General features: G+C 39.8%; 3 protein-coding genes across 4 annotated transcripts in view; 1 reads left to right on the forward strand and 2 right to left on the reverse strand.

Moving 5' to 3' along the window:
• Positions 1-8,838, forward strand: part of si:dkey-202l22.3 (7 transmembrane receptor domain-containing protein) — an 18,848-nt gene extending 10,010 nt beyond the window's left edge. Inside the window, exons 2-4 of the mRNA XM_006795524.3 lie at positions 6,460-6,938; positions 7,202-7,599; positions 8,422-8,838. Coding sequence (XP_006795587.1) covers positions 6,476-6,938; positions 7,202-7,599; positions 8,422-8,643 — 1,083 coding nt within the window. The 5' untranslated portion in view covers positions 6,460-6,475 and the 3' untranslated portion in view covers positions 8,644-8,838. The remainder of the gene's footprint in view (positions 1-6,459; positions 6,939-7,201; positions 7,600-8,421) is intronic.
• Positions 8,839-16,737: 7,899 nt separating this feature from the next.
• gpr184 (G protein-coupled receptor 184) lies at positions 16,738-23,081 on the reverse strand. The gene is made up of 2 exons (XM_006795407.2): positions 22,729-23,081; positions 16,738-18,328 (listed from the first exon to the last, which is right to left on the reverse strand). The coding sequence occupies exon 2, from the start codon at positions 18,283-18,285 to the stop codon at positions 17,248-17,250; it is 1,038 nt and encodes a 345-aa protein (XP_006795470.1). The 5' UTR covers positions 18,286-18,328; positions 22,729-23,081; the 3' UTR covers positions 16,738-17,247.
• Positions 23,082-29,533: 6,452 nt separating this feature from the next.
• On the reverse strand, positions 29,534-60,260 carry prkd2 (protein kinase D2). Of its 2 annotated transcripts, XM_087850985.1 has the most exons (20): positions 60,101-60,260; positions 59,237-59,981; positions 40,381-40,519; positions 39,935-40,066; positions 39,607-39,806; positions 38,165-38,348; positions 37,988-38,059; positions 37,806-37,823; positions 37,500-37,659; positions 37,277-37,388; positions 36,508-36,585; positions 36,098-36,416; positions 35,917-35,969; positions 35,754-35,826; positions 34,977-35,083; positions 33,321-33,482; positions 32,978-33,076; positions 32,245-32,512; positions 31,743-31,828; positions 29,534-31,104 (listed from the first exon to the last, which is right to left on the reverse strand). In XM_087850985.1, the coding sequence occupies exons 2-20, from the start codon at positions 59,585-59,587 to the stop codon at positions 30,880-30,882; spliced, it is 2,838 nt and encodes a 945-aa protein (XP_087707111.1). In that variant the 5' UTR covers positions 59,588-59,981; positions 60,101-60,260; the 3' UTR covers positions 29,534-30,879. The 2 variants fall into 2 exon arrangements, with proteins under 2 accessions (XP_087707111.1, XP_035765669.2); XM_035909776.2 differs by lacking the exon at positions 37,806-37,823 and having other exon boundaries at positions 59,237-60,260.
• Positions 60,261-60,948: the final 688 nt, after the last annotated feature.

Consider the following 60,948-nt stretch of genomic DNA (forward strand, 5'->3'; position numbering starts at 1 on the left):
CATACTGCTGCGACGTGCTACGGTTATGAGCCGAGTTACGCCGTGTAGCAGGTGCTTTTTTGATATTTAACGGATCGGATTACATTTTTTATTTCTCGCCGATATCCGATCCAGTAATTTGGGTCAGTATCGGACCGATACCGATACGTAATATCGGATCGGTCCATCTCTAGTACATAGTACTCTGTAATTGTTCCTCAAAAGCTCATGTTGCAATGAAGGACTCAGATTCTCTCTCTACTATGTTAAGCCTTTACTGCACATTTTCTCCCATTCGCAAGATCACAATATGCATTAGATCTCCCCAGTACAAGTGCCTTTTGCCAAACCCACAATGCTCTGACATGAGGACTATGTCAAAAGGTGAAAGAACTGTACTCTAGCTCCTTTGATCATAGTATGAAAGTTTTACTCTTGCTGTAGACCTTTGGATATTTTTGGATGCAATGTCATAATCTGATTTCATTTGTTGTTGCCACTTTTGAGGATATTGCAGTTGAGAGTTACACTCTTCCGCATCATTAATTGCAAAAAATAAGATCAACTGGCAGATGGTGATTTGTATCATAAAGCAAATAAAAGGGAGAGTCCTCAGGCGCTTCACTGGTTGTGCAGTTATGGGTGTGTGCAACTTTGTTTACATAGCCACTGCAATTTCCCTTTTTTCCTTATACAAAGTCCACGGCATTGATAGCAAGATCCAATTAAATCTTTCTGTTGCGTTTCACTCTGAGTGATAAGAAGTTGTTTGTTTATTTGCAATGCTTTAATCTTTCTGCACCTGCCCGAATAGCTGGTTCTCAAATTCTTCACCATCTAGTCTTTTTTTTAGCAGGAAAGCCAAAGGTTAAAGAAAAAAGGGAGAACATATCAATTATAAATCCTTGTATGGTTTCCACCCAGACGTCTTCAGGTGGGGGACATGGGATATGGCAGGGTCCTGAAACTGCACTTGCAAGAACTCAGTCTGTGTTATTTTTATATCTGGCTCGCTTTGTGCAGTTATCTCTTTTATGTGTAGGCTAATAGCTGTAATAGCTGAGATCAAGTCCAAGTGCTTTTGAGTCTAAACTGCACTAAGTATGGAACCTAATACTTCAGGGGAGCACTGTTCTTTACATGCACAGCCCATACTCACAGATTTACAGGACCTGAAGTCTGCATCTGTACAGAATGTCAGAGTTCTGGTAAAATCACACAGCTCGGTCAACCAGTGATGCCCTGTGACTTCAGTTTAGCTGTGCTCAACACATAAGTGACAGAGTTATTATCACTGCCTCTAATCTGTCTGTAACGGCCCATTTGAGTGCTAGAAATACCAGATGGCAATAGCTGTAATGGAAAAAAGGCTGCTGGTCCTATACAAGTTCATGGGAAAATAGCCTCCTTTCTTGACCTCTGTAATTGCGCTGCTGCCAAATTCATAGTCTTATTCTTTTTTTCTTTTCACACTGAATAAAAAATATAATTGATTTTGTAAATCTTGGTCATTCAATGTTACAAATAGGAGAATTAGCCGTAGCATTGTCCACTAGTTCTTTAGCTAAGCCTTCAAAATCACGAGTCATTTTTCTGTTTCATTCAATATCTCCTCATAGACACTAATACTGGTCTTTGTACTATGTACATACTCACTATTACTGGAACTGGAATCTCATCAGGCCGTTATTTTAGCCTTTGGATCATAAAGTTTAAGGTTAGTCTTGATACACACTGATAAGGGGATTTCTCACCCACTGGCAGCTTTCATATCCAGCAACCCTTCTTTACAAACAAGGCATTTTCAGCTGTACCATTTGTGTTTCGTGTAAGGCTTGTATGATTTAGACAGTCGTTCCTTTTGTTTTGTGACTGGGGATTTTTTAATACTCCTTCTCTCACTTTGTGGGGACTTACATGAGTGCTGGGGGAGCTAAGCTTTGGTTTTGGGTCATTTTGGGACTTTTTTGCTTCTTTTTTTTTTGAGGTCATGGCATGTCCCTTATTCATAAAGTCTTTCAGCTACCCGGCAGGTTCTGTATCCTTCTCTGCATCTTTTTACCTAGTGTACATCACCACCAAATATGATCGCTTTGATCCTGCTGACAGACCTCCTTAAAGGCACCTTAGTTTTCTTTGGATTTTCTCTCACACTGGATCATTTGCAACAGTTATCTGTAAACTCCCTGACTGCAATATTACCTTCCTCTTTTTTGTAAATACCCAGTTTTATTTAGTTAGTTATCTAAACAGGTTTCATTAGAAAATTATTTTCTTTTTACTCTGTGCCATATTTTCAAACCTGCTCTATACGTAGTTCTTTGTATGTGGCTTTAATCTTTAGAGCCCTCTCACTTTCATTGTACAAAGCAACAGTAATCCAGCACTACTGCTCTCATTCTGCAGCTCCACCCTCATCTCAGCCCTGACATCATTTGACAAGCTTGCCGTGATGGAGTGGAGGTCCTGGCTTTGAACTAAGTCTTTGATATACTTTCAGAGCAGACTGGGCACGCTGACGTGCAAACAGAACTTTCTGACACAGATCAACCACATGGATGAGGAAGTTACACTACTTACTTGGTCCATGCACACATGAGTCAGTTGTTGTCATGTGCGCTGTCGGTAAAGCTGCACAGACTCTCTTTAACTCCCACACCTTGCGCCGTCTACTTCACTCGCTTCTTCTGCAGAATTGGCAGTAATGTGTCATTGACAGCTTATTCTGGCCCCTCACTGCAACTAAAATAATGTGTAAACAGAATAATAAATAAACAAATAAAGCTTTATACGAACAAGTACATTGGCAGATATTTGGGCGTAAAAGAAAACACACTTTACAAGTGCCACACATGTGGTGTAAGGTTTACCACGGTGTCTCCAGATTCTTTTATAGCTGTGTTCAGTGTGGACCTGCTCCCATCTGTGGGGCATCAGAGGTGCCAGTTCTGTTGTTCTCTGGCAAATGGCTCTGCCATTCACACTGCCTTGTGCTAGACTATCACACTAAAGGATTATGGGCCTTCACCCCACCCTAACGGAGTCTAATTTTGGTAAGAAGCATCCACAAGAGCAGCCTACTGGAGGTCATTTTGTAGGTCTCTGGCAATATTTGCTCTCTTCCTCGCTGTACAAAGAAAGAGCTATGGTTCCACTGCTGACTCAGTCCCCATGTACAATCCCTTCCAGCTCTTCTTGTGCAAAGCCTTGTCTCTTAGTTTTTTCCTGCCAGGCTTGAGAGTGACCTGGGTGACAAAGAAAATATTTGTGTTACAGCATGTATGGATGTGCCGTTCTTGGGCAACTGGGCAAAATGTGCAGTCAGAATGGGCTGCAGTACCATCTTATGCTACCTTTAGTGCAATGCATACTAACAAGAAAAAACAGACCCAGAGATGGATAAAGAGAGAGCAATGATCTGTGGCCACCACCCGCTAAAATCTATATGTTTTGGGGCATTTTCATGTTCTTACCCTCCTGTACACCGATTCTCAAATTTAATTCATCACAGCAGGTGAAATGAAGTCAGATTCCTAACTGGACTGATTGATATCCCTTTGATGATTAAGTATAATTAGTATTTTTAAACACCGATTAGTTCAAGAAAATATCTTTAAAGTCAAATGTCAGCGTTATATTGTAAATTCTCATATGTAACGCATGGATAAGTTTCCTCGATAGCCAAAGACGCAGCCAACACAAAGCCTTTATAGATGCTGACTGAAAATGCCAATTCAAATAGCACATTAGATATGATGGTGGTTTCCACAGCTCCAGTTTAATCAGGACAAAACATGCTATACTCATCTTTCTGCTGTCCTAAGGTTGTTTTTTTTTTTTTTTTTCAGATCAATTTAAATCAGTACTTTACTTCTTACTCCAATGGCAAAAACAAGACAGTTAAATGCCAAAAGTTAAAGTTCTGGATGAAGTGTTGAGTCTCATTCAGTGTAGCCTGATAGTCTTTTAGAGAAAAAATAATGTAACTGATAAGACATGCTGTAATACAAGCCTGTCCAGACACGACAGTTCACTCTGCCACTGGGGAAATTACTCTGAAAAAAATTAAACAACTTGTGAATTCACTGTATTAAGTTATATCAAGACTGGCAATATGCTAAGGAGAAGATTACAGCCTATTTAAGCTTATAGACATTCAGTATTTCAACTTTAAATGATTTTCAGCATTATTTTCCATATCTATTCTCACTTAGAAATCTGACTGTTCTCACAGTGCATTAGACCAGTTGATTGGGCCCAAAATATATTTACAGGCAAGAATAAATAATATTTTTAGGTTGACCATGTGCTCACGGGAAGCTGCAACCTCTGAAAGTAGCAAGTTGCCTATTTGAATTCTTGAAGTTCAGTAGATTGGCAATGTATAGAACTCCATGTGACTCCATTTTTTCTTATATTAATGTGTGCTTTAGCTGCATCTGGTATTATTTGAGGGAGAAAAAAAAAAGAAACGTAACAAAAAAATCCTTTGGTTGAAAGGAAATCCATTTGACCGTCAGTATAAATATAGTGAATACTGATCTGTGGATAAAGGTCGCAATTTTGATTTCAAAAGAAAGAGAAGCTGACATTAACAGAAATGATTCACAGACATCTGAAAATGTAATTATCTCCACGATTAACCTCCTAAGACCCAAACACTTCCATGGCATGCATTTTTAATTTCTCTTTGATATTTGGCCATGTTGGGACCCGATGAATGTAAAAACAAAAAATTTCCAGATTTTTTTTTTTTTACCCGTTTTTTGTTTCTGAGAAAAATTTGATCCACATATAAGGACATATGTTTAAAATTTCGATAGAACGGTGACAGCATGATGTCCTCGTAAGTGGATATCCCACCCTTGTAGAGCAGAATTTATTATTTTGGTCTAGACATCCCAAAATGTGATGTCCACATATGTGGACGCCAGGTCCTAGGATGTTAAGATTTGTCATGAATGCATACACACATACACAGATTCCCAGGGTGAAAAGACCGTTAAGCACAGTTGTAATACCCAGTATTATATATGTTATTATTACCCTAAATGATGATCATACCTTGAGTGACATATTCCTGAAACCAGTGCCAAGATGTCTGGGCATGTCCGTGCACCCTGTTGTGTAGTAAATTGTTATTAGATTAAAAACACCCTCATATTACCACTCATCTATCCATAACAATCACAGATTAATGTTTTATCTAAGACATAAAATTCATGCAAAATAAAGTCTTAGAGGTGTACATAGTCATTTCTTCTTTATGATCTTTTTGGTCTGTGGATAATCCGCTTCTAATGACTGCATTTGGGCTAGCGGTGCCTAGAACTGGGAGTTGTCAGTTATTCGAAGGGAAAGGAAGGTGTATAATATTCTAGCGCATGATACATTACATGGAAAAAAAATCCAAGGTGATGGGAAAAAAAGTCCATCACCTTAGATGGCTCACTGGATAACTCAGTAAATCTTTTAAATCATTTCTCAAAATAAGCCATTTATTCTCAAACCTCATACACAAGAAAGTAACTTAGACATTATTCATTTCTTCCTATAACAGTTTCAGAAGAATTATGCAGGTGAGTTTTTAGTATCCTGATTCATGCAATAAATAAATCAAATCTCTGCACTGGCATGAAGATCATGAACTATGAGTCTGATGACATATTTGCTAAGGTGAATCAGATCCACCATTTTTAACTGCTGTCAGAGATAAGCACCTTCGTGGCACTTAGAACTAAGAGATAATATACAGGAGTACACGTTAGATCAAGATCCATCACTAACAGGTGACTTTTGGATCAAAACAACATATTAGTCAATGTGGTGAAATGAGAAGCTGAAAAGCCACAAGACATACCTCATTCACATTAAAGATTCAGTATGCAACAAGGTCATCTAGCTTACTAACATGCAGAGTACACAGAGATCTACATTCTGTGTTCAGGGTTACGTGGGATTCTCCACGATTTGTTTTTAGAACTGAACAAACCTCTTGGATGAGAAGTGAAACATCTTCACAAATGTAAAGCAGTCCTGGTGCCTTTTTTTCAGCCTCAATAGACTTTCAAGGAAGAGAGTGATACACAGAGCTGTGGTTGTACAGTAAAGTTATAAAGGAACAAATGTTTGTTATGGCTTTAGTCAACTTTCCAAACATAATTGAGTTAATGTGCCATTATCAGAATGGGAAATTGCATTTTACATATGCAGCTAGCAACACTGAAAACCTGCATTGAAAAAACTCTCTATGAACACTATTTACATTACACATACATCGCCACTGGAGAAATTGTTCCTATAAATTTGCTGCAAACATAAAGTTATTTAGGTTAATGAATTTTTACCCGTTATAATTGAATTTTGTCACTTCAGCGTTATTATGTTGTCAGTCTACTGGATCCCTGAAGACTACAAAAATCAATGGCTGATTTTCCATGCAGTATTTATTCAATAACTGTTGATGGTGTCTTTTTTAAGGCTGGCGTGCAGAGACATGGATGTCTTCATGGATAAGGATTTCAGTATGACTGGCAACACAAGTCATGAAACACCACGAGCAAGAATAGAAGGAAACAAAGACCAAGGACTCAACCACAGCGACCCCTTGGACATGTTCATAGGCATAGAGCTCCTTCAGCGATACAAGCCTCTCTTCCTGCCTCTGTACTGCCTTGTAGTGGTAGTAGCTGTTGTTGGAAACTCCTTCCTTTTAGCTTGCATCCTGGCTGACAAGAAACTCCACAATGCCACCAACGTTTTCATCGGTAACTTAGCAGCAGGTGACCTGTTGATGTGTTTGACTTGTGTTCCGCTGACAGTGTCTTACGCCTTCGACAGCCATGGCTGGGCTTTTGGAAGACCTTTCTGCCATTTGGTTCCCTTGCTGCAGTGTGCCACAGTCTTTGCATCAGTGCTTTCACTCACTGCTATTGCTGTGGACCGCTATATTGTTGTAGGTAAGGGACTTGACACTACCATTACTGATTAGCAGTAATTTACTGTTAATCTTACTATATTCCAAAATGTGTTTTCTGTAATGCGAAATGCAAATTCACCACTCAGATTTAGTCTCCTGATGCTGAGATGACCGAGCTAAAATAATTAGATTTCTCTAATTTTTACACACTTCTATACATGGCCACTTTAATTTCTGTATGAAATAACATCCTTATTGTTTTTACCTAATATATACTATATCTGTATTTTTTCCTTGTCTCAGCTCATCCAGTACGGAGGAGGATTTCTGTGTGGGGTTGCGGTGCAGTGACTTTGGGTGTCTGGCTTTTATCTTTGGCCCTGGCCGCACCTCCATCTTACTACACAGACTACCTGGACCTGCGGCCCACGGGCATTGACCTGGTAGTGTGTGAAGAATTCTGGCCAAATAGTGGCAATCTGCGGCTTCTCTACTCTTGCTTCATTTTAATAACCTCATATATGATCCCACTGCTGTCAGTTAGCGTATCCTACTGTGCCATTACTATCAGTTTGAAGCGCTATTCAGTGCCTGGGGAGCCATCAAACAGTCAGCAGCGCTGGAGCCAAAGGAGGAAGAAGACTTTCTCTCTGCTGGTGGCCTCAGTGCTGGCCTTTGCCCTGTGTTGGCTGCCTCTCCAGGTGATTCAAGACATTGATGAATTCTAACCATTACTCCATTAATCCTTATCTATAGGCATTAGACAAAGAAAGTAACATTTTTCTATATGTATCTGTTCGAAACTCATAACCTCAATAGCAGCAAAATGCTGCAAAACTGCAGGTTTAACTACTATTAGGATGATTCAATTTTATGCATCATTAACTATGGAAACCCAACATCAGATATTTGTGTCCACAAAGCCAATATTATGTCCACAATGAGCCATGTAAAAGGCTAACAGATTAGGATTTCATTGTCACATTATTGAACTGGAAGGAAAAGTTGACACTACAATATGGCTGCAAACACTCAGAGCCTTGTTTCACTAAAAGCACTTTGCATGCACTGCTTAAATGCAGATCGTAAGTGTTGGTAGAGTCGCATTTCTAAAGTCAATCTTGCATGCAAATTGCAGATAAATTTGTGGCTTCTGCAAGGCTCCTTCATGACTTAGGAGAAGGGTATTTGTCATGGCTAGTGAAACGTGTCCAAATGAGTCAAAAGTGAAATGATCTGGTTTTATAAATTGCAGTTGGCATGTTGCAAATCCTGCTGCTAAACACCGAAACTTAACTTGTGACGTGGAATGATTTAGTATTAGCGTTCAACCAAATCTAATTATGCTGGCAAATTTTACATTTATGAAATCCATTACCACAGTTCAAGCTGCCTCCTAATTTGTGATTTTCTAGGCAGAAAGAGAGAAGCAGCTTGGTTAGACTTTTCAAAAATGTTCCTTATAGTTTAAGAAATCAGTGCTGATTCGATGCAATAATAACTATTTCCATTGTGTTTTGTAGGTGCTGAACCTGTTGCTGGACTTGGACCCGGACTTCCATATTATGGGCAAGCGCTACATAAATGTCTTACAAGTATGTTGCCACTTAGTGGCTATGAGTTCTGCATGTTACAACCCTTTCATTTATGCCTCACTGCACAGCAAGGTGCGAATGCACCTCAAAGGTTATCTCTGTCCTTGCCACAACCACCAGAGAAGGATGGTGGAGAGATCCAGGAGTTGAACCCACAATGCAACTGTAGCAGCTCTTGATATGCAGAGCCCATTCTTATCCGCAAGTTAGCACCTGCACCCCAGCATGAGTGTTAATGTCTGAGACATCCAGGAGAATACAATGCAGCGGTTCAAATTTTATTTAAACCATTTTCTTCATGCTTTACCAGCATGTTGTGACATCATGGCATTTAGTCCTTTCTTGTAGCATCTTCTAAGGCAGTGCTAAAAAAACAACAACAAAAAAAAACACTGCTTACAAAAAAGATCTAATGATGGTAAAGAAGAAAGAAGACCAGTGAAGAGTCCACTGGGATCCCTGTGTTGTGCTTAGATGGCAGTGCTGCAGAGGCTAAGCAGACGCTGCAGCTTTGAAAAGGCCAGTGGGGGTATAAACAGTATTCAGCTGTAGCAGACTTATGCTTGAGGCTGAGATCATGGGTGTTAACACTGGTTACATGGACCGGTTTGCTTAAACATTAAACACTTGACTTCAGGGAGCTGACCGTACAGTGAACTCCTCAAACCAGATGTGGATCAGGAAAATACATGTGATAGTTTTATGTTGTCCACAGAACTGAATGTCATTCAATTATTTACATGTATTATTGGATAACAAATTTTTAGGTTTATTAAACGTAATTAGGTGGTACAGTCTAAGTGTGTTGTATGTGTAATTAAATATATATTTGTGTTTTTGCATACATGCTGTATGCAGTCTCTTCATTTTCTGCAGGTCAAAACCACAGTATATGCAATAATGATAAAAATGCATCTTACTGTATATGACACCTTGCAGCAGCATTGGAAATCGTCTTCAATTACATCTTATCAATACCATTTTAATAAAGGATTTACTTGAGTGAGAGCTCATAGTTAAATGTTAAGTGCTCTGGCTCTACCTGACAAAAGAGACTGGCACAATAATTAATTATTAGATAATTAAAGCACAGACAAAAACAATAACTGTAAAGCATTACTCTGCTGATGCCGTTCTCATTGACTTGCCGTCAAGTATGATTAATGCTTTCATAGGCTGGGTATAAAGACTCACCAGAGGACATGCTAATGTGCTCTAAATTGCAAGCAAGCAGAATTAATTTGGTTCATTCGGTTAATTAGAAAGCTAAGATTTTCATTGATGCTAATTTCTGTCTATGTAGATCTGTCTAGAGCTCTCTATTTGGACAGATGAATGAATAAACAGATAGACAGATAGATAGATAGATAGATAGATAGATAGATAGATAGATAGATAGATAGATAGATAGATAGATAGATAGATAGATAGATAGATAGATAGATAGATAGATAGATAGATAGATAGATAGATAGATAGATAGATAGATAGATAGAGTGCATCAAATGCAATAAATGCATCAGAGTGCAGGGTAAAATGTCCATCAACAAATCTAATCAGCCCATTCAAAAATAGCAAACACCATTTGCTCAAACATATCCATTGAACCTTTAGTGCAAACTAATGAGCCACAGCTCCCCAGCCATTGCTCGCTGATGCCAACTGTCACCTTTTAACAATCAAATTACTTTGCTGTCTGTTGCTTGGCAGCTTGGTTGCTCTGGCTTTTCTCTCTAAGTAAACCTTGAGACTGCATTTACCCCTACTCAATTGGATTTTTGTCCTGATGCTTTTTTCTGAAAGGGTTTAAAAGAGTTATTGTTGTGTTCTTTAAAAGTGATTTTGTTTGTTTGTTTGTATTGTTTTAAATGAATTTCATCTCTTTCGCCAAATGCCCTACCGCTACACATAATAGACACTTGCAGATCCCACCCCCACTCTGTGTGTTGATGGCAGCACCCACCCCCACTCTGTGTGTTGATGGCAGCAATGTTCCTTACCTGAATGTATTTACGTCAATGTAAACTTATATAGATGATAAGACAGTACTTCTTCAGATGTGGACATGGGTTTCCCCACTAAAAATCTATTATTTTAATGAGTGTTCCACAACAAAAGAATATTAAAAAAAAATATACCCTTGCCAACCATAAAGATACCTTCATGACGTATCAGTGTGAAAGTGTGAATAGTATGAGTCATTTCAAGTATTCTCTTGTAAACTGTAAATTATGCTGGTAAGCTATGAGTGTGCAAAAGCTGCTAACATTTCCACTTTATTTATCTGTGACTAAGTCAATGAAGAAAAAAAGACACTGAACTGTGGCTTTATATGTTAATTTCAATTACTGAACAACCATGCATGTGCAAGCAATGTAATGGGTGGAAAACCAGGTCTTATGTATTTAAGCCAATTTCAAAAATGCCATGTTTTGGTTGTTGTTTTTTGCTATTTTTGAATTTAAAAAAAAAAAGACAATTTCTGTGCCATTTCTCACAACTATGTACTTCAACATGTTGTACATTATAAAATAACAGCCTGAAATGCGGTGAAGTGAACTATGGTAAGGCTCATTGGATGATGTTTGTTTGTTCATAGAATCAATGCATTAGAACTGACAGTAATATTAATTTGTGTTTAAGAAGACACACACACACACATTTGACCATATTTTTCAGACCCTAAGGCGCACCGAGTTACAAGGCGCATTAAGCGAAACAAAACAGTCAGATAAGTCAAACTTTACGCAACTCATTCTTCTTGTTTCCTTCACTTCCATACCATTAATTCATTAATCTTGAATTCTCTCGCAGCTGCTCTATTCCTATGTTGTTGCAGTATATTAATGACTAACCTCGTATTGTGGATGGGTTATCTCAGTTGTTCTCCTGACTGAAATTTGGTCCATTTACAGCAGCGGTCTCCAACCTTTTTTGCACCACGGACCAGATTATGCCCGACAATATTTTCACGGACCAGCCTTTAATGTGTCGCAGATAAATACAACAAAATAAAACTAGTACTGGTACCGAAAAAAAGAAGATTTATTCATAACACACGTGAAAAGACCAAGGAAAACCGAGTTAACGATCAAAACGATAACAAAATAACGCTGAAAACCGATAAAAACCCTGAAAACCATACATTTCGCACCTGAGCCTCAACTCTCGCGGCCCGGTACCAAACAACTCAAGGACCAGGACCGGTCCGAGGCCCGGGGGTTGGGGACCGCTGATTTACAGCATCCTGCCATGTGATTGCATTTGTCCATAACCATTAACTTATTTGTCCACTAACTTTTATCAAGTGGAAAAAAGTTAGCGTTCATCCTCCAGTTTCACTGTTTATGTTATGCTAACATAGCTGTGTTGCTATCGATCACGTAGCACATCATTATATACCAGCTAACCCAACTTCAGTAACCCTACAAACGTCACTGCTGTTTAGTTTTCTATCGTCATTTATGTTGGAAGTGATAGCAGAGCTGTACGTTTTAATTGTTTCAGAAATCTCTCAGTCAGAACATGGCATATCATGTTTAGGTGGAAACTAGCGAGCTAACTTCCTGCTAACTTCTAACTCCGTTAAATTAAAAAAACTCTGTTTTCATGGATGCCTGGATGTTAAACTTAATTGTTACACCTGGTAAAGCAGCTACACTGATAATTTTACTAAAGATGAAAGAATTTAGACAGTTTGTAACTCTCAGTGATGCCGCAGTGTTCGTTTGACTTTGGGACCTGAAAAGGACAGTTTTGGACCCAGATTACTCCGCGAGGCTCCTGACTACTGCAGCCGTAATGCTCCAAGAATCCATTAGCAGTGTGGCTTCATAGTTTACCAAAGTCATACTAAAACATTTTTGACAGATTTTTGAGCCCGTGTACCACATAAAATCGGTTCGAGGTCAATAAGCACAACCAGAATTCATACATAAGGTGCACCAGATTATAAGGCACACTGTCGATTTTTGAGAAAATTAAAGGATTTTAAGTGCGCCTTACAGTGCGGAAAATATGGTAACAGTGTGTATTTTTTTAGTAAGTATAGTTAGTCATTAAAAAATTTGCATTTTTTGTATGACTATTTTTGTACTTACTGCAAAAGACTCCTGTGAAAAACTAAGTATATCCCATGATTCAATATCTTGCAGAACCTCATTTGCAGCAACTTGAAGTGAAGTTTAATAAATGTCTTAAATTTGCATGTGCTTTCTCCTGTCCCTTTTTCACATGATCGTACACACTTGATGTTTTCTTAGGTACACATACAACAAGCTCATGGGCACCAGTCCTAGACCTCTGCCATGTACTCTACCTTTACACAAATTTCTACTTTTTGTCTTTTCATCCACTGACACTGCTACTAGAGTGTTCTTTTGCGAATACTTTTGCTAATTGACATCACGTATTGTTTTCTTTCGTAAGTTCTCTGTATGTGACCAAGTTGTTTTTCTGTGTCTCAGTGAACAAAGCTTTGTGTATTGATCTTCTGTTGGTGTGGTCATTTTTGTTGTGCAACACTGTGGTTGGACATAATTAATCCAGTTTCTGCAAAACATTTTAGCATGCCGTGTAGTGACACTTGGGAAACTTTCAGTCTAGCCATGATGTGATTTAGAGAAAGTCCCTTTTCCTTCAGAATGACAACTGGACACTTGAAACTTTCACTGAGTTCTAATGTTTCTCCATTACCGCACTGCCACTTAGACTTTGCTGTTGTTTCCTCTTTTACTTATACATCTCTTACGCCATGTATCCACAGTTGTTGACTTGCTGATTTGGGCTATTTTTCTCATCACTGTCTCGTAACATCTGTGTCACATTAGTTAATCAGTAGATTAGACAGACAGATAAATTGTAGTTAAATACTTCACAGTTCCTCTTTTCGGTCTTTCTGTTTCATGAGGCATAGGTAATTCTAAGTTCAATGCACATCCTAATTGGCTACAACATAGTTAGTGCACTAAAAACCGTTACTGGGCTTTGCTAAATTATACAGCTACAGTTAACTTATACATCACCACTGCTCTGTTGCGTTGCTCTGCTGCACTAATGTTTAGACTGGACAAAAGCCACAGAGCATGCGTTTAAGATTATCAAATATGGATTTTGCCCTTCTGTCATCCTCAAATCTTCCTAAGCAATTACGCAACATGGTCGATGCTTGAATGTGTGGGTTAGGGTAGTGCTACCCCAGTGTTTTAATGCTGACAACAAGATTAATCTGTTAGCCTTTATTTGCAGAAAACTGGCACCCACAGAGAGTAACTGTGACTTTGGGAAATGGAAGCTGTTAGCTATCATGCTGGCTTTGGAAGATTGAAAGCACTGGAGGGTGCAAGGCAACCCTTTTTGGTCTGAGGAGTCTGGAATATATCTACTGTGTCAAGAGACCCAGCTCCCAGGCAGCCAAGTGGACATTATTTATGTGACTGTATTAAGCCAGAGAAACTCTCTTGTGCACACTCACATGTGGCTAACCCTACAACTGCCTCCTGGTGTCAAAGAAGAATTCTTTCCACCTCTCACTTTTCGCAGCACGACTTTCATCTTCCTCATCTATGTAGTCATCTGTTATGTTTTGTTTTTTTAAATAATTTACCGTAGGCCGCAGTCGCACAGGGTAAAGAGAAGTTGTAGGGTAACTCTGGTTCTAACTGTGTAGTCCCCAACCAGCTGGTCACCTTGTTAAACTGGTTGCCAAGAAGGAAGTGCAGTAAATCCTTCTTGTGATTGCTTTTGTTGTTAGCAGCACATAGTTTGCATGGAAGAGGCCAACTTATCTGCAAGCTCTTGCCAGCTTCTCTCTGAACGTCAGTGAAACTGAAACGTGTGGTTTAAACTGAAAAACGAGGTTGCTCGCCTCAATATTTTAAAAAAGAAAAATGCTATTGTTTCACTGCTGCTCAGTGAGAAGTTGGTGTATCTTCCATGTAATTACGGGGATTTTATGGCAACCCACTAGAAACCAAACAATTTCAAGGACTTTTTTGTTGCAGTATCCTGTACCTCTTTGCGATTCATTTTATCTAGTGACAACCATTAGCAACCATTTGCCAACAGGTCAGGGAATTCACATTTTTCCATTGCAAATGTGGTAACACACCATTTCTAGGCCTGTGTGACTGGAAAAATATGTATGTAGGATCTTTTAACTGCTTTTATTCTGTTAATTGTGTCTTATTAACCAGTATCAGTCTGCTGTGTATACAATGTGTGACCAAAGAGTTCTTCGAATGAGCCCTTAAAGATCATCTTCAGTGGTATGCCCAGACAGCTTCTGGCATGGCTGTGTTTTCAGATTCTTCCACACAACTTCCAAACTTTTCCTTGTTCCTTGTGTATAAAATGATGCCAGTGTTGTACGCTGTTATGTATAACTAGCCTCTTCTCTTGTGTAAATTGCTCTTCTGACTAATACCCATGTAAGATGTTTTTGCTTGCATGTAAAAATTTGGATGCTTGGCTTTTATCTGATTTCCTGTATGATCTCTGGATGTGCTTCAATTTTTCGGACCCTTGTTGTTACAGTTAAGATATGGACAATGGCTTCACACAAATATACATGAACAAGTCTCTGATGAGACAAACCCTCCTACGTGTCATTCAATTTAATATGCTTCAGTGGATGTGATGCAGCACAAGTAAATCGCAAACTCTTTATTGTACATTTAATAACTTTGCTGTCTTCCTTTTCTAAAATATTTCAATTATGTTCTTTTTTTTTTTAAGGTCCACTCTTTAATAAGCAGAATTAGCTTTTAAAAAATAAAACAAAAACACAAAGACAGTACACTGTAAAAAAAAAAAAAAAAAAAGAGTTTTATTATGAGAGCTTCTTTCTTATGAAATACAAAACATAACTAGCAGGACGTCTGCTGCGTTTCAGTCGAAATATTAATTATTAATCAGCTCAATAGGGTAAAAGGAAATGAAAAACTTAATTCTATTGAGTGCTCCGTTATTATGTCCAAAGACTCCAAGTCTGCATTACAATGCTATGAGTCATAACAGCTAATCAATGAAGTCGCATTGATTTTCCTATGAGTCTGGAGAAAATGGATCTTTAAGATGTTGGAGCTAATGCCACAAGATGATTGACTGCAACATTAATTTCTTTAAACCTGATTAATTTACTAACTCTTCTTCAAAATGCTGCAAGCTTTAAAACTGTGGTGAAAAGAACATGGGTTTTTCTTTCTTTTGCATCTGAAAAGAAATTGATGGGGCAGCTTCAGCATCACCAGTTGTGACTTCCATTCAAAAATTAGATACATGCTTTCTTTTTTTTGCCAACAGAGCTTTTCAAGCATCTAAACATGATGTATGTGAGGGTTTAAATATAAAGTAAGGTTTAGAAACCAGAACATTTCTGTACTTCAGAGGAATAAAGCCTGGCTTTATCTTTATCCTTTTATTTAAAAAAAAAAAACTAACAAAAAACACATTGCTAGACCCAAAGCAGCAATATCTAAAGGAGTCATTCTGTATTAATTTATTATTCTCTGACATTATTGTGGAAGAATTTTGGTGAACTCTTCTCTATAAAATTGACTAAGTTGATTGAGGTTTGTGGCCATTCTTTTATGCACAGCTATTTGTGTTCCTGTCGCAGCATTTCAGTTGACTTGAGGTCTGGACATTGGGCTATTGTAACACTTGTGTCCTTCCCTTTTTTGGCCAATTTGTCATAGGTTGACTGAGACCTGTAGAGTCTGAAATGTAGCTCTTGGGGTTTTTGTAGTTTCTATGGGCATAGCTCCATGGTAGGGTGAATTTGATGGGAAGATTATGGCATCATGTGAACAGATACCAGAATTCTCCAGAGTAGCAAACCTCCATATACATGATTGTACAATTCAGGAAATCAGCAGTGTAGACCTTTGATTAAACAAAACTGAAAAAACCCTGAAAAGAATTCTGAAAATTCTGAAAAAATTCAGGGTTTATACTATGCAGTCAATGTTCATCTTGGATTGTAATGATGTGTACTAAAAAAAAAGCTCTGCTGACACATGAGGAAGCTGCTGTATAAATTATGAACCAAGTAACAGACATAATGTTGATTCAAACGCTTCCTCTTTCAGTCTTTTTGCTGTCTTTCTTTCACTTTATTATTCTTTTTCTCCATTTCTGTCTCACACCCCTGATACACACTTACATACATACATCATTATTGTTGCATTTATAATTATCTATATGTTTAATGGCGAAGACTAAGAGACTGGGTGTATGGGTTAATACTGATTTATTTCTTGTTAAATATGTCAGACACTGGGCACACAAAGTTATGCTAACAAAGGCTTTGTATGGCATGCGTTGGAGGTAATGCATATTTAAATATATCAGGGTTGCTCAGTCACGCTATGATTGCATAGATTGGACAAAAAAAATACAAGGGCTCTTGAGTTGCGGCAACAGGGTCTAACAACAAAACCAGAAGTGGCTTACACTGAAGAACTCGTGGGAGAGCAGAACCCGAGACTAATATCACATTAACCAGGACTGAGATGCATACATTATTCAGCTTCCTCCTTACACTGTGCACGATATAACATACAAATGTAACCACAAAGATTGCCTTTTATACATACACAAAACAACATACACAAGTGGGATGGAAATAATCCTGTTACTTAACTCATGAGAGGAAGACTTTGTTTGAAAAAGCTGCCATGCAAAATCCTATAATATGTCAATACACACTTACACATACAATTGTACACATGTCTATCACATATAGCTTATTATTCATATTAAATTAGTAGTGGAAGCTTTTCCTCCATTGTAAGCAGTTAGTGCACAGTCTACTTGTTCTGTCCGTCTGCGGCATCTCCAGGTTAGTTTCATCTGCTCCCAGACTCCGTTACTCACCAACACATACAGTACTGGGTCCACCACAGCATTCAAACTGGACAGTGCAAGCGTACAGGAGAAGAAGAAGTGCATTTGTTCTTCAAACTTGCAGTAACTCCCATTGTGACTCTTATCAAAATTGTTATTATAAAATACTAGTGAGCGTATGAGCAAAAGAATATGATATGGAGCAAAGCAAACTGAGAAGATCCCAATGACTCCAAAGGAGAGAAGACGGACCTTCCTCTTAACCTGGGCGCTCAGGCCGGGACTTCGGCCCACAGTGGCTAACACCCTCCAGTAGCTCACTGCCAGCACTAGCAGAGGTAGCAGGAAGCCCAGGCCTACTCTGAGCAAGTTGAATAGAGCAATAGGCTTCTCCATGGGGTAGGTCTCATAACAACGGTCATTATTGTTGTTCTCATCATGGGCGTCTGTGAGATTATCATAGACCAGCATTATGATGTGTATCACCACCACTACCACATAAACTACGATACACTGCATCCAGGCGTAGCAAGAAGTTCGGTGTGTCTTGAAGCGGAGTGGGTAGCTGACCACCAGACAGCGGTCTACAGAGATACAGCAAAGCAGGTAGATGCTGATATACATATTAGAGTAGTAGACAAAGCCAGCTACACTGCAGGACCCAGAACCTAGCATCCAGCGGTGGTTAAACCGGTAATAATTTATCCAAAGGGGCATAGTGATGATGAAAAGGAAGTCAGAGATAGACAGGTTGAGCAGGAAGATTCCCAGGACATTTTTTTGCCTCACTTGTTGAATGATGGGGCCCAGGGTCAGTACATTGAAGATCAAACCAAAAACAAAGGCCAGTATGTAAACAAACATCAGCAAGTCACTGACAACACTCTCTCCAATGTTAACGCATGTTGAGTTGTTGCTTGTTTCTGGTTTAAAAGTGGAGTTCATGGTTCCTTTAGTTAGCTGTAGCTCCCCTGGTTAAAAAAATCACCTGCAAGACAAAAATACATCATTAAATCCCTGAAATCAAAATAAATACAGTAACAATTTGTATGGTAACACGACTTCACCGTAATACTTTAAAAACATATAATATAGCTTAGATATTTTGTATCCCCTATTCTATTTCATGGTTGACTGAGCTCAAGAGATAAAAAATAATTTGGTTGTCCTGATGTTTCTCAATGTGAGATAGTTTGATTCTGCACACTATATGTTGTTCAGGCATAGTGTCGATGGGAGTCCTCCGCTTCCTAGTATGGGTTTAGTCATGCTGCTTGATGCTAACAGTTTGCACCCATGGTTTTAATAGAAAGTGAAATTGCCAAAAGTCCCTGCCTCAGCTGCACTGTATGGAGAACACATGTCATAAGATAAGCTGTTGTTGTTGTGGAACCAGACAGCATTAAGGAACTGATACCTTTTACATTAACTTGATGTAGAACCTTCTGCACTCGATCACCTGAGCTGAGCACATTACTCGTTGTTAATGCTTTTTATTAAATTATCTATAAATTGCTGCATTTATTCTCCTGCGTGGTCTAAGTTGCAGGCAAGGATCACACAGAGTGTACAGGCAAACTGATCATTTGCATTTTACAGTAATCACAGATTAATACAGGTTACTTTTTGTTTCTCAGCACAATAAGAGCCTTGCAGGCTCCCACAGAATTGCATTCTGGGGGACAAAAAAGTTGTCAGTCATATAGTGAGTTGGACCAGTTATTTCCAATTTAAATGTGACGTTACAAACAGATGCAGATGTGACGAAGGTAGTTGTTTACTGCAGCTTCAAGAATGAGTAATGTGAAATTCATGCACTCTATAAATGAATCAGTTAATTCTCTCCCTGATTTAATCTGTAGATGCACCATCACACCTGGTCCATCACAGAGCTCTAAGTGTAATTCACGCCAGATACATCTTAAAGATTGGCGTAACTCAGCAGAGACAAGAATTTCAAAATGAATTTAATAATAATCCAGTAATACTTTCTGTTTCAAAAAGATAAAAGACAAAGAGCAGGTCAAATAATCCGCTGTGAGACTGATTTTGTTATTTTGACATGAACCTTTCCTCTTTGAAGTCTTCTTTTCCATGAGAGTAAAGCTAGCAGTGCAGTTTCAGAGAGGATACGAAACTATTCGACTGAACTTGGACATTTAAAAGGTGAGAGATTTGTGGTATAACGACAAGGTCAGTGGGCAAGGCATCTGAGAGAACCTCTGAGCTCTTTGTTGGGTCTTCTTTGTAATACACTGATGAGTGAGGTTTTTTGGCCAAGCTAGCATAACTGCAAACAATCTGTTGTAACTTACTGTGACTTGTAACATGTGAGCTGCATTTTATTTCCCATAATATGCATTATCACATAATTTCTTTTATTTATTTGCTTTATGTTTTATCCTTATAAATTTGTAAATTGTTATGTTTGTTGTTGTTATTGCTTGTCTCTATTCTGCTGTGTACAGTGTCCTTGAGTGTTTTGAAAGGCGCTTTCCTAAATAAAATGTATTATTATTATTATTATTATTATTATTATTATTATTATTATTATTATTATTATTATTATTATGCTGCTAATGCTGGCTCACTAACTAGCTTGGTAGAGAAGAAGCATAATTCAATGCAAAGGCCGTGAACAGATTCCAGTTCTTACTGAAGGCCATGTAAGCTACCTCCTGGGGGGGGGGAAAAGGCTCTATGACTGAAAATATTATTGAAATGATGATGGAACATATTTGCATTTCCTGCTCTTTCAGTTTTTTATGTCCAGAAAAGATAACAAAAAAGCTACGATACTGATATGTCTACCTATTTTGCAGACTGAGACAAGTATGGGGTGCAAACAATGCCTTTTAAACGGCAGAAGGACATTTTGAAATACAGCTTTCCAGATTTAAAAAATATATATATTATTTGGAGCACACATGTAGATGATCACTTGACACTAATTGTCTTTCTTCATGTCAATATGTGATGTATGAAGTTGTCAACTTTGTTTAAAAAATTAGATAGTGTCCATAACAGTGCATAACTTAGCAAAACATTATTATTAACATTTAATTAAGTTAATTATTTATGACGTTTATATATCCCATACATATTATCCTGCAGGCATAACGATCAGTTACATTACAGGCGTGTCGCATGAGTTTTGTGCAGCACGTTGCAGGCTTAACAGAAAATGACTTACATCATAGGGCTTGCAACACATTAATGTGTATAAATGATAAATATTTTTATATGTTTTACTCAATTATACATCTCATCAAAGTACTAATAAATAGAGTTCACTAAACTTTCACTTTTTAAAGTCCAGTTGTTTTCAATGAAATCCTACACATTTCACATGGGACATGACCATCTCTTAACATAACAGACCTAATTGTTTTCTAGTAATGCACAGCTTTTGGCTTTTTGTCCCCCTGTTTTAATCTACTCTGTTTAATGTAAAAGTTAAAGAGTGACATGCTTAACTGTTACCGAAGAATGCTATTCACGCGTTCTTGTTAATGTTTTAAATTCTGACACATTGATTAATAATATGAAACCTAAAAATGGTTTGAAATATATAGTCATAATTGACAACTAATGCATTAAAGATACAAAAGATGCTGCACAGTTAAAACAGTGTCGTGGTTTATTCGGGGTAAATTTGAATTTCCTACAGCATGGCCATGTTTTGACTTCAGATGCTAACAGTGCGGTTAAACAGACATGTTTAGATTCTGACTGAGAAGGATATTTCTGGGCAGACCGAGCATGAGTTCAGTTTGGTTCAAAACTAATTCAACCAAACTATGACAGGCTAACTAAGGCCAGAACCTGATTGATACAAAAGAACTCACACATGAATGCTACATAATTAGGAACGTTGTTTCAGAGGAACTGTTACAAAGTTCAACTGGTTGTGTTATGGTTTTCCTTTCAGACTGTTTATAGGCTTTCTATTGGTCTGTGAAACTGTGTCATCAGCCTTGAACATTTTTTAAAATTTTAGTTTATCACAACGGAATTTTTTGAAAATGTCCTCTGGTTTCAGTTAATAACCGAAGTATTTATTTATATTTACACCATCAGTACAATCTTATACACTGATTCATTGTGACAATTAAGGGGTTAATGTTTAGTTTGTGTTCCACTGGAAAAAAAACCCACATTAAAAAAACTGTACTATTTTACCAGGTAATGGGAACCCATGGTTATCATTAGGATATCAAACTTTGCTCATTATTTCTGTGGCTTTCGCTGATATTTGTTTCCTCTCTTTGTTTTGTTCCCTCTCTCTCTGCCAGGCTTGACCCTGGTGTGTTTATAGGCTCAGGAAGCATCTAATGCTATTAACGTCCAGAAAACTCAATAATAGAGAAGCCATTTGGAGACAGGCCGTCTTCAGAGAACGATAATGTGTGTCTACACATGTGCCTGTGTGCAGGTGTGTTTGAAATGGGTTTGATTTAATGGATTATTCATAAAATTTTAAAAATGGGAGACTTATCATGACTGCATTATAGGAAAGTTTTCCTCCTAAATCAAAACTTTTCTAAAATATTTCAGTTGTTAGTCACCACTTAGGATACTATGACTAACGACAAACAGGTATTCCCCTATTACAAAGATAGAGTTTACCTCTAATGCCTGTAATGGTTCATTTGTCCTGTTCAGGTCCTTCTTAAAAACAATATTTTTTTCTTTTTTCCTCTTGCATACATCTTTTTGTTCTTTTGCTGTATCTATCAGTACATTTCAAATCCAAACAAACGACTACTTTTCATAGCTGGCCAGAGCTTGTTTCACTCATTTCTTCCATCTGAGCCAACTATGTGTTTGTTAGCATTATGTGCTGAAGTAAATCTGGCTGTCATTATGAATTGTTAAGAGAGCAGCATTTTAGCCTTATCTCTAAAGAGGGGGGATGTGGTGATTGCCAGATCCCCCCCTTTTAAAACAGAAAGATGAAATATGCGTTTTAACTTGCCTCCCTCATACCAAAGTGGTGTTTCAAAGGTAAAGCAGTCCACAGTTTCTTCTTGCAGAGCAGTTTTCTGTTGCCCTCTCCAGCGTGCTGTGGTGACCACCGCTGGGAGAATCACAGAAAACATTCAACCCTCCAGAGAATCAACATTTCAAACCTAATTATTTTTGCAATGGTTACTCACATCACCTCAAGCATCTTTCCCTTGACAACAGTCCACTGGGGACAAAAAGAAACCCAGCATATGAAGTGCGGTTTCAAAATAAATGAATACCTTTACTACGTTTAAGAACTTGGCAAACATAATAAAAGTTACCTTTGAACTTGTCCTTTTCTAGGGCAGTTTATAAAAAGTTTTACATAAATTCCCGCATCTGGTTTTCAGAACTCCAGTCAGTAATGAATGACCTCACCTGTTGTTTGTCGATAGAAAGTTGTATCTTGTAGAAAGCTGTCCAGTGGGTGAAGAGTGTTAGACACATTCCAGACCTGCTTCAGGATCAGCAGAGTTCAGTTCAGGAAGATCAGAAAAAAAGCTTCAGAAGAGACTTTTCAGAGCTGCTGACATGCAGCCAAGCCACTGCAGTTCCTCATAATCTCAAATGAATGCTGAGCCAGATCATTAACAGCCAATTCAATAGCTACAGATGCAAGAGGTTGTTTTTCTCTGTACTGTGTAGTTTGCTCTCGTTGCTAGTTCCCGTTGACAGCCACAGCTGAAATGTCAGTAAGAAGTGTGGAAGGGCGAAGTACAGAAAGAGGAAGACACACGTAGGAGGAGCGAGGTTTGCTTCTGCACACGTGTGTGCAGGAAGTGTTCAGGGCTGGGCAAAAATTAAATGGTTATAGAAAAGATATGAATCATGCGTTAATGCTCTTATGAGACCAGAAAAAAGTCCCCTCCCCCTCCTCTCCCATTTAAGGGAAATTTGTAACTTATGGGTCGAGAGCTGCATAGCTCCTGTCTTCCCCTTTTACATCACAGTGAGTGTTTAAATAGCATCATTGTAGTTGTAGTTCTTAATGGGTGGGTCATTCACTCCTTTTTTTGGTCTAAATGTCTTTTTCAGTTTGGCTCATCACTTTCAGTCTGGTTCAGTACAAGAAAACCAAAATGTGTCAATCACGTCACTGTAAAACACAAAGAAGATAAAGAATGTTGCTCTGTTTCAGATGATGTGAACACTGGGTCTCAGCACCGTGTGGGTTTCAGTCGAGGCTGTTCACATGTTTATAAATGGAATCTGTGACGAAACCATGAGGTTGCTCTGGTTATGCGTTGAGTAACCATCAGTGTACAGATGTGAATATTGTCGGCAAGAACACATTCCTTAGATGACGTTAAGAAAAAGGAAAGGGAAAGTAGACGGTTATTGAAAAGGAAACGATAAATGTATGGAAATAAAATACTCAAAAAGGGAATTTCCAGATACTCTGATTTTCCACCACCGGAAGCATTATTTCTTCTTTCCTCTGTAATGCTTTGATGTCACACACTTGTTCAATAAGTTCAGCTTTTTATCACTGCATTTCAGCAGAATATGAGTAAGAATGAGTAATTTTCTTTTTATTGGTATTGATTGATTGATTGAATCTTTATTTTGAACATGTTAAAAAAGTACAACAACATAGAATTAAAAGAGACAAATAAACAAAGCAAAACAAAAAGAAAATGAGCAACCACAACTACAAATATCTTTTATGTTCAAAAAGGAGCAGGAAGAAGCATGAGCTTATTTAATCCCACCCCTTTTCCACTATCTAGTAATTTATAGGCTACCGAAATACCTCCTTGCAATCACATTATATGTCATGTGTATTTTTTTTTTTTTAATTATTATTCTTTTTTTTTATTTATTTATTTTATTTTATTTATTTATTTATTTTTAATATATATACATATATGTTTCTATCTATCCATACATACGTATTTACACATACGCACATATACACATTTTCAATAACCCCATTAACACCTCAAAGGATACACAACCTACAAATATATATATACCCATACCAACATACCCGTGCACCCGCACACACATGAAAATATTAGACAAGAACACCCTATCAAATCTCTACCTCCTCCCTGTACCCTGTAAAAACCATCTCCTTAAACCGCTTTTTAAACTGTGCCATGCTCGGACATTGCTTTATATCTTTACTTAGTCTGTTCCACAGTTTCACTCCACACACAGAGATGCAAAAACTTTTTAATGTTGTACGGATACGAGGATGTTTTAAATTTAATTCCCCCCTCAAATTGTATCCCCGTTCCCTTTTAGAAAACATTTTTAGAATATTGTCAGGAAGCAGGTTATTTATTGCTTTATATATAATTTGTGCAGTGAGAAAATGAACCAGATCTGTGAATTTGAGAATTTTTGATTTTAAGAATAGTGGATTTGTATGATCTCTGTAACCGGTTTTATGGATTATCCTTATGGCCCTTTTTTGTAATATAAAGATTGATGATAGCGAACATTTGTAAGTATTGCCCCACACCTCTGCACAGTAATTCAAATACGGTGCAATCAGGGAACAATAGAGAATGTGGAGTGATTTGTGGTCCAGAATGTGTTTTACTTTACTCAAGATTGAGACACTTCTTGAAATTTTGTTATGTATATGATTTATATGAGACTTCCAGTTTAATTTATCATCTATAATCACACCAAGAAACTTATGTTCAAGTACTCTTTCAATTTCCACACCATCTATATGAATCTGCACTTGTGCATTTCTAAGGGAATTCCCAAATAAGATTATTTTAGTTTTACTTAGATTTAGCGATAGTTTGTTCCTGTTAAACCATTTTTTAATTTTGCACATTTCTGATGTAATTGTATCCAGCAGCTCCTTTAGATTCCCCCCAGAACAAAAAATATTTGTGTCATCTGCAAATAATACAAATTTTAATATATCAGATGCCTTACAAATATCATTTATATAAATAATAAATAATTTTGGACCCAGTACAGAGCCTTGTGGAACACCACAAGCAATGTCCAAGCATGATGAGGGTAAATTCTTTCTTTTAATTTTCTTCTTCTCTAACAAACAAATGATTAAGTAACATTACATGAATGTATACATTTTCCTGTTGAATTCAGGCTTTTATTGTCTGTCATTTCTAACAGATCCAGCTTTTCATCTGTAATGTAGTCTTACAGAGCTTACATCACTTAGCAACCACATTAATTGTGTCCATGTTGGTGATCTATTATTTTACCTACCTATGCTACTAACCTATTTTTTCTTATACTCAAATACAGAACAAGTTTATCTGTCACCTCTGCTGTGGCTTTTACACTTTTTTTAACGACTACCTCAAGGTGCCAATAATGTGATGCCAAAAAGTTTAAGTGCTGTGAATATTTTTTAAAAGTTGTGCGTGTGGATATTAAATTTGTCAACTTCCCTTTTTCATTCCTTAGTATGACACTGATATATGGAAAATTATTAGCTATTTTGGCAAAAGAGAACAAGACAAGGCAGTGGGCATATGTTTGGTGCATTTCAGTTTCTTGTAACTGTTTCCTCGCATGATAGTGTGCTTCACCTCCATCACCTTAAAATAAATCATTTTGTTGGTTTACCTGCCTGTTTTTTGGTAACAAGCATCCAACTTGCGGTCACATGAAGCAAGCATGAGTCAGAGGGCACAAATGAGACAGAGCAGTAGGCATATAGTGAATTTTTCCATCATAAATTTTCCATAAAAACTATTTAAAAGATTATTTATGGAAATGTCATTTTAGAAAAACAGTCTTGTGTAATGTAATATAAATACAGATATTGACAGTTTATGATAATGGTAGGATTGCAAGTATTTCACACCTCCCAGTGGTTTTTAAGCTTAGGGTTTAGCTTTTTTGCTTCGCACAGTGGTGTGATATAGAAAGAGATTTAGTACCTTTTCGGACATGCATCTACATGACAACCGGAAATGCTCTGCAATTTTCTGTAATTTTGCAAATTGCTCTACACAGTTGATCTATTGCCTTTCAAAATGCATTACGCCTAAGTGCAGGGGCAAACTCAGCAGCTGGTATAGCCGTTTAATGTACTTGATGGCCAAGCTGGAGGTCATTGGTTGTGCAGTCATACCAAGTGGAGGAAAGTGCAATCAGAATTTGTGATCATGTTACACAATCACAAACAAAACATTTCCAGAGCTAATGATGGTTTGTGGGCTTTGTGCTCAGTGTTTAGACAGATCGTTATCTCAAGAAGCACGAAATAACAAGAAAGTGGAAATGACTGAAAACCCTGGAAAACACTGATTACATAAGTTCACACTCCAACGTCAGTTCTTATTTTGGTTGGGTAGCATTATCTAGAAATTCTACATGCGTGCACTACTTTCTTTTGTATTTAATGAAAAGCTGATGTGTTTTCCAGATGAGGTGCAGCTATAAACTGAGAGTGCAAATTGCAATTGTTCTAGGAGTAGTTGCAGTATAAATAAGATGACGCTCTTTGAGTTATGAACACTCCTGGTAACCTTTTGAGCACACGGCCAATTGAATTTTGTGGAAAAACAGCACTTTCTCCCTCAGACTTCATTAATACAGATAACTTCTGAACAAGCCCGAGAGAAAATGGAATTGCACCCACTGGCTAAAATCAATTGGCATGCGTGTGCATGCACCCAAAACAGAGCAGAACAAAACAGACTCCACTAAAGCTGACAAGAAATGAGCACTGGGAGGTCTCAGAGGTTTAGATGACAAAACGTGCTATGGAAATAAGTAATCAGTAGCTCTTTCCGTATGGAAGCGACACTAATATAATACAAGTTGAAAGAAAAGTTCAAAGAAAGTTTTCAGTACTTCATTAAAGTATCAAGTTGCAATTATTGTTAATATTTTTCTTAGTTTTATAAAAACAAAATCAAAGAGAACTATGTGGTGAGGCGTGGTCGGCGGTGCCAGGCGGACGCACCGGCATCACACCACAAACTAATTCTAAAGAAAACTGTCTTTGGTAAAGACAAAAGACCCCACTAATGAGAACAAGGTTACACGTTAATTCACAACCAAAACATGGACAGACAATTTTGTGTATCTACAGCAGAAAAAAAAATCCCTCCTGAATATACTGTTTACAACAGTCACATACCCTCATTGAGCTTATTAGGTACATTTTCTAGCACTGCACTGGCCCCCCTTTTGCCTTCAAAGCCCCCATAAAAGATTTAACACGGTGCTAGAATTTTTCCTCCGAAATTCCAAGCCATACAGACATGATAGCATCAAACAATGATGTGAATCTCCTGTTCCATCACATTCCAAAGATGCTCTGCTGGATGGAAATCTGGTGATTGTAGAGTACAGAGAACCCATGATGAGAACCCAGTTTGAGATTATTTGAGTTTTATGACTGTATGTTATCCTGCTGGAGGCAGCCATCAGTTGGTGGGAAATATACATTCCTAAATGATACACTGTGGTCATATATGAATTAGCATGGTGGACAATAGCACTCAGGTAGTTTAAAAAAATGTGAATTTGGTACTGAGGGACCTAAAGTGAGCAAAGAAAATATCCTCACCACCACCAGCAATCTGACCAATTTATAAAAGGAGGGATGGATCCATGCTTTCATGCCATTTATACCCAATTCTGACCCTACCATTTGAATGTTGCTGCAGAAAGTCTCATAGGCAGGCACATTTTCCAATCTTTTATTATTCAGTTTCGGTAAGAAGTGTGAATTGTAGCATCAGTTTACTGTTCTTAGCTAATAGGAGTGGTACTCGGTGTGGTCTTCTGTTTTAAGTTTCATAAGGTGCATGTCGGATTCTGTTCGGCATACCTTTTCTACAATGAGCAGTCATATGAGTTACTGTATTGACAATGCTCCTGTGACGTCAACAAGCTATTTTCACGCAGAGAACTGACACTCACTGAATATGTTCTCGTTTTCAGACCATCCTCTGTAACAACTAGAGATAATTGTGTGTAAAATACTCAGGCTAGATACCAGCAACTATGTCACATTCTTTCCCATTTTTATGTTCCTTTTGACAGGTTGTCCTGACCATGTCTCTGCTGCCATCTGATTATTAACTCTGTTAAATAATAAGCCAATCAATTATTCCAGTGTGTGTGTGTGTGTGTGTGTGTGTGTGTGTGTGTGTGTGTGTGTGTGTGTGTGTGTGTGTGTGTGTGTGTGTGTGTGTGGACAGCTAAACCTAGTGCTTGCAGCTGAAAAGAACACTTTCATTTAAGAAGCACAAGCTCATTCATCTGGATGCCCGACTGCTTTTTTGCTTTCAGTGGAAACCTTGAGTGAAAACATAAATATTTTAAGCAGTCTTCCACCTACTCTAACAAACTAGACTGATATTGCTTGTCGCAGATAAACTCAATAGAAATGTAATTTCTGGTGCCAGGTATGTCTCTCTGGAGGTTTGGGCCTGTCTCTTTTGCTTACTAAGTGGAGGGCTCTACATGACAGTGCAAAAACAATGGGCTGGAAGATTGGAGCTGATGAGATAGAATGAAAGTTACTGACACTTGAAAGAAATAAAAGGAGGGAAAAGGAAAAGAGTCTATCATCTGGCATTGTTTGACAATGACGACGGGTGTAGGGTAGGAGCAACAAGGGTGCACTTTTACCAGTATAACTGACTGAAGAGTACTCATTTCACAATGGAAAAAAATTCAGCGTCTTTGCCTCCATTGCCACAGGGTCCTCTTGTGCGCCACTCAGACTGTGGGGTGTTAAGAAAAAAAAACAAAACCACTGTCTGTGCTTTGAGAGCTGGGAGTACTTTTTTGTGTTTCTCTGGTTCCAATTCCATCATAATTTTTTAGTCCATGTTGCCTACATCTGTACGAAAGTACCCAGCAGCATATTTGGGGGGGAAAAAAATCTGCTCTTCTTTTGAGAGTAAAAGAAATAACAGCCTGTCAGGCTGTGAGTAGAAAACTAGTGGTGCGGAACAAGTCGTCCTTATTCTTTTGTTATGCTTTAAATGAAGCACATGTTTTTCCATAGAGAATCTAAGGCACAGTAATGGCCCTTGTTTTATAAATATATTTATAGGGGAAAAGCAAATAATCTGTATATGGCTAACAAATAGTTTAGAACTAAATCCGTATCTGCTCAGGCCTGTGTGCAAATTCTCAGGAAGCAGGTGAAAATGAGCAGGTTCCAGTTAAGCATGCACGGACGTCACGTTAAATAAAACTTCCAAGACAAATACAATGCTGTAGGAGGTTTGTATTATCTAAAAGCCAGGATCATCCTTCAAACATGTTATACAGTCTACACATATTTGACAGCTATATAAACTTCAGGTTATACATTCATAAAACAGTAACTACAGTATGTTCAATGATGAATCTAGATAATGCTACTTCACAGAAACATGTAACATATCGACATGAAAGGTAGTCAATACTTGTACAAGATAAGTTGTCCAAACTAGTTTAGTCACCCACACTGTCCACCCGTACACTTACATCACAGGGGAATGTCTGCTTTTGCTGAAAGATGCGTTCATTTATCTGCTCATTATTAACGGTACAAATCATTTCAGTGACCTGCTTGACCTCAGACGGATGACAACGAATGATAACACAATAAAAAGCAATTTTCAGCAGCAGCTACAGAGAGCTGTCACCGATATACGAAATCTCACGACTGAAAATTGTCCGGTGAGTGCAAGTATTAAACTGCCCCCACACTAGTTCATTTAAACTCATAATGGCATCTTTAATTACATATAATTTTCTAAAAGGCCATTGTGGCCACAAACCTGTGGTAATTACTGGAGGATTTGCTGTCGCCAGATTGATACCTTCGGTTTTCACTATAGAACACGAATTTATGGGAATGCATTTGTGAATATAGATGGCTTCTCTCAATGGACTCACTTCAGTAATTACCAGCACAGAGGAAGTCTTTTGTTGCTGTAAAGAGCTCCATCACTGAAAAGAGATTGAACTGAATTTTCTGTAATTCCAGTCAGTCCCATTAAAATAATATATTAAAGAAAAAAAAAGAAGCATCGCGTTGCTTTTAATTTCGTAACGTTTCGGCTGGGTTTTACTACTGTTTGTATAACAAAATGTTTGATTCTTATCTGCACCTGTGATAAAATGCCATTTCCTTGTTTGCTCTGATGCACACTACACTGACAGGGGGAAAGAACATGCTGTTTTTCATTCCTCTGACAAATTCGGATTTACGGTTCACTCCGCAACTTTTATCTGTAAAGGCACCCTGAACAGATGAACAGGGAATGTGAAATAGAGTTGAGCAGTCTTTATCATAAAAGAAATTCAACAATTCAAAAGATGAAAGAGGACCAAGACGAGCAGAGTAAATGCTTTAAAGGTTTTCTTCGGGCTGGAGGAGAGAAATTGGATTTATAGCTGTAAAACTGAGTGCTCTCACGCAGCTCTAATCAGTCAGACACCTTATTTTATAAAAACCACATGATTCTTCGCAAGTGTGTCTTTTTAGAGTACAAGGCCACCATCCCCTTCTCCTTCTCCCCGCTTCTTTCATCCTTCCTAAATGAGCGTGAGTCCTCCACCTCTCTGTGGTCAGAGTATGCTGACCCTCTCTGTGAGACCTTGCATATCTGCATCCTCCCCGCCGTCCTCGTCATCGGAAGCCTGCGCTGGAGGAGGCGGCACAAAGTGAGCAGGGTATGGCAGAGTGTGTTCACGGGCGTACATTTGCCAGCGGCTGTCATCGCTCTCGTGGGTAATGTAACGTTCCCCGAGCTTAGTCTCCAGTTCCCGCAGGTCGAGCCACGTCTGATAGTCCTGGGAATTGACAAACAGGAATAAACACGGTGATGAAATCTGAGTGTCGGAAATCGCAAAGATTTGATCGATACATGTGCAAATGCATTTGTTTGCGCGGGCACATGTACATGTGTGTACATAAGAACTAGAATGACACTGAAATGATAAATTATGCTTTCAACCCACTCGTGGCTACCGTGACAATGAATATTAATTAATCCGCTGACATTCTGGCAACAAAAAAACAACAGCAATAGCAGCCTGCTTTTCCACCGCTAAACATTTTGTTTTGAAGCAGGCATTTAAGCTGTGCAGTCAAAGAAAACACAATTTTTTTAGCTAATCCCCTTTCTGTTATGTTTTCAATAAAGTTAAAAACCTCCGGCCTTGAGCTGACCTTTCAACGCTCGGATTTGTGTGCATAGACCTCGGCTTTATTGTTGCAATTTTCTTTAAAAGCAACAAATTTTATTGAAGCAATTTTAAGGACTTAAATTGCTGCTCAGAAACTACAGTTACTAGCATTTACCACAGAAAAAGGGGCCTTTTCTTGTACGTTTAATAGCCAATAATAACGGATAAAAAAAAATTGTAGGAACGATAGAGTGGAACATTCATTCTAATGTGTGCCTGTGAGCAGTTCATTAATATAGTACCTGTAAGTATGCGTGGCTGAGACTTTTATCTACACTGTAGCGTTTCCTCATCTTAACTTGCAGCAGGTTGTTGATCAGGTCAATAGCTGGAAACACAAACGCATGCTTTTCAATAAAAATCAAACCACCTCTCACTCACACACACACGCACGCACACAGAAACCATCAGAGTTGTCATCTCTTTATCAGACCTGTTTAGACACTAAACCAGACTTTAGTTGTGGTAAAACTGAAGTACAACTTATCACAGATCTGATTGGTTGCATTCTGAAAACAACATTCAGTACTAGTCACTCTTTGCTGCCCTTTCTCATATGCACTCATACGTTTTATTTTTTTTCTCCACTACTAGGCAAAGGTGATGTTAAATAACAATTTTATATATTGATTACAAAAACCAATCCAATAGCTTTTGCAGGTATTGTAAGTGTACATCAACGTCCATCTCACGGTTGTGTTTAATAGGAGAAATCTCCTCTTTTGATTCCCACTCTGAGATTACCATCACTGGAGATCTGCTTCCAGGGATTAGGAGGATACATAAAGGCTGCGTTGTGGATCTGGTCATTGATATCTTCGTCTTCATTGAATGGGAATGTCCCGCTGAGGCTGACGTACATAATGACGCCGACTGACCACATGTCTAGTGAGCGGTTATAGCCCTGGTTTAACAGAACTTCTGGAGCCAGATAGGCAGGTGTGCCAACCACTGAACGGCGGAATGACTTCTCTCCAATGATACGGGCAAAGCCAAAATCACACAACTTCACCTGAGAGAAGAAAACAGTCAAGAACAGAGATACATGACTGCGAGGCATCTGGTAAAATAACAAAATGGCAGGAAATGTATATGAGCAAGTGCAGAAACCACATGTGTTGCAAACGAACTGGTTTGGCAAGTGTGTGTGTTTGTGTGTTCCTGTTTAGCTATCTTTGTGAGAAAATCTGCATTCTACTATACCTGTGAGAACCAAAAGTCATTTGTGAGGACACAAAAACCGGTCTTCACAAGTTTGAAGCCTTTTTGAGGCTCAAAATGTAGTTTTAGTGTCAGGGTTACAATTAGGTTATGGTTAGGTATAGGGTAAGGGTTAGGCATTCATTTTTAATGGTTAGGGTAAGGGGCTAGGGAAACCATTATGTCAATGAAGGTCCTCCCTAAGATCGCTGAACGGGCTTGTGTGTGTGTGTGTGTGTGTGTGTGTGTGTGTGTGTGTGTGTGTGTGTGTGTTTACCTGTGGTGAGGGATCGGCAGAGGCAAGTAGCACATTTTCAGGTTTCAGGTCACAGTGAACAATGTTCTTAAAGTGCAGGTGCCTCAGAGCTGCAAGAATCTGCATGCACACCAATGTCATGTGCATACCCAAAACCACGGGAGCAAGATGATCCGAAACAAAATCAAACACAGCAAAGCTTCGTTTTAGAATATGCAGAAATGTAAGGTTCAGTAAATGTTCATCATGACAGCAGAGGAAGCATGCAGCGAAACACTGCCGCATCAGAATGCCATTTTAGGCTTGTGGGCCTCTACTACCCACTCTCTACCGCTATGGGACTTTTTTGAAAATGCATACACACCTGCGTGATGAGGAACTTTGTGAGCCTCTCAGGCAATCTGCCTTTTTCGCTGGAGAGAATCATCTCCAGCATGTCACCGTGTAGTTTCTCCATGACCACAAACACTTTCTCTGGGGTTTCAAACATACACTCCAGGTTCACAATGCCCAGGTGACGTAAACTCTGAGAGATACAACAGAAGAGTGAGGGGAGTGTGGGGAGAAGGCGGACGATAAGAAAAAATATGTTGTGTGTAAAAAGATGAAATACCAGAAATAAACTGTGATAGAGTGTGAATCTAAGAAGCAAATATAAATTGGGCAAAACAGGAAGAACGTCACAGGAGGGGATAAACAGAAGGGACCAGACCGTGACAGCCAGACAGTAAACCACAGGAGAAGGAAGCAGAGAACAGAAAATTTATAAACTCGGTTTTGTCGGTTTTGGCAAACAATATAAATATTCCACAGAAGTCACACATATGACATATGTTCCATAAATAATAATGACTGCATAACTACATTTGTGTAAAATGCAGAGCTGAAGGGGGAAGTTCAGACTGACTAGTGCACCACTACCTCCATCTGCTGGGGGGAAAAGTTTGCCGCCCAAGAAGGTGAAATCAAACATACGTTGTTATTTTTCAAAATATATATATTTTAAACAGACGTTGTTAATGTGAAGTCTTTCCCTGTCACATATTTGGCATGAATGAAAATGTTAAATGGTTTTATACAGTCGTGTCATTTAGTTGAATTCTATATGCAAACTTTCATTTTTGCTCTTGTTTCAGAAGTTGCGATCACATAAGGAAAGGAAAAACAGTACTACTTATTTAAATACTGTCAATGTCTGTGAGGTAAAATAATTAGAAATTAATCATTTAAATAAGCAAAACTGACCTTTTTTAACAGTGTAGATTAAAATCTGGTTATTGTGGTACTACAAAGCACAGATTACTATTACATTATTACTGTCTCACTGTGTTTAATGGTAGTTTTTAATATTACAAATGTTTTTTTTACTTTCTTTCAGACATAATGAGCTTGGAAAGAAAGCATTTGGATTAAGTTTTGTGGAGACCTATTAGTATTTCACCTTTCATCCAAAATGCTTCTTCAGTTCTAAAACCAAAAGGTGGGGAGTCCCAGGTATTTAAACCCTTGTCTCTTAAGAGAGTCTTTGACCCACTTTTAATCGTGTGAGTCATCACATGAGCCGAGGTGTAAAAAAGAAAGTAAAAAAGGCATGGGTCATTTCCACCAGATGTTTCAGGTAAAACCACCGTATCATGTGACCTGTTGAGATCACCTAACACAGGTTGTGAGTGCGGGCTGAGGTGCTCGGGAAAGAATGTCAAAACTGTATTTTAGGTGGCTGACGGTGACCTCAATAGGACATATGACCTCTTGGCAAGGTCTCACAGTGGGTTTACCCGAAACCTCTGCTAGCAATGACCTCTGCCTTTTTCTCCACACCTTGGCTCATTTAATGACTCACATGATTAATAGTGGTTTTAGCACAAAATGCTTCTTGGATGAGAAGTGCAGTCGCTTTCTTTCCAAGCTTCTTAGACGACCATGATCTGAATGATTGAGAACCTACACAGACACTTTTAGACGTAATCATTAACATGATTTCTTCTGAGAGAAAGTCCAGTGAAATGCGTGCGTTTACCTGCAGGATGGCCACCTCATTCCTCAGTTGGCTCTCTTGCTTGGTTGGAAAACGAAGCTTGTCGATGACTTTGACGGCCACGTCTCTCCCCGTCTTCCTGTGCTTTCCTGAAGGGAGTTTGTGCAAGTAACAGAATGTTTACATTGTGACAGTAAACTGAATATACATACATATATACTCCATGCGCATCATTGTGGCAATTTGTTGCCGTGTTTGGTTTTCGCCAAACATGGTGCTGAGCATTATGGCCAAACATCTTCACTTTGGCTTTGTCCGTCTAATGGACATTGTTCCAGATTTCTTGTGGTTTGCTTAGATGCAACTTTGCAAACCTAAGCGGCGGTGCTTTGTTCTTTTTTTTATAGTTTTCCCCTGGCATCCCTTCCTAGCACATCATACTTGTTCAGTCTTTTCTAACTGTATTGACATGAACTTTAACATTTAAAATGCTAACTTGTAATACATATACGTCTATCTCTACACACCCAGATTTTTATTCCATTTTCTAACACTTACTCTGGACTAATGCTGGCATGAGAAACATCACTTGTGAAAACTGACTAAAACACTCCTTAAGATCTGTAAACAGCCTATTATGTGTCAAATCAGGTCAACTTAAAAACACATTTTAGCACAGTGCATAATATGCAGAGGTTGTGAAATACAATCTTGCTTCTTGTTAGCTTCAAACTTTAGACACCACTGCTTTCAGCAAAGCACTTTAACCATCAAATCAATGGACTGATCAATCCCATTGTCGGATGTAGGTCTCCATACCTCCATACACTACTCCAAATTGCCCAGATCCAAGCACTTCATCAGCAAAAATCTGGTACACTGTGCCAATATCCTGTAGGGATGCAATATTTCATGCATAATGCTTAATGTATAATTGATGTCAATATTGACAGAAATTACTTAATTTGACCACAAGTCATACCACATTCTCTTGGATTTGACTGTTGGACACAGATATGCTGATAGAAGCTTGTCCTAAAAAAGAAAAACAGTGACAGGAACAAAGCATAGGTTATGCAGTGTAATAGTTCTAGATTATGTCTTTTCATCTTGGCAATACAATCTTCCACAAAACAATTTCATCAACCTGTTTCTCAACTTACTGTGAGGCATGTTCCCCTCAGCTGGCGGTGCGTCCTGAAAGATGACTGGCATAAGGGCCTGTCGAATGGCGCTCTCCCATGCTTTTGCCACCTCACGTCCAATGCCACTGTTGGGCGCCACCTGGCTTGGGGAGGGAGGTGTCTGTGGGACAGTCTGGGGGTGGCTTTGGGTCACAGAGGGGAGGGTGTTGGGATCCTCCCCTACAAAGTAGCACATAGTGGCTGTGATAAGCTCAAAGCAGTGGGGATTGGTGCCTTGGGAGACGAGACTGAAGTTAGAAGCAGGACGCAACTCCAGGATCTCAGAAAGAGGGATCTCCTGCAGGTGGATGAATGAACGGGTTAAGCAAAAGAAAAGGGCTGCACACTTTAAATAAATCTTAGCTTGTTAAGACAAAAGTTGTCGTTACCTTGTAGTATTTGTTGGAGGTGTTATTCTGGAAAAGGATGATGCACTTACAGTCCAGACGCCAGTAGTGCCTCTTTCTCTGTTGGGGGTTGGAGTAGGGTGAGATGTTGGGATGGGACAACAAAAATGAGCGTGGTGTGGCGAGGACAGAGTATAAAGGATGGGGCATGGACCGGGGGGTAAATTTCAGGAATTAAAGGGGATGTCACCAAATGCCAAAGGAGAAGAAGGATGAAAAGGAATTTAAGCTACCAGATGAACGGGTGGGAATCGAGAGAAAGAAAAAGTGAACGAAGAGTGTTAGTTCAGCCAGTGAGGGGAAAAAAACAAGAAAAAAAACAAAACAAGTAATGAAAAGGTAAATAAATTGCCCTAGAAAGTCAAATATAGATTTTAGATCTTAAGAGAAAGAAGGCAGGAAATGGATTTTAGGTTGAAATTATTATATCTGCTGAGTGCTGTAATGTTTTCAAGGAGCTTCAGCCTCATACACAGAAATATTACGGAAAAGAAAGCAATAAAGTGCATGAAAGTGGGGACCTCATCAAGGTGGAAATGGCTGCACAACAAGCTGCTAGACGGAGAAAATAGATGTCTAGAAGGAATTTACTGCCATAAATCACAGAAGAGAAAGTGCAGAAAGTGAGTTTATGCATCTACAATAAATTTACTTAAGTCTCCAAGTGTTCCACTACTAGCAGAATTTCAGAGTGGTTCATGTATAGTTTTTAGAAAGAAGGCAGTACAGGAATCATGGGTAGTGTTTTTACCAGTGTGTCTTTATTGCTGTAGTGAACCATCCACCCTTCCTTTATAGCTGTGCTGGATCGACGGGTTGTTTGTCTCACAGACTGTACCACCCTCATTAAAGGGATGTAAACACTAGAAGGAAAAGGACAGCATTAAGGTAGTCAGCAGGTAAAATATGAGTTTAATTACATTTCTATCAGTCTGTCTATAATATTCTTATCAGGACTCCAAAACATCTCACACCTTTGATCTCCACTAGCTCCGTCCTGATTGTTGTCAGGTGAAAAGGAACCAGGGATGCTGCAGGCCTCGTCCGAGTCATCTATTGAAGACTTGTCAGAGCCGTCATACTCGCTGCTAAAGTCCATTGGAACCTCGGGGTCCGCAGTGGGACTCAACATGTCTGAGCCAAAAAACAAACAAGAGACGGGTTTAAGTGCAGCTTAGCCTTAAATATACTATGAAACAAATGCTATTACCATTCGTCTAATTCTAAAATGCTACAGAAGCTAGTTCACTTTGTTGCAAACCAACACCAAGAATACTTACCAGAGTTACTTCTGTTTTCTGAGAAGATAAAAAGATTAGTATAGTGAGTTTCAGAACTGTTAGATAAAGTGTTATACTCTCAAGTAATCTGACAATGGAAACACGTGTTATCAAATCCATGCAGGGTTAACAGAGTAATACACACACACACCACAAAAGCTAATACATTCATCTTTACTCACCTCCAATGGTCTCGCCAAGGCAGTCATTAGGAACTTTGTATGCACATCGTTTGTGGCAGTTGAACTTACAATCTGAGAAGATTGCAGAAACAGTTCAGGTAAACCAGAAAGACCAGTGAGCATTCTGCATCCCACTGAAGGTCATACAAAGAAGACACTCTCTTCAGCTGCGCTCACCTTTGCACTGTAGCCCTTGTCGGAAAAGTCCTCTAAGAAGCCTCTTGCAGTACTGGCACACCGTCGGTCGAGTGTATGAGTGAACAGCGAACGTGTGGGGCACCTTTACCTTGCTCATCAGCATCTTGTCGAGATGAACTGGTCGCCCCGTGTAAAAACGCCGGGCGTCGCTAGCTGTCCGTGGCTGGCAGAATAAATAGGAAACAAATTTTTAGTGACAGTCACAATTGTTGAGGTGCTTAAATCAAAACCTTTGGAAGCTATTCACCCTGTAGCCAAAGTAATGAATTACTTCATTTTTGCTTATAGCCTCCGAACCTTAATAACTGTTGATTTGATCAGTGAATTTATCAGCAAACAGCTGAGTGACTCTATGGAACATCAGCAAGTGCTTCCCATCTACCCTCCTACAGCCCACATTATTTATGTAAGCAGTAGAAGCAGTATTAAAGTGGCCATGAAGTAAAATGTGTGTTAGGGTTACTAGATTTGGACACTTGAAGCTGTGCTGTAAAACGGAGGACCTGTAATCACTAATTTAATAAAAAAGAAAAAAAAAAACAACCCCAAAATGAAAATAAATCAGCAGATGCTGCAGGTGTATATGGAATGACTCAGCTACTCACATCTAGAAATTACAGAGCCACACTGTCCCTATTCACAAAAGTCCCTTATGAGTTTCTTTTTGCTCTGTTTTTGTTTTCAAACAACACCCAAGGGAAATATGTGACTCCTTAGCTGTTGAATGCGAAACTTTGTTCACCCTCGAGTCGCTGTGCATCTGTCTGTTCTTTTTTGTTGGACGGAGTGTTTACACTGTTTTCAGTTCCTTCTCTGAAAACATATTCCTATTGTAACTAAATTTCCAGCTTAAAAAACACAGGAAGCTGTAGTGTTGGGTGATAATTAACTCGTCACATGTTTATGATTTTATCTGGTACATCATATATATGCGTGCCCGTGCCAGCATGTGCGTGTGTGCATGTGTGGTCTCTCCAATTAGACGCCTTTCCTACTTCTTTTTAAATTGGGAGCCAATAACCAGGGGAAATCAGTCAGTGATAAGTGTTACTGCCCATCTAATTAAATGTTTTTTCTACATCTTCTTTGCAAATAGAGTTGATGAACTGGGGAAATCAGCAGCAGTAAGTATTATAGCCTCAACGGACCTAATCTGTTTACTTAAAGTTCACTGATATTGCAGTGCAATGCCCATTTAGCGGAATGCAGTCAGACAGGAAGAGTTTCAGATGAATATCTCAAAAGCGACAAGACTGCTTGCGTACACAGAGAAGGAAAAAAAAATATTGCTTAATGAAGTTTATTGAAAAGTGTTTGGGAATTAGGAATGTCTGAGGAATCTACTCAGTGTTTCAGAAAATGTGGCACTTGAAAGAATTCTAAAAGTGACTTCAGCATTATGTGGATAAATGCAGCAGTACCATTTGAGTGTGTGAGCGAATAAGACTCGCTTCTTCTGCGCAGGTGGAGGCTGTCCCAACGCTGTACACCGACTCAGTGGTCGAAAGGCGCAGGGACTGGCTGCTGCTCAGCGACGTGGTGGACAGACGCCGTTTGCGAGCCCCACTACAGTTGTTCGGGATGCTGAATGCACAGCGTTTGTGGTAGTTTAGCCCGCAACCTGCAGGGGGCAGCATGCATCCAAGAATGAGGGAGCAAAGAGATGGACCATATTTACTGAGTGTTCAAATTTGTTTCACCATATGAGCGTCTAGTGCTATTCACACTTCTTCTCACTATTTTCCTCACCATCACATTTCAGTCCTTGTCTAACCAGCCCAAACAGCATTTCTCCACAGTGATCACAGAAAGCCGGGGCCCGGTACGAGTGCACATTGAGCGCGTGGGGCCGAATCTGGAAATCTTCAAACGTAGCTGCCGCTAAAATAGATAACACGTCACATTAGGATAAGATACAATCACGGTATTGTAAGGGAGCAAAATGGAAAACGATTAGATGAATGAGATACAAATGGGATGGAAAAATAGATCAAGTTTCTGACTGTGGACACAAGGGAAATTACAGCTTGAAACAATGAAAGAACAGATTAGGGTAGTGTAAAGTAGGACCTGTAGTAAAATAAGCAGATAAGGATGAAAACGATGAAGTAATTAAAGATAGATAAGACAAATGGAAAGATGATTTTGTTTTTGATATGGTTATCTTATGAAGAGAAGAGAAGAGAAGAGCTTACCAGAGAGCACTACCTCCACCAGATCTCCCTCCTGGATGTCGCTGGCAGCTTTAACTAGTTGTAGTATGTTGTTGGTAGATGTGTCATGCTTGAACAGCAATATCTTGTCATAAATGCCATAAAAGCCGCACTCTGGGAACTAGTAAACACAAAAACAGAGGTTAGGAGAATCAACTGCAGCCAAGGCAGAATCCTGATTAAGTCATATTTCATTCAAAATAATGAATGACAAAGAAATGACTGAGCTCTTGAAACTAGAAAGATGATGAATTGACATTTACTGTAGGACAAGACAAACTTTATTTAGTCATTCCATTTTTTAAATTTTAAATAAAATATACAAGGATAGCATTTTTATGACCCTTCAAGGAAAACAAATCTTGAACATTGTGTCCACTTTGATCCCCTTTAAAGACAGACGACTGAATTTCAAGCAAGGCCTCATTGTTGCCAACACAGACCACTCAACACACCAGCCTATTTTTAATGCTACTAAAGAAAGTATCTAAGGGTTGGCTGTTAGAGTTTCTGCTAGCAATGCAAATTTAGTCCATTATGTACTTAAAACTACAACTTAAGTCACCTCGTTCCAGTTGCCATTAACAGTAACAAGATCTGTTATAGGAATCTCCCGCTATTATAAAGTGTGAACATGTCTATGCATGTTCTCAAGCATAACTTCTACTGTATGTCTCCAACTAATTCTCGCATGCTCTGCTATGTAACGCTGCAGGGATATATAACCGCCAACACGCAAACACATGCTGATGCTATCGCTGTTAAACAAGAAACACAAGCTGATTTCCACAAATCAAGCAAGTCAGTTGACATGGAAGGCAAGACAAAGGAGAAACTTTATCCCCCTTTGCCTGTCAGTCGCACAATGGCACACACATGCGCGCATAGGTGTTTCCATGAAGTTCTTTCAGAGATATGAGGGATGAGCGTGTCAATCAGAAGTCAGCAGAGCGAGGGAGGCTGTCATAGGGAAACCCTGCTCTCTTGAATAGTTAATGCAGTCTGGCTCACTTCAGTGGCCACACCACACAGGACACCAAAGAAAGAGAGTGAGCAGGACCTTTGTGTGCTTTTATAATAATTTGTTTTTTAAGTAAGCATAAATGAAACCAGAAAGATGAAGAGAAACAAATATATAAAAAAATAAACACAGACACACTCTTTGCCACTTCTGGCTAAGTTCTAATCGCTTACAGAAAAGGGAATCCAGGTCTCCAACTTGAAACAACACAATGACACACAACCACCACCAGACACACCCTCTCTTCTCCCCCTCATTTCCCTTTTTTTTCCCCTCCTCTGCACATAGACAGTCTGCCTCTGTTTCCCCAACAGCCACTCCACATCACCACATCTGAAATCCAGGCCTGGCCTGTACTGCTGCCAAGCTACACAGAGAGTTCACCACGCCCCGACATTGGCCTGCTGCTACTGACCACACAGTCAACAAAAAGTCACAAAAAGCACATATAGTGGCATTTACTTAAAGGTCTCCAGCATCCACTGCAACCAGAAAGGTCACAGGTATAAGGGCTTGAACATTAGAAATGAACACACACCCTTGATTTAAAAAAAACAAAAAAAAAAAAACATAGTTGGTGATTCTGTTTGGCTTTTCATGTTGGGCAAGGAGCTTTTAAGATTTTGTTTGTGATAAGAGTGGTGAGAGTGAACTAAAACAAAAAAGCCACAAGCCTTAAATACAGAATAAAGCTCAAGATAGTACAGTTAGAACAAGACTGAACAAGTATGGCTTTTTTTTGAAGGGTTACCAATCAGAAAACATCTTCTCTCTATTAAGAACAAGGCAGCACAGCTTAGTTTTGCAAAGGTGCATCTGAACCTTCCAGAGCAATGTCCCCTGGATAGATGAGACCAAAGTGGAGCTGTGTTGCCATGATGCACATGTGCCACCAAACACAGCATATCCGCACAAACAACTGTTGAGCACGGAGGTGGGGGAGTGATGATTTTGGCTTGTTTTGCAGCCAAAGGATCTGGACAGCTTGCAGACCGTGAACTTCTCTGATACCAAAGTATTATAAAGCTTGAAATAATGAAGTGGCTGCAGAAAAATAAAAAAAGAATTAAGGTGTTGCAGTGGCTCAGTCAAAGCCCACACCTCAACCCCACTGAGGAATGCAGGCATTTATGCATAAATGTGCATAAATGCCTGCATTCCTCAGCTTTATTTAGGTCCTGCCAAAGCATTTCAATGAACTGAAGCAACGCTGGAAAGAAAAGTGGTCCAAAATTCCTCAATAATGTGAGAGACTGAAAAAGCCACATAGAAAATTATTACTTCAAGTTATTGCTGTTAAAGGTCTTTCTATAAGTGACTAAATCATGGGATTTAATTTGTTTTCACAGAAATGTGCATGTAAAAACTCTTTTTCACATGGTTGTCGTTTTGGTTTTTATGGGGCATCCTTTTCTAAAGTTTCAGTGTTGATGTATACACTGAAACGGTGGATTTAAAAAAAAAAATACCTACACCAGAATTTTGAGAGATGTCCACCCCAGGAGACGGGTTTCACAGGCAGTGAAGCGGCTTCGTCACTCACAAATGTAGCTTTTACCAGGGACCGTATTAAAAGGTCCTTCTTTTTAGTCAACTAACCAAGTGGATGCTGGCGTGAGGGTGGGACCCTATTTGAACAACAACAATAGTGGTGAAAGCAGGAAGCTTTCTGCATAGCTTTATGTGAGGTTCAGTAAAATCTCATGTCTGTTCAGTTACTATGAGAAAGAAAAACAGTGGAGACGCAGTCTTTAATATTGCTGTGAAAACACTTCTATTAATCGTGCAGATTACAAACGTAATGTTGCAATTTTAAGTTCTGTGAAAAACAAATATTCAATTTCAGAATATAAACAGATAAATATGAAACCATCTTAATATTCTTAATGTTTTTATGGTTCGGTTTTTGTTTGTTCAGTTTCCTAATTTGAGTTAAATGACCCTTTAATCCCAACACTCTGGCACAGCAGTTTTTGGCTTTGAGTCAAGCAGACGTTGCAGATACAAATGAGCAGAGGCTCCAACCTTTCCCCAAGTACAGACTTAAAAACCCGCAATCACACACAGATTGATGTCTGATGGGAGTGAATCATGTAATAGCTACATCCATCGGTACCAGGGATTGCCACAACTAAGACCAACTGCAGCCATTAGTAATTACAAAACACCCACAGAGCCCAGATCAGAGGAGACTCCAAGCTCTTTCCAAATCCACAGACAGCCGTCTTCCATGAGCCCCGTGACGCTATTTGATGCCAGCCTCTCTGCGATTAACCTCACGCTGTTGATATCACAGCTCGCCTCTTAGCAGGCAATTCAAGGCAGCTAGTCCAATTATTCTGCACATTGTGTATGTTTTGGACGATACAATGCAATAATCATAACTGCAGCTGCCACGTCTCTGCACACCACAAGTCTTTACAGATAGGCTGAAAAGCACAAAATCCAAGCTCCGTAAAACCACTGCTACCTCATAAAAAAAATACTCATTTTCTTTTTTTTTGTAATGGTGGAATAAGAATAAAGTACCACAAATAAATTTCATCTATGTCAGCATGCTGAGAAATTTAAACATTAGCCTTATAATCATACACTGTATATTTTGCTGTGAGGTTAAAAGCTATATTCTTACAAGATGTGGAGTCTGAATATATCTGTTTGTGTACATTGTGTGCACAAAGACCTGATGGTATTGTAGTATATAGTTAGGTGTAGTATAGTGTGATGAGGTTTGCCTGCAGAAGGGGTGGATCTGTAGCTGCTTTCTCCGAGGTACCAGGGATCAGGTTGCCTAGTGTTCCCTCTACTATTCAGGTCAATGAAGCCATTATGAGTGAAATGAATTATGAACTAGGATTTCTTTATGTCCCCTGCCTTTGTTTTCCCGTCACCTTTAATTTCCTCTTCAATACTAACTGTCCTTTAATGGCCTCTTTTATTGATTAGTCTTCCTTCCTCCTTTTTTTCTGTCTACACACTGATGAGAAACAGGACAGAAACTGCCTTATAAAGTAAACTAATAAAGGCCGACATTGTCTTTAGTGCGGTTCACACCCTCTCACTCAAGGTGATGTCACGGTAAAGTTGGAAGATAGTCAAGTCAGTGATGAAGTGAGAGATCTAACACACTTTGTTCAGAAGGTTTGATTCGTGATCTAATCGGGACATTATTAAATAACAGACTATATGATAGCACACAGTTACGGTAAAAAATAAATAACTTTTCAATACTAAGATTTCATGGACACAATAAAAAATAATCTGGACCTTAACAGGTCTTAAAAGTTAGTAAAAACAACCTGAAATAAACTACAAAAAAAAAAAAAATCACATATTTGATCATATCTTTATTTATTTACCAAAAACAAAGCCAAAAATGCAGAAGCAGTGTGTGAAAATCTAACTATACCCTACAGTTCAATAGCTTGTAGAACACTTTTAGCAGAACTAACTCGAAGTAATAAATTTTCTGTTTATTTTAATCAGTTTCTCACATCACTGTGGAGGGATTTTGGCCCACTCTTCTTTATGCCATCATTTCAATTCAGGCATTTGTTGATTCACAGCTCTCTTAATGTCCCACCTTTCTCCCACTCTCCCCACCCTGACTTTGATCAGGTTGAGGTCTGAACCTTGACTGGGCGATTATAACACCTTTACTTCTTTCTGTTTCAGCCATTCTCTTGTAGATTTGATGTCACACTTAGCTTCATTGTCTTGTTGTGTCACCCAATCTAGGCCAAGCTTTACCTGTCAGACAGATTGCCCCACATCTGATCATAGAATACTTCGGTATACAAAGAAGTTCAAGATCAAATCCATGACCACAGGTCCCCAGGACCTGTGGCTGGCAAACAAGTCCAAATCATCATCTTTTCCGCGCTGTGCTTGACAGTTGGTGTGGGATGTTTGTGCTGGTGTGCTGTGTTTAGGTTTTTCCAAACATGGCTATGGCCAAATATCTCCAATTTGGCTTTCTCGGGTCAAAGACTTTATTGTTCCAGAAGTCTTGTGGTTTTTTCAAATGCAATTTTGCAAACTGAAACTATGCTGCCATATTCTCTTGGAAACCTTTCCAAACAAACCAAATCTGGTCAGTGTTGTTATAATTGTACTTTCATGAGCCCTGTAGAATCTAAGGATTTTTGCCAATTCCTCTGCATGTAAATGCATAGTCTAACCTTGAAATGAATTTCCTGCGATGTCCACTCCTGGGAAGAGTTCGCTACAGTTGATCAACTGCGTCCATCTTATACTATTCCTAGAGCAGCAGAAATACGGAGTAGCAGTCCACTGGAAAGATTGGCAACCATTCTGAATGCTCTCCGCTCTTAATGGCATTCGTTCTCACTATAAAACGATGGAGTTATAACCCTTCCCAGACTGATGTGCAACAACAAAGGCTTCGTCGCTGACGTCTTTCCCCATCTGCTTTTATAGAGCTGCTCACATTAATGGATGGTCGGTCGATCAAGAGCATTTGATTAGCAGGACCTGGCAACTACTTATTCCCTTAATGAAACGAATATAGGTTTACTTACAACTGAATAAGGGTGTACTTTCCTTTTTACCCTGAAGGCAAAACCCTTGTTCCATTACACAATGGTAACAATTAAATGAACAAATAACAATTTAAAGTTTCTCAATACAGGCTTCAGAGAAAGAGTGCATGATATTGTTACAATATCCAAAGAACATGTGTAATGATGACAAAAAACAAATAACGACCATCAAGCCGTGTTGTTCAAGCGATGTTCAAGCCTTCAGCACACATGCATAACTCAACCCTATGGAGGCACCATTAATAATGAGCAACAAGGACTATTGAGTAATAAACGGTGTCACGTCAGCGGTTTCTTTCTGCAAGAAAATGCCAAATCATATTCTGCATGTTTGAAAAAAAACAAACAAAACAAAAAACATGGCTTTGTGGTAAGTCTGGTGCTAAGCTGCCTTGCAGTCCAACTCTACACATCTGTAGATTGCTATAACAACCTGTAATAACAAATAGTGTCTTAAGAAACAAACTGTTTTCATTTTTTCCAATCAAAGACTAACTCACAGCAAGCAGCCTCACACGGATCAATTGCTGCTCTCGTGTAAGCGGTGGCAATATGTGAACAGATGTGGTTGACAGGAAGCTGTTCAAGTACTTTAAAGTTTCAGAAGGCAATCGTGAACAGCCATGTATCTAAATTCATAACCCAAGCAAACGTCACCATTGTCACCCTAAACAATGATAAGTTTTTTGTTGATGTGGGCCTTTGTGTGCTGTTGCAACTTTCAACTTTAATGAGAGCAAGATATATATTTTTTAAACCAGATTACACAGGAACACGGACTCACACACAAAATGATTCAAACACAACAAGTGATGTGCTCTTTATACACAAAACATCATCTCAGTTTGTGCCCTCACACAGATACCATCAAAGTATTGGCTTTTGGGAAATTTTTGCTTGGGGAGAAAAAAATAAAAACAAAAACCCAGACACATCCACACTTGAGGTCACACCAATGCTTGCCATTTCCTCTCTTACTTTATTTCCTTGTCAATCACCTTAGGTTTTGGTCATATAAAGCAGGTCACATGCACAGTGGTAAAGAGAGCGATTTTTATCTGACATCAAACAAATGCAGGCAGTTTAGATCATTTTTTCAAATATTCTAGTTTTTCAAACTCTAGAAGGGATGAAAAACTTTATTTTGCTTAACTTAATACTCCTCGTACACATCGGCTACTTTCGCCTCCTCTGATGACGAGTTGTTCTGAAGAATGAATGAAAGACGAGCCAAAATTTATTCTGCTAAAACAGCAGCAGGAGCAGCAGCATGTAGATTTTATTTCATGTTTTATTTGAGTAAGCACATCGGCTACAGGTCATTACAATCTAACCAAAGCATCACTGCATACGTGTAAAGCATTACCACTGACGTCCAGTTCAGTCAGCGCCATTTCAAAGTTGAGGTTATGTCAAACAGCTACAGAACAGTGCTTCTAAATATAGACCCTCTTTATATAAAAGGCCCTGCATGTGTGAAGAACAGAGACTTTTATGTCCTGCTGAGTTCGCTAGTTGCTTCTGCTTTTCATCTTCCCCATCACTTCCCCTCCTGAAGCTCTGCGCCAGCCATCATCGACCACCAAGCCACGCAAGAATGTATGCTCGGGCATGCACAATGAATGCAGCCGCTTCTTCGGTGCCAGCTAGCCATAGCTATGCAGCTTACAAACAGCAAATTTCGATCTTTATCCTCCTCACTTTTACTGCATTTGACAAAGCTTAGATGTTGTGAATTTACTCAATGTGCATGATGCTTCGGATTTAACTTGTACTCTGTCGGCTGCTTGGCGAGAAATGATGATTGTTAATTTTGTTTCAGACAATACAGGGAAACTGCAAAACCTCAGACAAACAAACAAAGAAAAAAAACCCCTATTCTGACTACCTTACGCCAGGGAGCTCTGCATCAATCATTTTACATCACTATTGCAGACTTTTATTAACTAAACTTAACTTGGTGGATTAAACGAATTAGAGGCGGCCATGTTTTATGATTAATAAGAGAAATATTATCCTTTTATTTCAATTTGTTGTTATCGCCACAACAGGAAATTGCAAACTTGGCATGAGCATATGGTTTATAGCTTTTTGAAGGTGTAAAGGATGTATAAACATAAAATATGGGCCTGAGGAAGGAGAGTAAGACATGTTCAAATAAGGCACTTAGAATTGTCACTGAATACACAAGCACGCACGCACGCACGCACGCACGCACGCACGCACGCACGCATGCGCACACACACACACACACACACACACACACACACCCACACACACACAAATGAAAGTGTTAAGTCAAAGACAACAAAAGTTTCCAATTTTATTTTAAAAAACTAACCATGTAGTTTAGACATCAAGTTCACAAAAGTCACTGAATTTCCCTAGCTGCGTATGCAAAGAACACCAGTTGTGACCTTTTGGCAACACGGCTGAATCATTTTCAAAACAGCAGTAAGAGCAACACACACAACATAAAAAAAAAACACCGCAGCTCTTCAGAATCAGCTGGGCCAATCTCCAGTGACAAGAACTTGGACGTCAGCGTCGCTGTGTACACCGCATGCTGAGCTCTGTAAACAGTGTGACCTCCATAGCCTTACATGGTCCTCCGCAGTGATGTGTTTCTGCAGCAGAAGCTGGCTATCACAACAGGAACCCGATCCAGGCGTTTTATAGCAGACAGGAAACATGTTGTATCCCTTCAAACAACACACATTGTTTGAGCATCCACATCTTGCTGTGTAACCCCCCCCCCCCCCCTCAAAAAAAAGTGCACGTGTGCGCGGACGCCACACTCTTGAGAATGAGGGTGATAGGGGTGGAGGTACACCTGTACTTCACTTTCTGCTTTTTATCTCAGTCAGACACACCCCTGAGGCTGCGCCATAAATCCCACCATCCTTGTCAACGTGTCAGGCACGGGACTCTGTAAGAACCCCACCTTTTTGAAAATGATGAGGTGTTTAATGAGGGGCTGCCATGGTAACGGGCACGTAAAGACGTCAACGTTTCTGCCCTCATTAGATCCTAACAACAAGTTGGTGTAGCGCAGGAATTTTTCCTTTTGTGCTGACAGCGTTCGTGATGGAACAAATGCGTTACTGTGCTGGTTGTTCTATTTTTAACCTCAGTGAGGTCACATGCTGGTGAAAAGATGGAGTCCACAAATAAATAAATAAATATGATAATCATCCCTGCTCTTTACAGTGTCCTCAGTCACCTGCAAAGACTATACTGTGCACCGTGCTGGATTTAAAGAAAAGAAAGCTGTTGTCTCTGAAACACAAACGTCACATAATAAATTGCAGGAGTGACTGACAGCTCTGTGCCAGGACTACAAGGAATTAAGCAAAACCCATGACGTCAGCTAACCGCTGGGCTTGGCAGACATAAAGACTTGGCAGAAAGAAAGCAAAATGAGGATGAGTAAAAAAAGCACAAATGAAATGTAAATAACGCAGTAAAGTAAACTATGCCCTCATGCCGTCACTAGAATTACGTCCAAGTAAATCACTTGTGAACAGTGGGGAATTGTCTGAAATTTCCGGCTTCTTCTAGAGAGTGTCATCTGTTTAACTGTTAAAGTGTGAATGTGACTGTATACACACACGTCGTAAAAGATTCAAAGCAAGTCGAGAGATTTTGCATCAAGATTATCAGTGGAAATAATGGAAATCGTTTTACTATCATGATCTCTGCAAAAGGCACACTGAAGGTCAGATGCAAAAGCTTCTTTCTTCCTGGATTTGATGAGCTTCCTGTTTGAAACGTGATACTAGGAAAGCCTTTTAAGCATCGAGTAACCTAATATGAATAAACATCTACTGGCAAACAAAGGTTGCTTTATTTATTGCATGAGCCTGAACATTGAAGACAGGGAAAATGCAGTGAATCTGTGCCAGTCTGAGTGGCTGCTTAAACAAGTAGGGCGAGATTTGCCAAACAAATGATTGAAGAAATCTCTTCCAAGTAACATGCTCTGCACAGATGCCCATATACTTTTCTTACCTTTACTGGATTAGCTTTTAAAAACTAAGAAAACTAAGTCATCTGTGAGATTTCTACAGTAGTCAGTAGTAGTCTTCACGCAGTCTTTTTGGTCAGCTGTGACTTACTGCTGATTAATTGTAAAATTACTGGTGATTGGTTAGATGCCGATTCCCAGCATGGATTTTGAACAAAAACTTAATGTAAGCCTCTGAATTAGTATAGCTTCGGTGGTACTGCCTGACTCATGCTTTTCTGGTAAAGTGTTCTTGTGTACCCGTGTAGTCCTGGAGAGCAAAGCCATCAAGTTTACATTCCCGGCGTGCTGGTTTCTAAATACCACAGATTTCTGTGTAAACCAGAGAAACTGGAAGGGGAGGGAGTGTGAATCATCACATTCACACATCAAGCACATAGATTATAACATACACGCAATAAAGTTGGAAAACACTTAATCATAAAGATTCATCAAAGAAAAATCATTAAGCTAATGACGCACAAAAAACTGTTGTTAGGCACTCTTGTGCATGATATTAAAAGTGCAAGCAGCACATAGATCAAGCTAAAATAAACGAAAATGGTAAAAGGTTATGTGTAATGTGTGTGTCTGTGTGTGTGTACTTAGTAGGTAAATGGAAGAAGCCTAGTCCCGAGCAGGAGCGCAGGGACAAAGCATCTCATTCTGCTCCAAGCATCACGGAGGATGGAGAGGTAATTTGAGAGCCGTAAGCAGGCATGAGAGAGGGGTCTGGGGATAAAGGAGGCGCACACTACTCTGTCTGAACCAGTCTTTTGTTGGTAGCAGCTCCTGTCTGCATCAACCACCACCCTTCTCCTCCTCCTCTCCCTTTCCTTGGCACAGGTCTGGGAAGGTAAGCCGACTGAAACACCGGACCCAATCCACTCTGCGTGCAACTTACTGATTCATGACAAGAAGCCGGGGGGGGAGACAGGGCTTCATCTGACTCAAATAGCCAATTGTAACTCATTAAGGAAGAGCCCCAAAAAATATGTTTCAAAATAGATAAATAAATAAAAATGAAAACACAAACAAATGTTTGTTTGCATTTTAACTACATGCTGATGAAGATCACTGCACTGAAAGTAGACGGAGCTGAATATTCCTTTCTGATTGCATCATGAAAAACTAGCTTAGCTAGCTCTTGTATATACCTTGTATATACCTTAAGTAACATATTGTCTCCACATAACTGACAGAAATGACTCATTCACAGTGATAATCATGTCGGAATAGGAGGAAAGCTGGGAATTTCTCTGCATGACTGCTTCTGAATTACAGTGTGACGTTCCAGGATCTCCCTGCGTGCTACAATCCCCCAAAGTTCTGGAAAAGATAACTCCTTTAAATCCAACTCTAACATAACACCAACAGCAAACGTGCAAATCATAATTGACAGAAATGATGCATTCTCCCTCCAGTGTGTCAAACAGAACTGTCACTGAGACACGCACAAGGTGGGTTGGGTTTTTTTTGCATTTTGCTTTGTCACAATGGCTGTAGCAGCGCTGGACAGCGAGACGTAACAGTTCATATTTAATGTGGGTCAAAGTCCGCATTTGGAGGTTAGAGGCGTAGCGGTGTAATAACTCATACGTTTCATAACCAACGCTTGGACCTGTGTTTAATTTATTTTACACTCACCGACTTGTTTTTTCTGTCACCCTTTTTACTTCCATTTCTCGTTAGGTTTAAGCACCAAAACCTACTTGGTTAGGTTTAGAAAAAGATTGTGGTTTGGGTTTAACCAGCCCCTTTGCATCACTAACCCTGTATGCTAGGGGTCCTTTACAACCGTCCCTATTTTGGGAATGAGACCCACAGAACTAATGCAGAACACCACCTTGTGCCTGTCCTTGATACACCAGCAATTCTCTATTCTCCTTTTCTTTCCTCTTTACAATCAGTTTCCCTAATCATCATTACTCAACTTGCTCTGAATACACCATAAGAAGTTCTCCAGAGAAAAAGCACACATGCAATGGCCCATGTGAGGGCTGTTTGTACATTCCCCATGTGCCAAGAGTGCCATGGGGACACAAACACACAAAGCTGCATGCTGAGGGCCACAATGGGCCACATTACTGCGCTCTGAGTCATCCCTCCCCTCTTTTTTCGTCTGTCCCCTCTCCTCTCTTCTTTTCCCATTTTCCTCTCCCCATGTGTTGCCTGGCTGACTGAAGTGAAAGAGCAGAAGAAAGAAAAAGCCAGAGGCTAAACACTGAACTCCAGTCATATGATAAAAGTGTGGCCACACATTTATAGAGACGAGTTGGTGTTGCTTCTGCTCTTACAAAGCCTGTTTTTGATAGAAAATGAATAAAACAAATCAAGAATCCACTTAAACATACTAAACCTTATTTGCTCTGCCCACATGCCTGTATGCACACTCTTGTCACATGACACGTGCAATGGGTCAGTCAGCTATTCTGCATCCTACATTACTGCAATGACATCTATGATACTCAAATTCATAAATCTATGATTATCCTGATTATTATTATTTCAAACAGTTCTTATACCACCATAGTACTCATGTGTGTGCGTGAAAAGGACAAAGGCCTGTAACTGATCGTTAATGTTTGCTACGGTCGGTAAAATATCCATTTAATGATTGAGGTGTGATCATTATACAAGGCACAGATAACATTTGGTGTATATATTCTCTATATATCTCATGTTGAGAGCTGTGTGCTTCTTACACTGACACTAACCCCAAATTCCCGTCAGTACTGATGTCATGTGTTTACCTACTGAGGCAGGACTTAACCCAAACATAATTTTTGGGTTAAATTAGACACTTCCATAAAGTAAACCATGTTAAAGGCTTCTCTTTCATTTTCAGGGTTACCAGAAGGCCATTTAATATATGATTTGTTACCTGAAACTGAATTACAACAGAAAAGGAAGAACATGTGTTTGTGAAACTTCACAAATACATGTTCCAGTAGACAGGAAGTTTTCTTTTGAAACAGCACTGGCAGTAGAACTTAGTTGTGTTTTATTGCTTTACAATGACATGATATGTTAACCTTTTATATATCTTCTTATGTTTTATTGTGAAGCGCTTTGTGATTGTTATACAAATGCATTTTATTTACTTTTAGAGACAGGGCTCATTACTGAGAACAAAAAGAAACTATATTCCTAATAATCAGAAAATTGTTTCCCTTATTCTTAAGAGGGTTGTAGGGGTGCTGGTGTCCATCGCCCTGGCCAAGATATTCAAGGGATTTGATTTGATTTGGTCATTATCTATTCTTTCATGTGAACAATCTCAGCAGCAAATCAGGTTTCAAACACATGAAAGAAAAAAATATCGCCATCTTTCATCCCACCTCTCATCTTCTCTCTCTGATAACTATCCTCCTCACTGCACTGCAGGCAGAAGCGTGTGCTTTGAATAATCAAATGCTCCTGTGCAGGCTAAGCTTCCCCTACACCAGCAACAGCTAGGAGACACCAGGCACAGTCAGTCATGCAAAGCTGTTCCGCTACTACGCAAATCAAGGGGGGTGAGAGCGATGGCTTTAGGTAAGGTGAATTGACATATACACACACACACACACACATACATATACACACATACACATGTGTATGTGCAGGTAAACCCCTTTGAAAACACTAGCTCCTTTATAGTAATAAAGGTTTAGCTGATGTTGGTCACAGTGAGATCAGAGCATTTGGCTAAGGCTGCTTAAACTGGTGAGCTGCTGCATTATTTTCACTCAATCATTAAATGTCGTAAGGCAGGGTTTGTTCTTTCACCAGCACGTTCCACCTGCCAGTGTCTTGCTAATTGACAGGCATTTAGTCACAGACCAACAAAGGTTTGTTCTGATAAGCAGAGTGTATTTGCCCAGGAGCTCAGACACATATGGGAGGCTTTTTAATAATCTAAGCAGCAAGCTAAAACCCACACAACATTAGATCACTACAGTGAATGAAAGTGTAACTGTAGGGTGGCCACTGCTTTCACCTTCAGCAATGCTCAACAAGGAACTGTGCCATTTCATATGTGTATTATGGCCTTGTTTGTCACACTGGGCCTTTATCTGGAAAATCAGGGCCAGCTGTTGAGTTACTTTACACTGGTGTGTGTTTGTGTGTGCATGTGTGTGTGTGTGTCTCTGTGTGTTATACTTGTATAAGTAAGTGAGGTAAACAGGAGGTGGTGTGTATGATCCCATTCCCAGGGCCAAACTTCTTCTCCAGGGAGAGAGATAAAGCAGCAGCCCTTCCAAAACGGAGATGGAAACAATGGCCAGGGCTGGGGCTCTCAGTCGCAGCTGTATGCGTGTATATTTTTTTCTGTGTGACACACAAAGCGTGCATGTGTGTGGCTTCTGTTTTTAAGGAATGGACTGGTACTTCAATGGCAGTTTTCTACTCAGTTTAAGCACTCAAAGCCATTTCTACTACAAGTCTCGTTCAACCAATCTCAAACACATTCATGCACTGCTTTTATATATAGCACTTTAACAGTAAACAGTAATTCCTACAAATCTAAAAGATTTCACAGCAGCGCGATTCCTTGCAAACACTGCTGGATCCCACATTGTTCAGTGCGTGTTAAGTGTGTCACCGCGGATTAGATCACAGACGTGTTTAACAATCCGGTAATGTGACACAGTCGACACTGACGGGGCTCGACAGGTTCTCGCTTGTGTTCGCATGCTGACTCTCACACACTGTTACACACCCAGTGACGTCAAGCCAGATTGTACTGCATCTACTTAATGACGAAATTCAACAAATTGTTTTTGTTGGAAGAAAAGACACGTTTAACTACTGCGGCACGCCTTTTGTCAAACTAGCTGAATGAGGGAGTCATGGGGGGTAACAAGGACATTTGACTTATTATTTCCTAGAAAGTATTAATGTTCAAACCTCTATTCTCCTATTGCAGACAAAGCAGAATGTTTCGTCTGCAACAGAGAAAACAAATAAAAACAAAACAAAAAAACATGACAAAACAAAAACCCTGATACAAAGATCAGCCTGCAGGTAGAGGTAGTGGAAGAAGGTAGACCCAAAGAGATTACAGTGAATGAATGGTGGATGGGATGCAGTGGGAAAGAGGAGGCTGAACGTGACAGGAAGCTGAAGATAAGGCAGGGAGTGAAGATGAGTGGATAAGAGAGGAAATACAAGATCAAAAGGCAAAGAGGGAAGAAGTCCAGGAGGTTGGTACCCTGAAGTCAGTTAGCAGAAACAGCTGTTGTTACGAAAGGAAAGGAGTTCTGTCTATAATTTTAAAAAGATGGCAGAAACATGCACGGAAAAGGGAAAGTAAATCATGAAAGATCAGAAAGGAAAGTGGTTGAGGCCTGTCCAACAAGACCAAATGCATGAGTGCCGCCACAGCGTATGGCTGAATGAAGACAGACTTCTGATTTCCAGGCCACATTATCAGGTCGTCCTCCATCAGGAGTAGAGGGGTTGCACTACATAGGATTTTAGATTCACAGCAGTGTTTGGAAAAGTTTAGAAACAACATAGTGCTTGTGACTAAAGGCAGAATTGTGTTGCTGGCTGAGGTTAATGCTCCGATCTGGAGACTCGAAAAAGCAACAGAATTGTAATTAAGATGGGGTGTTGTGTTGGAAGCGCAGCGTGCTTCTCCAGTCAGAAGTGAATGGAAAAATGTGTCAATGGAACACAAGGAGGGATCCTGTGAATAAACAGAGTCTATGACTCACCCTTTCTGGGATGGGAGAGATGACCGTAGGTGGGGGTGGCGGTGTGGATACCAAACTACCTTCACTACCTCCCAAATCACACCACTGTAGGCATTCATGCAGTCCACCTCATGTGTTGCACTGGTGGTGTTGGCCAAGCCAAGACAAACCATCCATTGTCCAACTTTCCCACCTAAAGCTGCAGCTCCAAACGGGACAGGAATTTTTTTGCTTAGGGGATTTTAGGGATTTCTAAGCGTGTGCGCATGCACGTGTGTGTGTGTGTGTGTGTGTGTGTGTGTGTGTGTGTGCATGCGTGCTTGTGCATGTAAGAGAGAGAAAGACTCAACTAATAAAGTCTGACAAAGATCAGGCTACATGACCCTTTTGTTTTGGTTACATTTGCACATTTTTCCCTCTCTTTTACATAAAAATAAACAGTAAACATCACGCACAGACGAGAAATAACACATTACAAAGCACACACCATCTAATCCCCCTTGATCAGAGATTTGTGTTGATTTTCATATAAACTTGAGGCTGAAACACCAGCAGTTACTGTACAACACGCTGTCCCTTACGCTGACATTTGAACAGCAGAGTTTCTTTCACGGCTACTACATCTTTACAACTTTTACAAGAAAGGAGCAGCTTGCTGAGGTTGGAGCCTTGGTCAAAAAGAAAGGCGGGAACATCCTCATGCATTACCTTTTATCTTTTAAGGAGTAAACTGAGGAAGAAATGGACAATCCAGCGGAAACGCAGGAAAGCCCCACGCAGGACAACAATCTAAGCAGAGGTGCAGTTATATTACAATTGACATGACACATCACTACCATATGCAAATAAAGCAAACCATGCTTATCAAGCTTGGGCTATAAGCTCGAAATCAACCAATGCCCTGTTGAAAGAATTATATGTCCCATTTACAGCAGGGAAAATATTTAAAGTATAACACCTTCTAGGGCTGCACCTTTTTACCAAATCATTTGGAGGATGCTTGGAAGCTTATGCATCTTCCCAACATTTGGCATCTTTCAGCCAAGACAGCCTGACCAAAGATGTTGAAAACAACAAGACTGAAGCAAAGCAAAAAATAAAGCCAAGTTGTTTCTTTTTTTTCTAAAGTTTATGCTGTGGCGCAAGAACCACAAAGTGGTACCCAAAATGTGTATTTATCATTCTGCTGTGGAAACAACATTCCTCTCTCTGTCAGAAAAAGCAGACACGATTCCTTGTTGCCAGTCGCCATATTACAAAAGCTCTCTGGAAATGTAGCTCTGATCAATTATTTTCAGAATTTATTTATTTCACACAGGCCCTGCAGAACACCTCATTTGCAGCTCCTCTGCCTTGCTAGCCTCTTCAGTAATTCAATTTTATTTATGTAGCACCAAATCACAACAGCAGTCACCTCAAAGCGCTTTATATTGTAAGGTCAAGGCCCTACAATAATACGGAGAAAAGCCGTATTATGACAACAATCAAACCCCCTTGGAATGAGAACTGGGTGACAGTGGGATGGAAAAACTCCCTCAGTTAAGTTAAGTTAAAAAGCTCAGTTAAGGGCAATTAACCTAATCAATCAAATATACCATATAAGCAAATTATGCTCGTGACTTCCACCTCACTACTTCCTGTCTCACATCTGACTGCTTCCCCGGCTTGTCACTGTGGAGTTAGAGAAAAAGTACATGCAAGGGGAAACACGCATGAAGAATCCCATAGAAATGGACACAGGTGCCACCTAGTTCACACAGAAAAATAAATGATGTTTCAGCCTTGCTACAAGCACGCTTGAAATGACAAACTCCCAGCTTGCAGTACGTTCTTTCCTTGCAGTACGTTCTTTCCTTGCAGTACGTTCTTTCCTTGCAGCACGTTCTTTCCTTGCAGCACGTTCTTTCCTTGCAGCACGTTCTTTTACTGGTATTCTGTTCCGAACTCATTTTAACTGTCCTACACCAAGATAATCTGTGCAACTGACTAATTAGCTAGAGGAGCAACTAAACAGGTTTAACAACAGAAAACTGTTAATGACTCCAAGGAAAGATATACCGTGAAACAGCTGCAGGGGGGTTTTAAAATTACGTAACCTGGAAACAGTTTGGAAATTGGAAAAAGCAGGACAAAGAATAAGAAATACCTGAGGGCTACACTGAGTGTGAAAACAGCAAATAGCAGAGTAAAGGAAACAGCCTCTCTTTACATTACTCAACACATCTTTTGCCATCAAATGGCTCTTTAGTTGGACTAACACTGTGTCTGATACAAATAAAGCATCAGATGCAGATGCACTGCTGAATTATCTGTGTCTCCGAATTATACCAAGAGCATGGCGGTGAGCCACTCATATGACCAGGGAGAACAAAGACTGTTGTGCACAGGAACAGATTAGCAAAGAGGGTAAACTGGCTGGAGAGAGTTACCACTGCTTCCTGGAACATTTTCAGTAATGGAGAGTTTTACAGAACGGCTCTGAGCAGGCTGTGGAAATCTGCTAATCACCCAACAGCCTAGCTGGCAAATAAAAAACACATAAACTGCTTAAACTGCCACCTTAAGTGAATGGATAATGTTATTTCCTGTATGCGTGTGGATACACACTAAAATGTAAACAGTTTTCTGGAACTACACTATACGGTTGAATAAATCAGCACAGTTCTCATTTTTTAAAAAAAAGATGTAATATCTCCCATAACACTTGTTGCTTCCTGTTATAAAGAGGATGTCACTTTCCCCCCCCCCCCCCCCCCCCCCCCAAAAAAAAAGTCATTTCTCTGCACGTGTGTTTTTTGAGGTTTTCTCTTTCAGTTAAAAGGGTGTTTTGGGTGTTTTGTGCAAGAAATCTACACGTTTCCCACTGAACATGTAAAACCTGAAAAGGCTACAAGTCCTTTAAAAGATGTGCTTTAAAAAAAAAATCACATTAAGGTCATTAAGGTGAAAACAGCGCGTGCAAAGTAAGACAAAAACAAGTGTTAATGATCACTGACAGCAGAAGATAAAAACGATCACTGAAGCGTACGGCACAGAACTAAAATTGGCCAAATGTGTTCGTATGCCATGACATGCAAAACCAGCGATGCTGCGCCAAGGAGAAGTGAAAGCAACGTTGACCATTACAACCCCAGGTCACAGTAAATGGGCGAAGCTCGTCTAATTATATATGTATAAATGTAGAGGCCACTAACCTGCACTAAATCAGCCTTTTTACGCAATGGAAAAGTAACTAATTGAAAAAAGTGACAAATATCAACCTCTTTGTATTCGCATACACGCTGAATAAGGGAAGACTAAACAGGGAAAGGGAAACAGGGAAAAATGCTAATCGCTGTCCTCGGACCTGTTTATTCTAGAAACTTATGTCACTTTTATTACGCTTTGACAAGAATGGAGTGCGCGCAAAGAGTTTGTTGCAACACCAGCACACACACAGGCTGAAAGTTAAAGGTGTAACAAAAACTGTTCACCTGACAGGTATGAAAACTACACATGCCACGAAGGGCTTGCACCTAAAACGGTTTCCATCTGGAGAAAACACAAACACCCACCCGCTTCTTACCTTGGTGTCAACAATGGAGCAGGCCATTTGTTTCACATAGGCCAGGTCAGCAGCCTGGGGCATGAGGACAGATTCTCTGGTCAGACCAATCTGGATGATGAAGGACACCCCTGCTGGAGTTTGGGGCATCGTGGGCATCACGGGGATCACGGGCATCACAGCCCCAGCACCGCCACCGTGCCCTGGAGTCAGCTCCATCACAGGAAAGCCACCCGGAGTGGGCAAAGAGTGCATGGCGATGGGGGACCCCTGCTGCATCAAAGCTGAGCTTGGTGGTAAGGTGCCTCCTGGGGGGAAGAAGACCTGAGCCATCGCCGCCCCCGAGGGCATACAAGGGCTAGCATTAGCCATTCAGAGTCCGCTGGCTCTCACAAACACGCAGGTGCAGTCTGAAGTTTTCGGAAAAGCAACACTCATTCAAGCGGAGGGCTACACACGCTGAAACATGGATATACACACATACACACACACGCACGCTGAGTGGACGGCTCCGCTTTCCTCCGAGTCCCGCGTCAAACCCGCTTCCTTCCAGCGGCTCAAGGAAGAAAATCCTTATCCAGGAAGGAGCACTTCTTTTCTTCAGGCTTCGCTTATTGTTCAGGCATGGCAGGCGTGAGCGGTGTGTGCCTGTGTGTGTGTGTGTGAGAGAGAGAAACACTCACAAAGTAAAGAGTCTGAGAACACGACACCTCCAGCCTTCTCTCCTCCACCCCTCCTTCACTTCTCGCATCCAAAAGGCGCTGCTCTGCAGAGGAGAAAGTCCAAACTTGGTTGTGAAACTCTCTGCCGCGGGCAGAGAGAGAGAGAGAAAGAAAACAACAACAATGCCCAAACTTTGTTGTGCTCTTCTCCAGGCTCACTTACAAAATGGCCTCCTTTAAACAGGAAACAGTGAGAATGAAGGGGAGCTAGAGACCGCACTCCTTTTTACGAGACCTTGCCCTGTTTCAGTTTCAACCCCTGTTCGGTCTTTTTTGTGAAAAAGAAGAGAGCGAAAAGCGCTGTCTGAGGGTACCTCCCTCTACCCTCCCTCCTGCCTTCGCATCTTACGCTAAACAAGGAGGAAGTGAAATGACGGACACATCTTGAAGCCAATAGGCATTCAGAAAGTCCTAACTCCCAAACTCCCCCCTCTTCCCTTTCCTCTTCTGGCTCCCTTCCTTAGTTTAGGGACATTTGTCTTGTTTGGTCCCTCCTGTAGCCGGAGACAGCATAGATACATTGCCCAGGGCGCTGCTTCACGCATAAAACCCCTCCCACCGCTTCCTCGTCCTTCCTTTAAGTTCACAAGCCACCTTCTGTCTCTCCTAAAATTGCCTTATTTTTCCTCTGTATTTTTTTTGTGTGTGTGTGTGTGTGTGTGGTGGGGGGGAGACACGCCTCTCCTAAACTGCAGAAAAAAGGACCGCACCTATGGAAGGTTCTTTTCATGCTCCAAGTTTCATGAAAATTGAGAAGTTTCATGGCCTGAGAGTGGTGACTTGGGTGGGTTTGGACAATGACACTCTGTATGCAGCAGATTAAATGGAGAAAAAAAGTTTGCTTAATGAAGTCATCAGCGTGACTGTGACTCCTCACTGGTAATCTAATCATTTAACACAGTAAGAATGCTTGTGAAATTTGCGGTTTCCTACTTGAAGTTATAATAAACCGCTCTGATTGGTTATGCAATTTATCTCAGTGCCACTGTCGCGCTTATATCTGTGAAGGCA

Source organism: Neolamprologus brichardi, chromosome 14 (assembly GCF_056152115.1).
Source record: "Neolamprologus brichardi isolate AB-2024 chromosome 14, ASM5615211v1, whole genome shotgun sequence".
Taxonomy (NCBI): Eukaryota; Metazoa; Chordata; class Actinopteri; order Cichliformes; family Cichlidae; genus Neolamprologus; species Neolamprologus brichardi.

What these genes read in the sequence shown, in the direction of transcription:
- prkd2 (XM_087850985.1), bottom strand. Translation starts at nt 59,587, where the DNA reads ATGGCTAATGCTAGCCCTTGTATGCCCTCGGGGGCGGCGATGGCTCAG. An exon ending in CCTCCAACAAATACTACAAG is followed by an intron (nt 36,417 to 36,507) that starts GTAACGACAACT and finishes ATCCACCTGCAG; the next exon opens with GAGATCCCTCTTTCTGAGAT. An exon ending in TGAGGGGAACATGCCTCACA is followed by an intron (nt 35,970 to 36,097) that starts GTAAGTTGAGAA and finishes TTTCTTTTTTAG; the next exon opens with GACAAGCTTCTATCAGCATA.
- gpr184 (XM_006795407.2), bottom strand. Translation starts at nt 18,285, where the DNA reads ATGAACTCCACTTTTAAACCAGAAACAAGCAACAACTCAACATGCGTT.